Genomic DNA, 70,297 nt, shown 5'->3' on the forward strand with positions numbered 1-70,297 from the left:
ACTTCCTTCTTCTTCCCCCAGCTTTATATGCTGAGCATGATGTCACACAGTATGGAATATCCCTTTGGCCAGTTTGGGTCAGCTCTCCTGGCTGTGCCCCCTCCCAGCTTCTTGCTGGCAGGGCATGAGAAGCTGAAAAGTCCTTGACTAGTGTAAGCACTGCTTAGCAACAACTAAAACATCGGTGTGTTATCAACATTATTCTCATACTAAATCCAAAACGCAGCACTGTACCAGCTACTAGGAAGAAAATTAACTCTATCCCAGCCGAAACCAGGACAGCCGAATAATAGGATAGAATTTTAAGGGAAATGAAGACTTGAAGCAGTTGGAATAAACTATTCAATCTGCTCTGCTTCATGCATTTCTGCAAGCAATGGATGTGGCTAACACTGATCAGAGGTAGGGGAAACATATTTTAAATATGTAAAATGTATATTAAAATAAATGCACTTATGTGTCATAAGGTATATAATCAAGAAGAATTGTTTGCGGAAATGTATGGTTAGCACAGTTTAGATGCAATTGTTATGGTCAGTGTTATGCTGTACTTGCAATACCATTACAATCCATTCAGTTGCCCAAGGGAAACTTGGGAAGGAATTTAACGCTATCTGGATGAACACAGGAGAAGGATTTGCCCTCATGAGCTGGACATTTTTTATTACTCAGGACTAAACTGCAGTGTCACTGTTATTTCTTTAATTTTGAATTGCCACATACTAGGAAAGTGCAAGCATAGGAAAAGCTACCTGATAGATACTGTGTATGTCTGCAAAGGAAAGCTCTTTCTCCTTTTAATGAGCTAAAAAACCCCAAACCTCTTCATAATCCCAAAACGGGATTGCACGTTTAATCTAATTATGCACTAGACTCTGGAAAATCCTGAGAGCTTCCTGTTATGCTGTTTGACTTTATCCCTCATCTAAGCTGAAGCCTCTGAGCTCACTTCGAGGCTCTGCAACACCATGGATCTGATTCAGCAAAACACTGAAGTATAGACTCAGCCCAAGCACTTTGAGGACTTAATCCTTGTTTGGCAATACTTTTAAGTACTTACAGAATTTTAAGCATATACTTAAGTCCCTTCAACTTCATTGAAGCATAAGATCTACATAAGTATTTTGTTTAATGAAAGTGTAAATTATTAGAATATCATAAATGCAAACTGATTTTTCTCTGATTTGCATTGCTAGCTTCTTTTCTAAGTATCCCAGCTTGTCAGATCTATTTGTTTATACTCATTTTAAATGCAGAGTTATGTGTGGGAACTCTACAATTAAATTCTCCACTCTGTTTGATTTTCCCTGCAGATGTGGGGGTTCCCAGCTCTTTTGGGAAGTGCTGTGCTGCAAAGGATTTAGCACAATGCTGAAGCCAGAGCAGGGCTACAAGTGAGGTTCACTGCATGTGACAGAAGCAGATGAGTAAGCTAAGCTCCATTTCTAGCCCTCTTAGACAAGATTTGTGTGCCTAGTTATTTATCTTTGGCTCTAATCTTGCAAGCCCACGTGTAAGCAAATAATCTTCATCCACTCAAATATATCCTTGACGGCGGTGGTATCAGCCGATGCACAGAAAGTTTGCAGAGACTGATCGTTATATAAGCAAAGAGAAGAGAAAACAGGGCAAACGCAATCCAAAAGAGATCATGTCCATCTGCCACTGAAGTCAGCAGCAATTTACCAACACCTTCAGCAGAAGCAGACTCAGCACTGGAGGAGGGTCTGGACCCTCTGCTGACTATGCCATCCATATAAGCAAGCAGAAGGATTGCTTTTCCCAGACTATTATGGCATGAAATAAATGGGCTCAGGCAAGACCATCTACAAATCCTGTTCTTTGCAGTCTCTTTTATAAGGCTGGGTAATTATATAGGAATTACTACTCAGCCTGATTTTTCTCATATAAGACAAAGACGACAGGCAAGATACAGTACAATAAAGCTGTCTTTGAATGAACAGTTATTAAGAGTTTCGGCACTCTTGGTAGTGTGCAATGTCCTTACAAGCTGGCTCCATGGGGAAAAGGTTACATGGAGACAGCAGAGGATGGTGGAGCTGTGGTGGCTTGCTCTGAATCTCAGCGTATATCATGTTCTCGCAGTGCTGGCCGGTGGCTATACGGACTGACTCAGGGCTTTGTTCTCAGTGCCAACCCTATCCCAGCGCTTTCTTCTGGAAAAAAAGAAGTCATAAAATTTCAATTGGCCTGAGTAAAACAGATAATAAAAGAAATGGAAACAGAGAAAGGCTGTTATTGCCAAGTTTTGAAGGAATTAATACAATGGCACCTGAAAAATACAAGGAAGAAGTTTGGCTCCATCAGAAAACAAGTTTTGTACTGCAGCGCTGTTGTGTTACGTCCATGAGAAGAGCCCAGGCTGCACAGCCTATGTGTGAAAGTATCTCCCACTAGTCCTTCCCTTTAGCAGAGGAGTCCATCCTAATTTTTCCCCGACAAAAAGACACAGCTTGATTCCTAAAGCTGCAGGATGACATGCCAGCTGCTGGGAAATCTGGCAGCTGCGATGAAGCGGGAGTGATTTTGGCACTGGATCATGACCCACAGGAGAGCAATTCCACCCTGCAGCTTGGCCAGAGAGAGTTTTAAAGATGGATCCTTTCTCAGGGCATACTTAAGAGAAAAGCCATCCTAGAGGAGGTAAAGGCAAGTGGTAAAACTGTACCAGGTTCAATAAACTATGTTGACAGAGACATTGATCTCAGCGCTAAAATGAAAAGAAGATTAATCTAGCTTTGGTGATGCTAATGCACTGGGGAATCAATTAGTACAAAGGGACTGCAGAAAGCCCCAAAAACTCTCACTATACAGAATTCTTGTCAGAAGGTTCTTTCGGAAAAGACCAGAACACCCAGAAAACCAGCTGCTTTTAAACAGAGAGAGGTACACAGACAGAGGTCAACCGGAGGAAGAGAAATACTACTTTCTCTCTTAGCTTTGAAGGGTTTTACCCTTGAACAGAGCTGGCAGCAATACCAAACAAAATCTGTAAGAGGAAGGGTAGCTAAGCACAGGACAGGCATCAAGAACACCCCAATTGTTCACCTGTCATCTTACCTAGAGTATCTTAAACCTGATTTAATCTCAGGCATCTTGAGTAATTTACCTGAAACATCCATATAAGTGTTTCGTTGCCCTATTCTTCTTCCATAGTCAAAGGAGAGAGGATGATTCAGCTCATCTCTTCCTCATGTGCAGCCTCAGGTGATGGCTGAGGGAGTCCCATCAAGGAAGGGACTTAAGCCCTGCAAGTTGGGTAAGGGCTGTTTCTGTGTCTTACGTTCTTCACAAACAGTGATAATACCTCTTGGTCCCACGCTCCCTTTGATTTTTCTACTTCATTATGGAGTCTCTGAGACAGGTAGAGATCTCCAGCTATTACACTAATATACAGAGTAAGTCCTACAGGAGAATTGCTCTTGCCTTGGATGGAAGCAGTCGAGGACCCCAGAAACGGGGACTTGTTGTTTTTATTTTGAACAAAACTTTGCAATGGGCCCCTTGGAAAGTAATGATGTTCAATAGCCAAGTTATTATGCTCACTAGCAAATGTCCCTGCAATATTGTGGCCACAGTTCCAGGGGTCTCAGATAAGTCATCTTGACAATATGGAACTGAAATATGTTTTGCTTCACTCCTTTGTTCATATTCCTTATTAGGCATGTGTATGGGGTTTTTTAAGTTTTATTTACAGTAGAGTCTGACTTCACTTGTGTGAATATTGTCTGTATATTTGTTACATAGCGGTAAAAAGAGGGACTAAAACTTCAAATGATAAGAGGAAATAGAGTTTTCTTCATGCAGAAGGCATGGAAAACACCAGCTACTGTTTTCATGAAAATAGTGGTAGGAGGTGAGGAGAATTTCTAGAAAACCATATTTTGCATAGATTTGGTTTATATTTCCTTTTTTTTTTCCTCCTTAGAAAATGCTACTTTTTAGCAGTCAGCCTTTTTTTTTTTTTAAAACAACCTCAAAAAGCTACCCTTAGGCTCAAAGCAGAGCATCCACGCCTGGTGTTCAAACTCACAGAATCTAACTTTTCCCCTTAGCGACTTCCATCGGTAGCCTCACCTGCCACAGGTGGTTTTAATTCCTCCTGGTAACCTGAGTAGCAGCTCCAGCCCCACGCGCTTTGGCCTATAAAGACAGAGCAAAAATGCAGCCTAAAATCAACCTCTTGAGTATGACAGCAGCCTGGGCTGTCATTTCTGTATTTCTGGGCAGTAAATTCAGATCTGTTAGATGTTTTTTTCCTCTCTGAGACTAGAGAATCAGCATTTTTTAATACGCATGTTTTGGCTGGCGGTGGGACAGGAGGCAGAAGTCCTCAGGCAGCGTTTCCACAGAGGAGATAAGCTGTCCGTTCCCTGCACCCTTCAGGGACAGCGGGAGAGCCGCAGGGACTGAAGCCCAGCTTCCCCTCCATTGTGTCCGTCCCAGCTCTGCCGCTGACCCCCTGGGTCCATGAGTCACTTAAAGGACCTAATTTTCAGAAATGCCGGACACCTGCAAGTCTCCGGTGGGAGCTGCCGGCACTCTTCATGCTGGCAGATCGAACGTGTGAGGTCTGCAGCAGAGGTCTACTCCAGCCATATGTGGCCAAGGCCTTGTTGTGGGGTCTGACTGATCAGCATCCATGGCGTGCTAAGTGAAGCCCTTTCTGCTATCAGTAAAGGGAGGTTTTCCATGAGACAAGGGTCCCAAGGCAAACCCTGAAAATGCCTGCAGAGCAGCAACTCAGCCCTCCGTGACAGCGGGACACCCTGACGATGGCTCACGCCGACCCCGCAGTGCCTGTGTGGAGGCCTCAGCGCATGCCCATCAGAGGCGCCGCCAAACTCCCCAACCTCGCCTCGTCCTTCCCCGGCCCGCTGCCAGGAAAGGCCTGTGGGGCTGCGCTTGTGCACTGCGGGCACTTCCACTGCAGGCAGCCATGGGCTCCCTGGGGCTCCCCAGGATGCCTGGGCTGTCCACCACCCTCCCCGCAGCTGCGGGTGCCCGTCGGTGCGCCGGCAATGGGGTTTCGCGCACAGCACAGCTCTGAGCAGTCAGTGGCCATCAGCGCTGTGGCAGAGTACCTTATTTAACCTTGGTGAGGGAAACACCAGTGCTTTCCCTTCTCAGCATTTGTTTTCAGTTGCTAATCCAGGAAACACACGTCTTTTCTATTTACTTAGAAAAGAATGAATAATAACCACGTTTCTCCTCGGCTCCTTCCCCCTCCCCGGTCCTCTTCTCACCCCCCCCCCCCACCTCGCTATTAAAATGGAAACCCCTGTGTTACAGACATCGCCGGGCTGCTAGAGCACTTATGCAGCGCCCTGTGAGCTGCAGCCATTTACTATGTGCGATTGTTTCTGCGAGACCTAATAATTCTACCATTGTTATTATAACACTGTGCACTAATACAAATGAGCTTGTAAATAGGGGTCCAACTAAAATAAAACCATTATAATCACAGCCCAGGCTGTAAATCACAGACTAGTGTGTTCTGCTGTGGTGTGACCGAGAGCCAGGCAATAGTCAAATAATCAAACTGCAGATGTTGGGATAGCAAATCTGCTTAAATTTAAACAGTGGCAAAGGTCCAAACAACGGGGGGCGGGGGGGGGGGAGGGGGAGAAAAGAGTCCTTTGCACAATGTAGGAATTCCCCCCCTTTCTTGTTAACTGGGTCTATAAAGTAACCAGACATGTTACCCGATAATAGTACTGTTCCTCGGCAGCTTGCACACACCAGCGCCGGCTCGCAGGCACAGGAGCTGTGCAAAGCGTCTGCAGAGTGACTGATAATTAGCACTAGCTGCCAGGCTTGCGGGGGCGTCCCCCCTGCCAGCCCCATGGCCACTGCCGATGGCGAGATCAAGCCCACCAAGCCTTCCTGGAGGAGAAGCCCAGGGGTACCCAGTAATGTCCTGTACGATGAACTTGATCAGAGTTACCCCAAAAGTCAATGATACAGGGTCACAACTTGACCATCTCTAATTTCGTGAACTTCTTGCTATGACTAATCTCACTCCCTCCTCTGTCTCACTCTCAGACGACCCTGTTTCCCCATGGTGCAGCCCAGGATGCAGCTGCAATTTGGATTCTTGCTCAGGGGACTTTGTGGCAGGCACTTACCACCCCATGCTGGGCCAAGGGCTCATGTCCCTGCCCCGAAGCATCCTTGGTCGGGGCACACAGAGAGACCTGCCTACAAGTGGCACGCTGAGGGTCATTTCACTGAGCAAAGCAGCATGCAAAGGGCAGCGGGGAGTCCGTGTTGCAAATGTGGGGCAGCTGAGAAGAGGTGCCACACAAGGCTGTCACGCTCTGCCAGCTGTTTCCACAGCTGTGGGAGATGCAGTGTGGTTGCTTCTCCTCCTAGCCAGAAACCAGGATCTGTGTTGGTAGTGCTCAAACACGGGTGGTGTGTTTTCATTTGGAGAATACATGAGCCTTGGCTGTTGCCCCATGACATTTGAAATTATGTTATAAGCTTCTTTAGGAGAAGTATATGGTCATTTGTTTCTCTGACAGCCCAAGGCAAACAAGTCGGATGAGTCCTGTTGCTCACCATGTTGTCACATGTGGTCGCAGGAGGACTGTTAAGTGTGAGAACCTCCTTGATGTAACTTTAACTTACCATGAAGGAATTTTTAATGCTATTTTTTTTACTGTAATATTTAAGCGGCTGCTGGGCAACAAGTCATAAGAACAATCAATCACACAAACAGATGCCATGTAAATACTTCTTTTAAGCAAGTAGCTCAAGAAATCATTGAGGGGATAAAGCAGTGATCTCTCCGGGGGAAAATCAGCAAAATGAGCTCGCCAGCCTTGGATGAAGGCTGGACAGGATACAAACCAGTCATCCTCCTGAAGCTGCTTCTTCTCTGTGGCACTGACACAACAGCTGTGAATATTAATGTTATTTCCCTAAAACCTTGTGACTAAATTCCACTAGCAGGACAATTTGCCCTTCCTGCTCAGGAAATATTTGCTGTTAAAATGACTCAAAGGCAACGTGAACCAAGCATGTTCCAGTTCCAAACTGCAGGGACCCCAGAAGGGGATTTTGGTTATGAAAAGCTCATTCACTGATTCGAAATCTTTTCCTTAGAATTTGAGTAACCAACTTGGAAGAACATCCTCTTTCCTCCTTTTTTTCCATTCTTGGTTCTTTTTAAAGGACAGTATATCTCCTGAAGGCAGAGAACTTTTTTGGCCTGAGTCTCCCTTCTGGAGGGAATACAATGTTAGAAGCAGAAAAATGTGCCGCTCCGAGTACGTATTGCAAAATTAACACCTTGGCGTGCACTTCTTGCATATCCATTCTGCTGGATCCAAATTTCCACAGGTTTTCCTGCTCTTTCTGTCAAGGGCACCATTTTTAAAAAGTGCTATTCTTTTAGTCTCAGACTTACAGTAAGCCCATTGCTCAGAGGAAGCCTGCAGAGAAAGCCCGGTTTCCTTTGATGCATTCCTAAGTATCTTGGTGAGAGGAATAGTTCTGGTGTGTGAATCAACTCTGCTTCCTCTGCTTGTCAGAAAAACAGTGCAACCTTGTATTGCTGATATATACCACGCTGCACGGGATGTGGTTGATCTCTTCTGCTGCTGCTGCTGCTGCTGCTCCACAGAGATCTGTTTCACAATGAGTGCAGTAACCAGACTAAAATCAATGCTGGAGGTTGTTGTGAACATTAAGCATTAAATAAACTCCAACATTGTACCGTAATTCCTCATGAATGATTAGATCATCCTGCTGGGAGTGCTACCATTATACATAAGGCAAATGTCACTGGGTGCCTCATAAATTCAGCATACAAGTACTAAACATATTAGGTCTGATTCACTGCTGCCTAGCTTCAGTTTATCCTAGTATGAGGCAGAGGAGTTACATCGGCATAAACGTGCAGTGAAACACTGGTTCCCTTCTCATTTTAAGGGATCAGCTGTTTCCACTGACTTTCGTAAGACTGACGCTAAGTAGATTCACAGTTGCTTTATTCCAGCTACGTTGTCAGTTGTGGTAGATCATGCAGGGGAGCCAGTCCCAGGAAAAAATATAGGCATGTATTTCTGGCATAGAAATTGCAACCCCTAATAGTGAAGGTAGGTCTAGACTGCAAAAAAATAATGTGCTCTGGAGCTGGGTTGACAAAATCAAATTAGCTGATTTAGGTTAAAAAACCCACAGATGCAAGGCAGGTTGGCTTTTGACACAGGATAGCTGCTTGAGTGCAAGTCTACCACGGAGCTCACGTTGAACAGGAGCTACATACATGATCCAAAACCCAGATTGTCTCCAATTCCCTAGCACTTCAGCCAGAGCATTCCTATCACCCACACTGAAACTTTCCTGGGGAAAGGGAAGATCGGCGTGACACCATTTTGGTGTGTTGCACAGCTCCAGTTCCAAATACGGTGACTTTCCCTTGATGTTTCAGATTTTCCATGAAAAGAGCAATTTCCCTCAAAAAGAGCTTCCCTCCACCTACTGTTTGTCAGGGTGGAAATAAACATCTCCTGCCTCAAAAACTTTGTTGGGAAAACCTTTAAAATCATATCCTATTGACAACAGCACTGATACTAGAGCAGAATGTGGCCTCTGAAGCTCCCTGGTCCTTGACTTTCTCACTGAAGGATTATTCCCCACAATCCCCTTCAGTGCATGTTGTCCAAGGTATTTTTAATGAGGTGTCGACTAATTCCCTCGGGAAACTTTTCTGCAGTCTGACAGGTCTCATTGTTAACATTCTACCCAGCCTAAATTTTGCTTTACCAGACTTCGTCTCAAACTATTTCCCTCTTTCCTTGGTGTATTTTGCATCTTTCAAATATTTGTAGGCAGTTATCATATCCCCTTTTTAGCTGTCTGTCAGCCAAGTTAAACATAATTAGCTTTTTTAATCTTCCTCCATAAATCCAGCTTGCTTTCTTGAAATCCAGTCCCCTTCTCCTACTTACGTGTCTTTTTGGTATGATGAAGCTACATACTTTGTGGTTGTTTTTCACACGCCATCACTGATACAAGTAGGAAGAGGCATCAGAAGATCAGACAGTAGATCAGGGATGGTTTCTATTCTAGGTTAATTTTTTGCTCTTTGTAATACAAACTTAGCTTCACTGTCAATTAATTTAGGATTTCCTTTGAATACTTATATCAATTAATATTTACAGAATTCAAACCCTGTGCAGTATTTTCAAAGCTAATTGCTGTAAGAGATTAATTAGGAATTTTGTGCACGTTTTATGGGTAGATTGTGCAACAGGAGAACACTACTGAAAGATTAATTTACCTGTCATGAAAATTTGTTAACTGATGGGGAAAAATTACTTTTTTTCAAAACAATTCAGAAAATATTATCCAGGACTGTTTTTTTGTTTGGCATGAGTGAAGCAAGCGCTCCGGTGTCCCAGCACTCACTCTCTGAGCATTGGCTACAGGATGCCAAAACTCCATTTTTCAGATCTATGTAAACGAGAGGGAAGCATTTCCCAGCATACGCATCCCGCAGGAGTAGATGGAAGCTTAACCAGAGAAATGTTTTGCACACCTATTGATTCTGGCCACAGGCAATATCTATTTACTCATTCAGTCATTATTTAGTATATAGCCAGATCTTTGGGGAGAAAGGGGCAGGGGGTTAAGTGCACACGGTGGACATGCATTGAGTATTCATATTCTCCAACCATCTTTAAATTTCTTCTTGAGATCAAAAGACTTCAGGGACTTAATAACACTTTCCATTTCAGACATGTTCCAGAGGGACACTATCGAAATGCTAAAGAAATTCGTCCATATGGAGATTTTAAAGATGAACTGCCTTCAGGACTTGGGCTGCTCAGTTCTCAAGGTGACTCTAGAAATCTCAGTTTCATGTATTAGTAATAAATGACTGAAACAATTTCCTAAGGAATGCAATTGATTCTTCATCCACTGGAATGTTTGTACCAAGGCTGGTTATTTTCTAAATGATAAGCTGTAATTTAAACATGCAAGTCATGTCTGGTAAATCTCTATAACTTCTGTGTAGCAAAAGGGGCAGATTAGAAGCTAATCCTTTGTTTGCCCGTAAGCATATACTAACAGCTCCTTCCTTCATTGTATGCGTACAGATTCGTAGATTTTCACTTTGTCTCCCTCAAATACCATAGCTATGACAAAAAGTGTAAAGAGGAATCTGACTAGTCAAAATGCCTTCAGGGAAAGTAGCAAATGAAGCAGGAAAATCCCCGCTGCAAGAAAATCCCCTGAAGCAGGGGTAGAAGCATGCTCAGGTATAGGCCTCCTTCAACATTAATATCCTTCCTGAGGGCAGAAGTCTTTGTTCTTCAGGCCTCTTATTTACAAATTCCCAAGTCTCCTCTAAATACAGCTGCAGAATGAGTGATCAGTGTGGCTGCTTGAAGTTTCTGAAATTTTGGAATTTAGACAAAATGCTTTAATTACAATTTGAAGGGAAGCTGAAAAAAAAGTCTCATTTTTTCCAGTGCTTATATTGTTTTCACAACTTTTCCTATGAGAATGTGTCTGTACCCAAAATCACTTAGACAGTAATCATGCAGGTCTCCAGTTTCTTTGGTTTAGCTCACAATAAGTTCATAAGGAATACAAGTGTGGAAAAGTTGAGAAAGATCCAAGTCCAAGCAAATGAAAATTAAAAGAGACTCAGCTGCTTTAGTTATTACAATAGCTCCAAAAGTCCTGAACAGCAGATTTCACTCACTGACAGAAGAAAAATCCTAGCTGATTTTCATTTCTTTTCCTGACGATGGTACTTCTTCTGCAAGATTTGCCCAATACCACTCCCCATAGTCATCATGAAAGTGGAACAAAAGCCTGAACGCCACCATGAGACATCTGGCATGAGTAATCATGATATCAGCCAGAGTTGTGCTCAGCTAAGGACTGTGGTATAAATGTGCATAAAAATTGCATAGCTGTGTACATGTTATTGTACCCCCACAAGGAGTTCACAACCTGCAATGTGCTCCACGCAGACAGCAACGATCAAAAAATATGGGAGGAGTGCACAGAAGATGCAGCCTACAGTTTTATTTCTTAGTTAATCTTTTTTTAATAAAAATAGTATTATAACATTACTCATTTTTACGAATAGGAAGAAAGCTGGATGAGCAGCCAGGAGCAGATGCTCGACTGAAAGAAACGCATCTGGATGCAGGCAAGCTGGCCTCCCCATCTGCTTTAGCCGGTGGAGCAGAGGCTGCTAGCTCGGCAGGTTATTGCAGGTCTGAGGCATCCTGGTGTGACTCTCTGTTCTTGCTCTGCAGCTCAGCAAACAAGATAGCCTTCGTACGGCCTAATCATAGAATCATAGAATCATTAAGGTTGGAAAAGACCTCTAAGATCATCGAGTCCAACTGTCAGCCCAACACCACCATGCCCACTAAACCATGTCCCTAAGCGCCTCATCTACACGTCTTTTAAATACCTCCAGGGATGGGGACTCAACCACTTCCCTGGGCAGCCTGTTCCAATGCTTAACCACTCTTTCAGGAAAGACATTTTTCCTCACGTCCAATCTAAACCTCCCCTGGCGCAACTTGAGGCCATTTCCTCTCATCCTATCGCTAGTTACTTGGAAGAATGGGGATTCCCAGCACAGAAACCAACTGCTTCGTCCCCCCAGCCCCTCCTTCCCTCCTGTACTTGGCTATCTACTTTTAAAGTAAATTGCCTGCCCCAGCAGAAGGTGTAAATTAGCCCTCTCTTAGAAAAGCCAGTGAGAATGAACCATGGGATGTGATGTCCAGCTAAGAATCGGTCTCTGCTGTTGCCTGTGCAAACCCACAAATCAAATTAGCTTGGAAAAAAATGGAGGAAAACACGTGGTCCTGGCGCCCTGGCAATCAATTAGCAATGAGCAGCAGCAGGCCAAGCTCCAAGAAAAAAAAAACAAAACAATGGTGGAAATGGGGTACAAAAAACCCCCAAGGGTATCCCTGAAGTCATTCAGCTCAAGGTGTGTGTGGAGCATAGGATATTCAGGAGGGTCGACGCAGCAGGGATCCAGGAGGTTTCCTGGGTGTGATGGCACTTTTGGAGCAAGAAAGTCTGGGGCTTGCGGTGGAGGCTGCTGCTGACATGCCCAGTGTGTGCCTGTGCTGGGACGTGCTACATGGCCCATGGGGTGACAAGGAAAGTCAGGATGGAAAGAGCTGAGGAGAGACTCCCTGCAATATCCATTTGCTTTGAGCTCTGGCTTTGCCTCTTTTCTTTCCTTCAAAGACTGTTTACTTTACTTTGGCACTTAAAAAGAAATCAAGCAGGTTAAAGGTCAGCTTTATTATTTTTGTTGGGTTTTTTAAGAAGTTTAAACCATAGCCTAAGGAGATTACCTATGCCATTTGGGAAAGAAAAATCTGCATATAAAACCAGTCATTTTAGACGTAGGTGAGGATGGCCTGTCCACTACAGCAGGGAAGATTTTATGGGCTACAAAATTAAAAAATGACAGGGACCCTGGGTGTACTGGAACAACCTCTTCAGTTTTTCTCTCCATCACTAGGCTTGCTGATTGAATTCCTTCTGTATTCATAATTATGTAAAAGAAGATCAGGGCTGCCATTATAATCTTGCCAAAGTGTTCATTCCTTATGCAGTAACACCTATAATGATCCTACCAGAAATGGGAAAATTTTCTTTTGGGGCAAAGGCATAAGATAGGCTTTTGAGGGGCTATTTGTGGAAAAAGAAAAAAAAAAAAAATCACTGGGGGTTTTGCCAGTAACTTGAACAAGAGCAGAGCTAGGCTTATGCTGAATGTTTTTAAAAATCTCAGCTTTGATTTGTTAATGACCATTTGTATGATGGACTACTGCAAGCCATTTATCTGCAGAAATAAATACTCAAAATAGAAGAAAACAGGACATAGCCAGGCAAGCTGTGGTTTGTACCAAAGCTTCAGATTTGCTGAAAGACAGATATATAATATTCCTTAGTTTTTTTCTAGAAAACCACTACTGAAGAGTTTTTGCCAGCCTCTTTGAGTTCATGTCAGAAAATAATACTGAAAACTGACCTTTGGGGATTTTCCTGGATAGCATTTCACTGTCAGATAGAAAGCCATACCCCTGAGTCAGCAAGGAACGGGCAGGCCTACCTTTAAACATGTGAAAGTTATTTATAGGAGTAATTTACTGAATCAGGCCTCATGTGAGAGAGATAAGGGGGAAGATTTCATAAAAAGACTAAACTACAGGAAATCCTGGCAGAGTTATATTTGAAATGTCACATGTGCCCCCTCCCCGCCCTCCCTTTAAAATGAATTTATTAGTTGTAACAGAACTCTTCTTTATAAAAGTGGTGGTGGTTTGCTGGAAGATGGACTTAACGTGGTTGCTGCCAACCTGGTGGTAGACTTATGTTAAGGTGGAGCATGAAATCCAAGCAAAGCCTCCAAATATCAATACAGAACAGATTACTGGAAGTCTTTCCTATTCTAATAGCAAGTTGGACTCATAATTTCCTGGATGCTGACAAGCACCAGTCAAAGAAGCAACCACCAAGATCTGCAAGGCAGACTGAGTGCCTACATTTGCTGTTTCCTCATAGGAGCCACTCATTCTCTCAAAAGCAAACCTTGCTAGAGTGTCTCAAGTGGGACACTCAGGAACTGCGGTACCTAAAACCACTAGACATTTTATAAAACCCTAGCCTGAACCTACAATGAATTAGTCCAACACAAGAATAGATCTCTCTAACAAAAACTTGCCTGTTCTGCTGAAAGACAATACCTGTAATCGCTGGTAAGAAGACCACATTTGGTTATTTTTTGTAATTCTTCCCCACCCCTCGAAGCAAGCTGAAATGACCTTCCAACAATAGTTTATTTCTTCTTGGCTTGATCTGAACAAAGGCTTTCTATTCACATGCATGTGAAAGAGAGTGTGGATATTTTTGTGGTGAAAGATCAAATCTCTCTTTTGAACTTTGCAGTGGATAGGCTAATTGTGGCATCTCTGAGGCTTTCACTGTCCTTTCAGAAAGCAGCCAATTAAATGTTTGTTTGGAGTGTTTACCAGGAGCAAGGAGTACATATACCAGGGCAGAGGACTAAATTAGTCTGAGTCTTCTGATGCTTCCAAAACATTTCCTACCAGTGAGCAGTTAGTCGGTATGGCCTCACGGTATTTCTGGGAATTTGCCACTAGATACTCAACGTTCAATGCAGGCTGTGTGGACAAGCTGTGACTGGTCATAAGTCATGTAATTTTTGATTCATTTCTCTTGAGCATCGTTTCTATAACTGGAGGACCTTGCTTCAGTTTTTGACCAGGGCTTCTTCAGAAGAAATGGTTTAAGGGGGGAAGACATATAAACTAGATGCGGGAATGCCTGCCTCAGCAGTACCAGCTTTGCCAAAAGAAAAGCCAGATGGCTTTATGGTACAACGGGTACAGTTTTAATTAAGGTTTAGTAAGTGTGTTGCAAAAATGGCTTTTCTGCTGTTTGAAGCAATCAGGTTCTCTCACAACACATGCATTTTTTGAAGTATTTTTAGAGGTGGCGTCTGTGGCAAGGGTGATTTTGCAGGTGTTGGGGGCATGCTTATGTCAGAGGGGAAAATATGCAAATCTTCCTTTCTTTGCATGGCAGAACTTTAACAAAAGCTGTCCCTGACAGCCCCATTCAAGCACATTATGGGCTCTGATCCCTCTCTCACGCTACAGTTGTCATTGTACCAGGGATCCCTGGAGGGGCTCTAAGAGCTCTCCCTCTGCCTGTTACCACGCAGGATCCTATCCTCCATGCAATATTGCAGTTCTGCTGCAAACGGTGACAAGGTGCAAACTTGCAACTCTTGTGAGCAAACCTAACCACTTGTACTTGCCATCGGAAAAGTAATGAGGGAGGCTCCAATAAATCTGCTCCAATTTTAGAATGGAACACCAGGAGGAAATTGATTTATTCACTTATCTCCAGTGCAAGAAAAGACTGTTCCTCTGCTCTTTCACCAAGATGAAATGTAGCCCGTACGCTGCCTCATTTTTTGTAATCGTGAATAGTTTTGTTTCTTCCAGAGTTACCTGCCTAAGTCATTGCCAAATCAGGGCCTTAATTTGGAACTTTTCAGAAAATAGTATTTTGGCTCTGGTAAAAAGGAACAGTGATGGCCACTGCAGTTATTTATTCATAGACCAGGTGACTTTGTTCATGTACTACCTATCTGGGCTGTTTGTGCCTTCTCTATTAATGCCACAGGCATTTCATGCCCATCCAGACATGGATTGATCTGCATGCTATTGCCACTGATCTGGTGGGATACACTGGGTTAAGACCACATTAGAAACTTGACCAACAGCACCACTTCACTTCCCTTAGGAAATGGCAGATTTATTGAACTGTAACGCAAGCTCTGGGCTGTCGGGAGCTTTGCAAGTGTCTTGTTTGCAAGGGGCTGAGGCTCCCTGTCCTCTAAGTGGTACTCCAAGTCATCCAACCCCAAGAAATTAAAAACATTTTGATTTTCTAAAAAAACAACACTAACGATAAATCCCATTTCAGCTGAAGAATTTTGCAATTTCCCCAAAATCTTGGAAGCAGGGACTTGCTTATACAACGCCCCAGTGTGTCAATGATTTGAAGGACCCCTGCCAGCTAAGGCAAAGGTAAATATTTCAAAGTTACTCACTTGGAGTATCTCCATTTTGAAATATCCAGCCTGAGGTCCAGTAAGCCTTATCCTTGTAAGCCCCAAGTGACCACAGCTCAGGCTGAGGTCATGGGGAGCAGAAGGTGGCCATCAGTTTCAAAAATTCAGGCGTAGGCAGCTCAAACTGGCTTCTCAGAAACGACTTCTGAAAATCCAGAACTTTTCATATGGGGCAATCAAATGGTGAGCATGTGGGACCTGAAGCCATCCCCACTGAATCCAACCAGAATTTCACAATGATACGAATTTATTTTTTAAGGCTTGTCCGGGTTGGGTCAACATCAATTTGCGCTATCTGGGGATCTAGTACTCGACCACTACCCATTGCCTCTTTCCACCCTGACACAAATTTTTCCTGGGAGTGCAAGGGGATTAACTACCTTGGGGTTTCTAAGGGCCGGAGCTGACTGAACATTCCTTGTGGCACTGAGTTGTATGGGAATTTAGCAAACCTCTCTTCTCAGGCAGCAGATCCCTCGTCTCAAGAAATCTTCCGATTAAACTGTCACGCTCTGGGACGTGCAGCTAAAGAGAACAACAGAGTTTGAAGGAACATTTAAAGAAATATTTTTGATAATTCCCAGTGCAGCCAGGATGATGACACACGCTCTGGTCCTAGCAAACTCGCCTGGCAAGCAGCTAGGGCTTTATATGTAAATATAAACATATATTTACATATTTCCTAACATCTGTTACGAATTTGTTTTCCCTTTGGTTCTATTTAAAATATGTCTTGTCCTATTATGTCCGAGGCTGAAATTTGGAGGGGTCTGTTAATAAACTCTATATACTGCAGCGCCACAAGACAAACTCTCCCTCCTCCCCGGCTTTTCAGCCAGTTCTACAGCTGTTCCTTGCTTGTATTTCTAAGTGCAATAGTATCTCCCCAGCCTATGAAAGGAGCACAGTTTTCTAAGTGGATTCCTGCTGGGTAGGGTATAATCTCACCACCAACTTCCAGGGGTTTATATTCGGTTGGTCTAACCTATTTGTCCTGGCAGCCCAGCTTTTTAATTGTTCCTCGGTATGGTGTCTCTTTCAGAGAGCGCCCTGCTATTAGCTCAAGGTCCCGTCCACAGTTTCTGCATCCAGGAAGAAAAGTTATCTGATGTGCAGAACAAGACTGTGCCTTCAGCCGGCGATCCAAACAGCCTCCAAAGCAGAGGCGATGCCACGGCCAGGGTTAGCGCTGCAGAAGCACCTCGTGAGCAAAGTTCAACCCACAGTCCTGACAGGGTATTACGCAGTCTACGGAGCAAAACTAAACAGGACAGCAAACAAGCTTTGGACTACGTGAGAGAGTGAGGGACATTATTTGTGTTAAATAAATAGGATAAAGTGAAAGGGAAAAGGGCAAAAATAAAATGTCAAGGTGGATTGACGCCAACATTTCCACATGGTCTCTGACAGCAAAGGCTTCAGCGCTGGGTGTGCATTGTGAGAAAGCTCAGGCCTGAGTTTTCAGAGGTGCACAGTGTCAAAAAACCCTGAGTTCACACCGGTAGTAGAGCTGCTTTGCTGAATGAAGAAGTAGGGTGATGTCCTGACCTGCAAGTGCACCTATAGCCAACACCCACAGCTGCTTTCCTTGTTTTGATGGCAGTCACCTATCTAATCCTGTCGTGGCCCTGGGCCTGGTGCATTTCTTCTCAGGGTGAGCTCTAAGGCCAGCACATGAGTTGGAACAAGGAGCCTTCTGGTGACGCATAAAATTGTCTTGTAAAATGCTTTTCCAAGGAACAATTAAGCATCAGTGCAAATATATATAATGTCCTTAAAAGTGCAGGGTTCTGTATGGCCAGATGATATGCAAATCAAAGGGTTTTCTGCACTGATGAAATTCCAGGAAATATGGGGTGGGGGGTAAGGGCTAGAGAGAGACAGCCAGAAACAAAATGCTCAGATCATCTATCCAAAAAAGTTGCTTCTCCAGCCAAATTACTCAGTCTTTTATGAGAAAGATGTCTTGGTTTGGCAAGGAGGAAAAGACAGCTCCACCAGACAATAATAAAAAAAAAAGCCCTAGTTGAATACTAAATACCATTAATCCAGGGGAAACATGACTTGTTCTCTTCTGTGGTAAAACTTTCAGTTGAAACCCTGAAACCAGTAACCCTGGGACAGGTACCGGAGAGCCTGGGCTGATGCTAGCAAACACCGGAGTTTCTATTGGCTCAACAAAAGCATTCCTGCAGATTTGCCTGCAGAAGCATCTCATTAAAATGAGATGTGAATCACCGAGATAAATGTTTAACAAAACTGATAAGCTTCTCGTATACACTGAATTTACATGAGTATTGGACTTCTCCCTTCACTGGACTGGTTATGACTTACCCTGTAGCTATAACTGAGGCTCTGGTGTTGCAAAGTTTATTATTACACATACTTATGGAGTCACTAGCAAATTTATCTGTAAATACGTTTGTCTGCAATAACTAAAACCGCCACCTCTTCACCTCAATTTAGCACCTTACTTTCACAGTCTCTGAAGTCTCTAAATGGAAACCAGTCTCTTCTGTGAGAAGAGATACAACTACAAATCAAATGCAAACTTCTATGGCTAGAAATTGTGCTGTATCACTTCACTCTGAATTTTGCTTCTCTTGCCAGCACTACGGGCTGGCTGTGGGCACCACCTCAGAGGCTGTGACAGCACTGGAAAAGAGCTGCCTCCCGCTGTGTCGGCACAAGTCCTCTCCCTCTGCACCAGTGACTTGGGGCTGGTGAGCTTTGAGGAGCAGTGTCAGGCTCTCCCACAAGTTTTTGTGCTGGCCTCCAAGTGCTCTACTGATACATGGAAGCGTCGCTCAGCATCAGGCAGCGTTGCCCATGTGAGTTGGCCCCTGGACTTCAGCAAGCCTACCGCAGCAGTGAGAGGGATCCCTGACACTATCACGTTACGCACATGCACAGGCTTTGCAGGATCAGAAATTGAGATTATCGACTTTTAGAGGTAAAGAAAGGGTTATAATGGACAAGACTATTTGTGGCTGTATAAAAACAACACTACTGCTTTTGACACTCAACTGCATAGCTCCCAAGGCTCCTGTCTTGCTTCCTTGCTCCTGTCTTGCCCAATCCTTAAAAATTCAACGATTCCTGAGAGACACTGGAATCCCCATGGAGCAAGCATAAAAGAAGACCCGGTCTGGCTACAAACTTACTGTGTAACTTCAGCTAAGGCATATCACTGTACACTTATCTCCTTTAATAAATAGGAAAATTAGACGCCCACCTCCCCATTCCACCCCAGAAGTGTGCACTCTCAGAGCTGTACAAACATGTACATAATTACTTCTCAGTGCTTGCCACATACACGCACCATACCCAGCCATCCAGAACTTTCTTTCTAAGTCATTATTTTTAAAACAAAACAAATGGTTTGCCCTCGACTTCACTTTTAAGTGTGTTAAAAAAAAAAAGGTTTCATAATTGCTATTACAGAAGAGACTTGCATTACATTTTCCACCACCCAGCAACCACACAGTTAGACCTTATTCACCTCAGGTACAAGAACACGTGTGCTGACTTTGAATATACCGTACAATTTCTGACTCAATTACCATACAGCAGCTAATCATTCCCTTTGTAATGTATTAACGGCTGCTTGCCTTTCTGCATCGTCGGCTTTTTCCCTTTATTCCCACTGGTTGTTAAGTGGTGATGATGAATAAATCTAGCACCTACAGCCATGGCTTCTTGCTTTAACAAGCTCAAGAGACAGAAAATGAATTAGAAAAATGAAAGCCTTTTTTGCATGATATCCAAACCTTGGATCCTAATCCAAACCACCTGTAATTTAAAAAGCAGAATATACACCACAGGTATCTTGGCTGGCTGCATCAAGGGTGAAGTTTAATGGCGTCTTGCTCAGAGCCAACATCAGGACATTGCCAACCATTTCCTTTATTTTAACAGGTCCCCAGCACACACAGCATACCTAACATCCAGTTTCCCTTATGATGCCCACCTGCTTTCCAAGAAAAACAATCTAAAGCCGCCTGGTTATCAAAGGGACTCCAAAAAATGAAAACTGACTCCCTTTTTCCCTCTCACCAGCTGATTACACCGACTGCTCAAAGCCATCTGACTCCAACCATCCCACATTTGACAGCAGCGGATGGCCACCAGTCTTTTTTGCCCAAACAACCCCTAAATTATACCAACAGGAACATTAAAGTTGTTAATAAACTGTCCTTCTCCCCGTCAGAGAGAGGAAAGGGCCGTGACCATCTGTCTCTGGGCTACAAATGAGTTGCGCCGTGTCTGGTCAGCCAGCCTGCTCCGTCCCACCTGCAGCACACCTGGCCCACAAACCTCATTCATCTCCAGCAGAGAAACCCCAGTCAGCTATTCTTCTCCACCAAACATTTCTATAGCTGAAAGCTCCGGGTGTTTTGCAGTGCCAAATGCTTCGTAGCACGGGAGTCTCTGTGGCCACCCACATTATATTCAAATGCACAAATGAGCCAAGAAGCTTTGCATAAACAACTTGGTACAATGTGCTGAGATGCTGCTGTATTTCTACATGACAAGTTCATTACCGTTTGGCTTCGGCTTATGCTGATGTACAGTGAAAAAGAAAAGGGAGAGAGAGACACTCTTCACAGTTACATTAATTTCGTTTTATTTAATAAAAAACAGTATCGGATTAAAAATACAAACACTTCGGGTGATTATCCAGCGTTTTCCCCTGTGTGCCTCGTAGAGCTCAAACCAACCAAGGATTGGGAGAAAAAAACAAAAAAAACCAAAAAATAACACCAAACAATTTTGGCCGGAGCTGTAAAATAATGTTGCACCAATTAAATTACACCAAATATATTATTATACCTTTGAAATGGCTTTCAGACCAATAAATTAAAAAAAAAAAGACAAATTCAAATAAAAAAGTCAACTTTGTATTACAAAAAAATTAAATAAAAATCACAACACTAATAATAACAATGTGCAGTCAAGTTTTTTTTTCTTCTCTTCTAGGAATGATAACATGCCAGTAAACATGTAACATGCCAGTAACATGCCAGTAAATCCCTACATAACATTTCCAGTTTGGCAGCAAGCAGTCACTCACTCATTCACATTTGCACACAAGGAAGCAGGCCTGGGCAAAAGCCTCGGGAGACAGGAGCCTTCAGGGTGCTCTTCACTTCCCTGCCACAGCCCGCTGAGTTCCCTTCCCTTCGTCCTGAAACCTCTACAAATCCATTCAAGGTTTAGCGCCAGATCTGCAGGGAAGTTGTCAATCAACGTAACCCCACCGACATGATGCTCCGTCATGTCAACGGGACAGCGCTGATTTACACCAGCTGAGGATCTGGCTCTTATGCTCCGGGGCACGAGTTAGAAGCTGTGGTTGCAAAGCACATCCTTGTTTCAGAAAGGCCATGGAGTTTATGTCGAGTTGTTTTAAAATGCACCACAGCAAACTTTTTAACTAAATACACTGCAAAATGGGGTGTTGATTTCGGATGGGCTAAAAGAGCACATGCAGGGCCTGTGAGAAGATGGGACATCTGAATATCATAAAGAGGTACGCATCTGTAGAGAAATGACCTGCAATTGCCCTTCCTGAGCAAATGGACAGTAAGCCAAATTTCACTTGACCACCTGAGAGCACGTCTCTCATAGATTTCATGGTATTGATGCCGTTTACTCCAGGGCCAAATTTGGTCCAGTGTTTCACAATAAGTAAAGGTTCTCCATAGAGGCAGATTAACTGATTGAGGAAATTCAAGCTCATTCATCTTTATGCTAGGCAGCCCAGTTGATTTTTAGGAGGAACTGGCAGACTTAAGTACCATGATACACCGAATAAAGAATCTGCAAGTGAAATAGCTCCCTGCCCCAGACACCCATGATTTATGGGGTTATCCCTGATTCCCAGGGAATCCCCAGAGGAACTCTATTCTGTTTCTGCACGATCTCTACGATTTTGGACACAGTGGGCCAAATTCTGCTTTCAGTTCCAGTTACAGGGTGGGAAAAGAGAGCTTGCCCCATGCTCCTCTGCTCTGGGTATGCGTGTAGACCTAAGTTCTGCGGCTGTGGATCATTTGACATCATAGGCTGAAACCTGCCACTTATTCGCACCAGTGCACCTTCAAGAAAGCCAGGGGCTATGTGCTCACGGAAATGAGACTGAAATGGGCCTTAAGATTCCAGTTTGCCCAGGCCTGTCAAACACACAGTGCCTTTCTGACATAGGCTTACATTCAGGTAATCCAGTAGACCCATGTGGTACCTTTATGGGAGTTGAAGCCTTCAGTCTGGATATTTAGATATGTCTGAGAACACAAACACATATCCTTCTCGTTTTTTTCAAACTGGTATCATTGCACACGCAGTACCAGCTACACTATATAGAGAGAGGCCTGCATTTTTACGCTAACCCTGTTATCAAATCTACCATTATCATTTCACCGCTCAATTCTTTCTGCTCTACCTACCTAGAAACATTTTCATTTGGAGAAAGGCATCTTCCCACTAACTTTCTGACCTCTATCCATTTCCTACATGCTACAACCTTTTCCTTACCTAACATTCTGGTCGCAAACTACCTGTCACCCTCAAATACTACAAGCTAACAGCAAGGTGGCACCATTTGCTGACAGCGACTGAACTCTAGATTGGAGGGTCAGTTAACCCTTGAGACCCTTTGTTACATCCATCTTTGTCTGGGCATTCATCTGGCTGGCCATTTTGAAAGGGTCACAAATTGAACACATGGGTTGAAATGCCTTAAAAGGTCATTTAGCTGCTGATAACATCTATTCCTTCCAGTTCCCATTATCGTTTCTGTGACTGCTTTTGCTGGTAGGAGTGGTAGTTGGAAACAATTTTAGGGCCTCCTGCTCACTGAAGAGCAATGGCTGTGGGAGGGGCCAGATCTGAATGCCCGCTCCACTGCTTGTCCACATATACCTCGCGAGGTTATTCTGAGATGAGTCTCTCAAATTATCTGTCCCAGAACGCGTTCAGAACCTCTCAGGTCACCCTGGTGGAAGGGACCATGGTGACCACCTAGCCTAGCCTCCTGCATAATGCAAGCCAAAGATTTCCAATGTGCAATGACTGTATCCAGATGAATAACTTCAGGGGGAAATAAGGGCTTTCCTTCTAAAAGGCATCCAAATTTGACTTGAAAAATTCAGCTTAGATAAAGCTAATCTAATATTAATTACAAACCTCTCAAAATGTGTGTCCCTCACTTCCAGTTTTAATTCTGTCTAGCTTTGACTTCAAGCCATCAAATCTTGATGCTTTTGTCTGCTAGATCCTGATGTGCTTTCATCACGTATACAAAGACCAAAGTTTTTTCTCTGGTCAGGTAGGTAATATTTGGAGGACACAAAATTAGAGAAGTGTGAGATGGCTTTGGGGCTACTTCACTAGGAGTTCAGCTATGTAGGTACAGTCAGGTCCTTTGAAGCAAAACCTACCATTGTCAGCAAATCAGTGACCTGGCTTACTCCATCATAAAGGTACACAGAAAAACTCCCTTCCCTCCCTTTCCATCTTCCCTCTGCTAGTTGAGCTTGTTGCAGATCTCTAGGGCTTTCTTGTAGACCTGAGTCACATCATCCATGTCTGTGAGAAGGGAAAAACTGCTGTCCCCCAGACGGTTGCGATAACGTTTTAGATACTGTGGCCGTGGGCGGTTCTGAAGTCCTTCGAAGTCTTGGATCTGGAGGAAATTTTCAGCAGAGACACAGCTCCGTATTCTCTGTCTGTTTGGCCTGTTCTCTTGCAAATCCAGCAAATCAAAGGAGTCACTGGACAAAATACTGTCATCACTAATCACGCTGGAAGGGCGACTATAACTTCGAGGTAATGCATCCCCAGGCAGGACCACTTCCTCCATGGCCTCCAGCGTTGGTGTGTCAGGGCTAATCAAAGCAGATTCAGTGCTGCTGGTAGAATACTTGCTGTTATGTTTCAAGATGCCCTTACGCCTGCAGGAGTGGCTGTAAGACCCATTTCTGGATGGCTCTGTGACCCCCGGAGAAGTGTCACTGTTTACTGTCTCATCATTATTGTCCAAGAGTTCAGAAGATTCACTTCGTTCTGGAGAGGAGTAATAGCCGGACTCCCTCTGCTGAGTCTTCTTTAAGATTCCTTTTTTTGGCATTAGTGAAGACTGCTTAGTGCCATATTTTCCTGCTACCTCTCCCTCCACAACACTTTTAATGGCTACACCAGTCCTACACAACTCTTGCTCCAGCTTGAAAGCAGAGGGCAAGACTGGGCTGACCACTCCTTCAATGAAACCTGCACTGTGAGATCGATGTTCGCTGTTGCTCCTTTTCTTCAGGATGCCTTTGGGTCTCTTGGAGGTGGGTTTGGATGCATTTTCAGCTCCTCCTTCCTGGATGGACTGTGCAATGTCATTTTCCTTTTTTGATTTTTTCAGAGACCTTTGTCTCTCTAGTGTGACTTCAGGACCTTTGGGCTTAGAAAGGCACTTCATTTTGGTATCAGTCTCTGGTTGGAGGCCAGTAGAACGGTGATGCCAATCAATGAACCTTGCCAGCAACGGGGACTCGGAGTCCCTCATGGCATCACAGTCACAAACACTACTCTTGTAGCCCCAGTTAACCCACCAGTGGTTGGCAATGTCTTCAATGGTTGCTCGGCGTTCAGGGTTCACCATCAGCATCCATCTGATAAGACCACGAGCATCTATGGACAAAGAATGCAATATAAAATATTTAGAATCTGAGCACTCTTAGTTTTGTCAGTTTAAAATGGAAGTATGAAGCCAATCAAATGGGCAAAAATAATGCTTCTTATAACAGGAGAAGTGAAAGGGGGCAAGGCTTTGGCCATCAGTCAATGTTGGAAAATGTATTTGAGTACTACTTCTTATCAGAAGAATATGATTCACCCTGGGAAATGTACACTGGGTTATCAAAGAAATTAATATTTGTACTGTATTAGTCAGTGAATAGTTCCGTATTACTGAAGGAAGTCACCAACCTATCAACTCTAATAATTACAAAACTTAAGAGGAAAACAAAGGGGACTTGGGATATTTTAAATTATCTACACATTATTGCTTTTGTATTTACTTTTTCCATAAACAGTGTAGTCTTCTGTATATTTTAAAGGTGTATTTTCATAAAGAGAGCAAGAAAGCAGAAAATTGAAAGGGATGGCAAACAAATGATACAAGATAAATATTCATTTAAATATAATTTATACATAGATGTTTAAGGCTGGAAGGAGTCATTATAATCAATGACCATGTTTAAGTCTGGAAGGGGTCATTATATAATCAATGAATGTTTAAGTCTGGAAGGGGTCATTATAATCAATGACCATGTTTAAGTCTGGAAGGGGTCTCAATAATCAATGACCCAGACTTAGTTGATGCTTTTCTGTCAGGTGACTGCTTAATCTGTTATCCTCTAAGTAGAAGTAAATGCAAACATAGTGGCATGAACTCAGATTTTAGCCTGCTTTCTTGGATAAGCGACTGCATCGCTCTGACCATTTATCTTCTCTCTGCTTGTGATATACCACAGTGTAGTTAGAGGACTGATCTGTACCAGTATGTTGTATTGGTTTACAGCTTGTCTGAACAATTCCACTTGCAATAGCTAACAGACCTTCCACTGTCATAGATCTAGTTAAAAAAGCCCGTTGCTTCCCCAAGCCACTAAAATCTATCTGCTATAAAACGTTAATTTCAAAAGGGCTTTTGGTAAATGCTGTACCCAGATGGGAAATGATAGCAGATGAAGTCAGTAAGGTTATGAGAGATTTTTTTCTTTCATCATTCTAATATGACACCAAAACCTGTTGGAAGGGGCTGGGCAAACCCTCCATTCTGAACTCCTGTCAGCTCAATACATTGTCCTCACTCCTTTTTTATACCTGAGGTCTGTGTTGGCTCACGATACTCTCCACTGCTGATCTGCCTGATGAGATTTTTATGATCGAAGCCATCAAAGGGCATCGTTCCATAAACCAGAGTGTAAAGCAATACACCAAGGGCCCAGCTGTCAACCTGAAATACAGAGACAATGTGTGTGAAGCCCAGGAAAGCTGACCCCACCCTTCCCCCTGCCATTAGCACCACAAGAGCAGCATCACATCCAGCTGAGCCTACTGATGGGCAAACCGGTATCTAACATCTGACTAACCACAGGCAAAGCAAACGAAAGCAAATGAAGCAGCTTGAGAACTTTCAATACGGGAGAGACCCAAGCAAACCCACGTGTGCGGTAACACTAGCATTAAGACTAACCCTCAAGAACATTATCATCAAAGACATCCCCATACCACCATGGAAAAGCTGACCCTTCTTACCTCTGGGCCTCTGTAAGGACGTCCATTAACTATTTCAGGGGAAGCATACAGTGGGCTTCCGCAAAAGGTCTGCAAAAACTTGTCTTTGTGATAAAGGTTGGAGAGTCCAAAATCAGCAATCTGCAAATAGAATTGCACAAGCCATCTGTAGTATTAACAATATCTTAATGCAACAGAAAATCCTTTATCAGGAAAAACTTAGCTATATTTGACCCTGCTGTAGGGCAGGGATCTTGACGTGGATAATCTCTCAAGTTCCCTGGCCAACCCATTATTCTATGATTTTTTGACTTTTCTCTCTGAAGATCCTCCAGAGAAGGAGGATCCCAGGTTAAATCCTCCAGATTAGGAACAAGGATGCTTTGGTTGCATTCAGACAGGTCACTGACTGACTGCACAACCATCAGTCAGTAATTTTATCCTGGATGAACTGCATATGCTTGCAAAGACAATCTCATACGGGGAGACACTGGGCCTGCTGTCCACTGATTGCTCTTCATCTTGTACAATCATTAATACCAAAGGAAAGGAAGCAGAAAGTACTACCGTTCTTATTGCGCACATGCAAGCCGAAAGCCAAGACCTTTAAATCCAACAGGAGGAGTGAGGCAGGAGCGTCACAGGAAACTAAGCATTAGAGAATAAAGTGATTTTTGAAATCATCTGGAACTTAGCTATGCTTGAAGGAGGGGGAAAGTGAGGCACTCGCTAACTCTTCCAGATTCAGGGACTCCGGCTGAGGAATCTGAGCTGCTAAGCACACGAGATGTCTATCATGAGATAATAAACACAAGTCTGGTTCCTAACTGGAAACAATGGGCCCAAATCTGGCTTTCCCAACACAAACAAAACTTCCCTTGAGACTGTTGGGAATTTTGCCCATGTAGGAATTGCAGGATCAGGTCCAAATATTTTGTTTACTTCAATTCTCTGTTCTTGTTCTTACAAAACAAAGGCTGAGGATAGCAACACTAAATACTCCCACAACCTTTGCATTTCCTTTGTTTCTCCAGCACAAGGCAACACATCTCATTTTTTATCTTGTTTAAAACCCAAACGCTTCTGTTTCCCAGAGATACTTTTATTACTGCCCACTATCGACATAAGGCATACATAAAAGACATAAAGCACAGGCATAAAAAAGGTATTCTAGCTATAAGAGACAGGAGTTTTCTCTGAGTTCTCTTCATCTTATTTGGGTCTTTTCTACCAGAAAGAAACTGAATCCCAGGAATTTTCACAAGAGAAAATTCAAGAAAACACAAAGTGAACAGAAAAGAAAAGGATTTACCAGCAGCATCATTCACTCCTGGCTTTCTAATACATGTATCACCAGTGCCTCTAACACCTGTTTAATTGCAACGTCTAGTGAACTCTTGGGAGACATAAAGTCTTTGTCTCCAGTATCTAAACTCCTACAGCTACACCTAAAAATGTCACAGTTGAGACCAAAATGAACAAAGTTGGTGAAGTATGGACAGAAGTTCCCAATTTTCTTTCTTTACCCCAAAACAGAAATATGTATATACACACTTTATCTATAAATACATACAGATATAGATATCGATATATAGATATAGATCTTTTTTGTTAGGAATATAAACTTTTTTAAAAAATATCATTTTCACAGAATTTTTAAAGTCACAGAGCAAATACGAGATTTCGTACTTCACCCTCACCCATTTTGATGTTCTGCTTGTGCAGGTGTTCCACCGACAATTGGGACTCATAATATCCCGCTCAAAGAGCAGCTGATTCCTGTTCATTAACGTTAATTCATCTCACCATGTCCATTCATAGTTTGAATTCACTCAGTCCCCCAAACAGCGTATTATCAACCCACAGCAGAAAATTCAGTCCTTAAATAAATGTGGTTTGTAAAATCTTCATTGTATGGCTGGAATGTCATTGAAAACAGCTGGTGTACAATTGCAGTCTGCAAACATATTCTCATGGCTCAGATTGCACTTAATTGCCCTAAATTCCACTTTCTTATCAAGTCACCCTGCCTGGCTTGCAGGAAGTTGGTTTTAAGCCTTATGAAGTGTACCCTGTCAATCAGGGGAAGAATGGGATCATTTCAGTGTTAAAACTTCATGCTGGTCATTGAGTTTTATTTTAGTTCAGGATGCAGCTAAGACAAGGGCAAACTCCGCACAGTGTGATTCCTTAAGAAAATACATTCCCTTAACGCCATGGAATGTATAAAATGCATGTGGATGTGCATGAATATATATATAGGGATACACATACCATTGTTCACACTAAAAAACTCTCAGACTTGGGCATTCATGTTTTCATTTCGACCATTCAGGAAAAGAGTATTTATGTTACAGTCCACTCCCATACTCACAGACTGATGTTTATCAGCTTTTCCCATTAAAACTGTCATGCCCCCCAAAACAAGATTAATAGAAGCCAACATTACTTCATGTTCTTGGCACTTAAATGGAACTAAGGCATCAAGTCAAAAAAACTTCCTAAATTGGGAGGAGCAGGGAAGTGGATTTTTATTCCCCTTGCTTCAGGAGGTGTATGTTTCATATTTACTGTTAGCTATGATAAACCAGATGTAATTTATTGTTTAAGTGTGGACTATAAATTCCATGAAGTTCGCACTCATGGAAATTGTCAGTTTTATCCCACTTAAAAATCTATCTCTCTATACTGTAGACAGAGAAATAATTAGGTCTCTTAAAGCAAATGAAACGTATGTGCAGCGGGTGAGACTTCCAGCAAGGTAAATCCCAATTACATACACTTACTCTGTATATATGAAACCCTCATGGGTTTTTAGTGGTTAGTCTGATTGGTGTCCCCTTACTGGCCCAAGAGAAAGTGCAGTTAGTAGGATTATGTTACTATTATACTTGCATTTTTCTCTCCTTCTATCACTTTGGGGTTGATCATACAGTTTACGTCAACCTCTGCTAGACATCTCTTTTAGGTGCAATTCCCAGCCCAGGAGCCGCCACAGCCCTACTGTGAACAAGGAGGCCCCCTCCATCGTGCCAGGCTGCATGACAGAGGTGTCCCTGGGGGTAGGTTGTGGCACAGAGCAGGGACACAGTATTTGGATAGACCAGCAAAAGGCACTAATTCCCTGGCTGCCACACTGGGCAGCAGTTCCTCTCCACCTCCCTGCATACAGTTTTGGGGATTTAGGCACTGGGGAGAGCTGCAGTGCTTGGAGACATGTGGTCCTCATCAGGCCAAACTGCAGGAGCTATGGGAGAACGGAGGCAGCTACACCCTCACCCCACTGCTAGTTCTTCTAGTAAATTCATACCTACAATGAACCAAAAACTAGCATCCTCAGTCCTTTTAAAACTAATGAAGAGAAGAAGGCATCACCAGAAGGCTTTTTTGAAGACCACCAAAGGCAGATGCCTAAAGCCGTCACGAATGTCTTCCCACAAAGAGCTTTCTAACTCACCAACTCAGGGCAGCTCTTTCAGTGCTTTGGGGTTGCCTTAGCCCTGCTGCCTGTCTGACCCTGCCCACCTCCAGCTGTGTTAGGATTATGAACAATGATATCCTCTCAATGGGATGAAAATGCCAGTGAGAGGCTGCTCTGCCGCCACGCGGCGGGGGCAGCAGCTGTACCCACCTCCTGGGAACCCGAGGCAAGCAGAGGGGGCAGCTCCGAGTTACCCAGAGCTGGAGGGTGGAAGGCAGCAAGTGCGGGCAGCTGAAAGGAGAATGGAGTAAATTTTAAGGTGAACTGTGCTGTTAGCAGCTGGCACATGCATGTGAGTAAGGAGAGGCTTGTACATGCTGCAGAAACCCTAATTTCATCACTGCATTATTTCTTTAAAGAATATGGCACCCTGAACAAGGTAAGAAAGCAAATAACATTCTTCTACCCTGGGAGGCTGCAGTGCCTTGGTGAGGTTTAGCTCTAGGATTGTGCCCCACTGTTGACCTCTGCAGACAGGCTAGCTCCCAGGAGAAACATTCACACTCGGGGTTTCTGCTAGATAGTTGGGTGCATATCTGGGGAGCAAGGCAAGGTACTGTTTGATTAATTGGCTGGATGAACTCCTTGTACCCAATAGATCTGCGTGCTTTTTCAGTCTCACAAGTGTTTAAAACTCACTTTATTCACTTATGTTTGCTGCATTTAGGTATTTTAAGTAATAGTTTGCAGGAAATATTTCTGCATACACCAAGTCCCTGAAAAACATATACCACAGATCAGATCACTTTCTTCCCCTCATCACCTTCCACCTCTGGGCTGTGGATCTGAAGAACTCTTCAAAACATGTAATTTTTTGTCAGCTTTCAGACACTCGTGTTTCCTAGTTGCTGTACTCCAACACATGACTCCGTTTCCAGAGACTTTTACTTACTATCGTAACTCTTAAAAAAAAGCTGATTATGTCTCCATACACTGCTTCACAACCTTCATTTAATTAGCTAAAATTTAAGAATGGTTTCCAAGTTAGTGTAGTATCATGTAGAATGGCTTGGGGCCCTTTTAGGTCGGATAATAATTTCTAATGGAATACTTGTCCTCTTTATTTCCTGTTCTAAAATATTGCTTAAGTTGCTATACATGGATCTATTTTTACAGTATCTTATTTTTCCTTCACATTACTATGACGCTTGTGTATATCACAATGTATAGATCACTGGCTTCTTCAGAAACATGTATTTAATTGCACATTGCACCCAAGAACAAAGGGATTCCTTTCATTTTCTCATTCTTAAAATCAAACTGCCAATTTTGTAAGTGCTCTGTAATCCACTGAATGAAATATAAATACGGGGAAAGTACAGATAAGACTGAAACTCCATTTCTAGAAAATGCCTTCCACTGAGTATTTGAAGCCATCAGTCAATACTAAACCCCAAACTGCATATTTCTCTTTTTCCGCTTGAATAAACCATATATAAATAGTCGCAGAATGAGGACCTGATAAATTTACTCCTAATAAATAATTTACAGCTCCATATGTGTTTCCTTGCCAACGGTTACTGTTTAGTGAAACAAAGAAAAAGTGGGAAGTAAAATTCTGTGCAAGTAACATAGAAACCACAGTAACATATTCAAAGCTTCAGCATCAGGGAAATAGTGGCAGTGTGCTTAACATCAAGTATTCAAAGCTGATCTTAGTCACGAGGCATAAAAAAAAGAGAGCGGGGAGAAAAAGGAAAACAATACAAAAAGTCATCTCTTGAAATAACTCAAATTCAAACGCTATTGATACTAAGATGTATGAAATTCCAACTGCTTCCCAAGCTCGGTCTATTTTTTAGCTGCATTTTCACCCTTTGCAGAAATAGTTACCAGGGGACAACAAGGGAGCTTGCAGCCACCTACCCACACTGAGGCAGCCTTGCCCGCTCAGAGGCGTGCCTCACGGTTTGCAGAGAAGTAACTGAGGAAAGGCTGGCAATATGCAAAATACCTACACGGCAGCTTAAACACAGCTCAGTTCAGGAAAGGAAAGCCTTCAAGAAAAAGACGTCAAAATGATTGGAAGGGATGTGGGGAGTTGCAGCTACCCAAATTTCTTCCACAGCAGTGCCACTCGCTATGGCAGCTGAAATGCATCTGTGGTTCTGAAGCCCCTGGGTCACCTCCACGGTCTGGAGGCGAACACGACACTGCCCGTCCCTGCCCCATCCTCCCGCTCTCCCCACAGGACGATTAGACTCCCATAAAGAAGAGAGGGGAGGGAGCGGAGCCTTCTGACAAAGCACAGCTCCCTGGAGGCTTGGGGAAGTGATTGGTTTTGCATATGAGGACCACAGTGCGGAGATCCAGGCCACCGCAGCTAGCAAATTCCCCAAATTCCTCTTTTCTCTTAAGAATTCTCTGATTAGCTGGGAAGATAGTTTGGCGTGTAATGCGGAAAGAAAGGTCATCCTGCCTGCGGAAGCCTGTTTCGTATACAATGTCCTAGAAAGGCTACTTTTTGTTTTCAGTGCTGCTGAGAACAGCTTGGGCTGCTGCAGCCGGTGTCCCTGTTGGAACAGGAGTGGGAAGGTTCGCTCTGACACTGGACGTTAAAAGCAAAACATCCAAGTATTGCATTGGATGGGCCTTCTGTAAAAGCCTATTTTTAGAAACCACATATTTATGTGCCTTTAATCCACTAGTTGATCCAAGTTAGCTTCTGTCATCAGCGCTACACAGATGGCAGCTACCATATGTTACTTTCCGTTTCCATTGCACATCAGCTTAAAATGAAGACAATCTCTCCAGCGTGAAGCGCCGAAGGCAGTGTGCGCAGCCCCGTGGCTTTCAGTGGAGACAAAATGAAGATCAAGGCTATTTAGATACTTGGCTACACAGGGAGCTCCTCGATTGCTTTGTTAATTAAGCAAGGATGCCCAAGCACGCACCAGCAGAAACTCTTCGGCGTCCCTCCCTCTGTTTGCCCATAGGCGAGCGCACCCAGCCACTCACACATACAGCTACCCAGGGAGGAACAAAGTTGAAAGTGAAACAGGTTCAGCCACCTGGAAACTACACTCATCTCTGCATTATTTATCTTCGTGCTACAGCCATTAGGAAAAAAAAAAAGAAGGGAAAAAAGGTCATTCCCATGCTTTCACTGGGGAGAAATGACATGGAAATGACATCACTGACATCACTATCCAAAGTATACGTTTGCGTCTGGAGTTCCAAGGCCATTTCCTAATGAAGCACATGTGCTTTACTAGGTTTATTTTGAAACTCTATTTGCTTATTTTCCAGCCATGATCAAAAGGACATTCAGAGTGTTCTGTAGGAGGCACTTGAACCCTGTAGACCAGGAGAGTTTTTTCCTAGCCTCAGCAGCAGCCAGCAATAATATCATTTGTACAATAAACCCGACTGCACAAAATGCTCTGCTGTTTCCTACCAGTAAATAGATGCTGCTTTGGGAATCATGGCCCATGGGTAGCAGGACAGGACCTTCTCCCCCAAATTATGCAAAGCTTCATTTAGCGTGTATGACTCGTCACCAGTCCCCAACCTCCAAACCCCTGAGCCTCTTGCCATATGCTGTTGCTTAGGAGCTGTTGCCATAACACTGGCTATTCTAACACCTTGGATAAAAATGTTACAAAACATGCAAATCCATTCTGAGAAGCTGAGAAAAAGAATCCTACCTTAATATTAAAATTGTCATCAAGAAGGATGTTTTCCAATTTTAGGTCCCTGTGGACAACACCGTTCTGAAACAAGGAAGAAAAAAACGGGGGAGAACATGAGAAAATATTGGGAAAATTAAAGGTGAGCTGGCAGGGTGGTCTTTGCATCTACATTTCAGGGCTGATTTCACTGTCATAACACTCACGGCCCAGTGACTAGTGACAGGCGATGTATTAGTCACTTGGTGTGTGGTTAAGGGAAGAATGACTGGAATCTGTCCTCCCACAAAGCCTCTAAAACAGCAGGGGGGTGGGGGGCTGGGGGGTGTCTTTTCGGAACTTAATTCCAGCCCGGATCCTGCCCCCACTGCGTGAAAGCAATATATTCTTCCCAGGCACCAGAAAACAATATCTGTCAATGACGTTAGTCCTTACAAAAGCCCTCGTTCCTCCAATGTGCAGCCACGTGGATCGGGGGAGTTATAATCCGAAAGGACTGTAAATGTTAGGGATGGAAGCGAACAAGCTGGGTTTAGGTCAGAGCCTTCTTTAAAGAAATTTGGGAAAACTTAACTGCAGAGGGAAGAGCGCTGCAGCTTTTCAGTGCTGCGCAGTGAGGACTTTGAAAACTGCCCTTGTTTATCAGAATTCAAGTGGAGATTAAAGTGTTTAAGAATTCAAATAAAAAATTGTGTTAGCTGCTCATTGCCTTTAGCCTCATGCAAGTTTTGGCTCTATGCAGTTGGTTCATAAGCAGGGATAAAAGGTCCATGATGACAGCCAGTCATCTACCTTGGGTTTAATTGCTTAAATTGTCATTCTAGTGGGTACCACGATGGATAAAGTCATTAGCAAAGGGCATCTTTCTAGTGCTCCTGCTACATCTGGAAAAGTTACTTTTGTCTATCCAGAATGAGTACATACTAAAGCTCATACATGAGCTTTCTCTTGGCTTTTTTCTTTCATATATTTTATCTCCTGTTCTAAAGTTGTTCACTTGCATATTCAAATTGCAAACTGTAATTTGTTTGAATGTATTAATATTAATGTTGTAGAAGTTCTATGGGATGCCTTTTCTAGTTCATGTTGTAAATTTTTTTTTTTTTTAATGTCAGGAGAATTATTTCCAAGGCAAAAATGCAATGTAGGGCTAATGTAGGGGAGTGGCTGGTATCTGCCATAACACAGGAAGACATCCTTAGTCTTTAAAAACAGGCAGTGAACTACCGCAGCACTTTTAATGGAGATCTCCTGTTGTACTGATATAATCACATGCTGCATACTTAATAATGAATGCTGTTGCCTCAGACATGCTTTGAAATATGTAAGTCACTACTCAGCCTTCAAATAGCATTTTTTAATATCAAATCCTTTGCTCACCTTGTGGCAGTAATGTACAGCAGAGACTATTTGTCGAAAGAAGTGTCTTGTCTCTCTTTCACTCAGTCGCCGCCTCTCACTGATGTAATCATACAACTCTCCTTTGCTTGCATACTCCATGATGATCACAATCTTATCTTTATTTTCAAACACTGCACAAGACAAAAGAAAAAAAAAAGCCACAGTTGATTCAATACATTTGAAAATTGACGCTTTAAAGGGTGAAGAAGACTTAGGATGACTGAACACATCCTTATGTCATCACTGCAGCCTGGAGAGATGTACTACTAACCCCACCGCAAAAAGCAAGCTCTAAAGCTAAATTTTTCCAGAGGAAGACTACAACATTTCAGACCAAGAGAAGGAAGTTGAGGCTATCTTCACTTTCATATGGCTACATGAAAGAAGGTCTTTGTCTCTATAATATGGGGTCACAGGGTGGCAGTCAACTTGATCTTAATGAGGTGAGGTGAGATGGACACTTGTGCTAGTGACACCTGAATACTAACCCTAGCTCCAACAGGGACTGCCTCTTACCAGTAGGACTGTTCTCTTGAGGCCAGACGACAGAAAGAAACAGGAGCTATCCATCATTTGGAAAGGGTTAACAGAAGGCATAATAAACCCTGCCTTCAATGACTGGCTGATACAGAATTGCCATTTGGCTTATAATTGACTGTTGGTTGGCTTTCACCTACCATCAAAATCCAACAAGTCAATTGATGCATGTGTCCTCTTCCAGCCCAACTATGCAACAGCATGGTGGGCACAGACAGCTGAGCTAGCAGTGCCTGCAATGTCTCCGGAGCTGTACAGCTCTCGTCAGTATGGCTCTGCACCCCATCTCATGCACCCAATCCATCCTCGAGCTTACTTATCTCCTGCCTCCACCGCGCATCCCATTCCATGCTGTAGATACATCCTTTGCCACTTGCGCAGAGCCAGCAGCAATGCGCAACTCCCGCATAAGCAGTGCAAGGAACATTCATCTAATACACGTCACAACTTTACTGTTCTTTGGGGCTGAGGGTACTCTGTGCCACATGCTGTCAAGGACTTCACTGCCAGTTGCAGATAACTAAACACTTAATCTAGTAAAGCAGGCTGTGAGTAGCCTCGAATTGCCATAATGCCCTGGCTGCTAAATAGGTTTTCCCTTCTGACACCGAAAATCCACTGCAACCCACTGGAAACTGACTGCACCTGCCATAAATAACCACTGCTCATATTAAAACATGGCGATTTTCCTTCTCTTTTTATCTGTGGCAGCAGCCTGCTGAGGCCAGGTCACGTTGGCAGCAAAGCATTTGCAAATTAACGAGGTTATAGGGGTTATTACAAACGGATGCTAGTTTTGACCAGCCCTACTGGAATGATGCCTTCCTATATCTCTTTAGCAAAGCTCAGCCACTAGTCCTTAGTGTTTTTTTTTAAAAAAAAAAAAAAGCTTCAGTGAAATGCGAAGCTGCCTCTTTCAACATGCAGATATTTGCTGCTCTTAGGCTTTGTCTCATGTCCTCTCACACCTTGTCACTCAACTCTACAAGCCTCTGCAGTTCCCTCTAACACCCCTGAACTCCAGCCAAACAGCCCTGATAAAAGGGAGAGCGAACAGCCAGATAAAATTGGCCGCTTCCTTGTCTGCTGGCCTCACTGTACCCCGAAGCAGAGGCTCCTGCCAGAGATTACATCCTATGTGCATCCTCATTAGCAATAAACTTCGGAAACTGGAAGAGCCGTCTCTGGATGGATTATACTTACAGTATCCTCTCCAAGAATGACAGACTGATATTGTCTGGGAAAAACTGAACATGCCCTGTGTCATATAGGGAAGTGCTGTGATGTGTTACCAATAAAGCAGTAATGTACACACGCATTTCTCTAAGCTTGGAAAGGGTTGTTAGATACAGGGTTGTTTAGGAAGGCAAAAAGAAATAGTTTGAGTAAGCTGAGACAAATCACTAAAAATGCTCTTATTTAAGAGATTTGATTTAAAAAAACAACAAAACCAACAAAAAACCCCAATCCCTCCCCCCAGAAAAACCCCAGTTGATTCAACGAGTTAGGGGTTATTACATCATGCGCATATCAGTGAAGTTGCCACATGGCACCACTGATCTCAGTGGACTCTCACAGGAGTACACACTCCAAGCAGTACCAGCCGAGGACCACCCTGAGCTCAGGGGGATGTTTGCCTCACCAGAGGGGCACAGAGGGGGGTGAAGGGGCCCTCGGCTCTTCCCACCAGGCTCCCCCAACCGCTGATGCCCTACCAGGTGCTCAGTGCTGATGATGACAATAACAGCAATAACAGCCCTGCTACGATGGAGCATTCTTCCAGACGGTGTTTTTATTAAAGTTTTGCCTTCATCACTCAGTCATGAGAGCTTTCTCAAATCATCCTTGATGTTCTGAAGTTTTAAATTCCAAAATCTAATTTTTCTGGACTAAAATTTTCCATATTAATACAAGTCCTGATCCAGACATATTTTCCTGCATTTCTACAGAAATGAAGCGGAAAGCACTTGGTTTGGAGGAACGTGCATTTAAAGGTACTTTCCATTTCAAGTTTTCTCTTATGCCCTCTAGGAAACTGAGACAATACCTTAAAATTGAATTTAGGAAAGCATAAATCACTGTTCCAAATTTTGAATTTTTGTCACAAAACCACACTAGAATCAATGAGAACAGAAGCACCCCAGTAACTTGTATTCGGGTTCCAGTTTACCAGCACACTCAGGTCAAATTGGCACATCTTTTTCTTCACGAGAGAGCATTATGAGGACACTACCCTTGGACTTAGATGACATTACAGAGGCCTCCTCAGCATCATCATAGCTGAACTATTACAGAATTGAACAGCAATTTAACTCTTCACCAAGGAGCAGAGGTGAGTGGAGAATCTTTTTTTTTCCAGGGAGGTGGGAGGTATTTTTTTACAACTGCATCATTTCAGTTTAGAGCACATCCACTGTATCAGCTGAATCTCATGAGAGGGCATGCAGCTACTTTCCTGCAGAGAGGGAACTGAACAGCAGACAAAAACGTCTTCAATGGGAGCTGCCACTGAAGGAGTAGGGAGTGGAAAGGCAGTAGGATTTATGTCTATACACACACACACAATCTTAAAGAGGAATTTAGTAGTCAAAACAATCAGGCACGTGACAAGGTGGTATTCTGGCAAGTCTCAGACTATCAGCCATGTACACCACAAATTTTCACAGCAGCAGTTAGGATGCCAGGCAGGCTTCATACAGACACTTCTGAACTTCCCTTCTGAGCACAGTATGTAGTTTTATAAACATATGCTCCAAGAAAGCATTATGGCCAATGGCTGGGGGAGGAGAGAGGGCATTAATTAAAGGCTGGATTGACTTACTGCAAATAATAATGAGGTAATAAATATACTGCCCTGTTAACACCTGGGCCGTAACCTGCAGGCTGATGACGGACGGATTGCCTCCATATAGCTTCTGGGACTGCTTGGTTCACTCTTTGTTTTTGTTGCGGATTATTTATTACCTGCCATCCTACTGCATATTCATTCCGAAACTCACCCCCGCCTAGAAGTGTGCCTGAACCCTGGCTGCAGCTATTGCCGATGGAGAAGCACAGCTTCGGCAGGATACTGTGCCCCAGGAATGCCCCGCAGCTTGCTACTGACGGGACAGCCATGTCATACAAGCCTGCTCCTCAACCCCGACCAAGGTCAAGGGAAGGAGGGAGGTTATGTGTAAGAAAGTTGGGGCTGCTCCTGCTTCTTTCAAACCATCAATACTCTGCAAACAGCTGGCCAAATAAGATAAGTGGAGAACTGTCAGTATCAACACCCAGACACAGTAGCAGGAGAGATGGTCTGTCAATCACAAATCAAGAGATGGGGGTTGCTTAGATACGAGGCATGAGCTCCATGTATTGGAGAAGACAGCAGCAGGAGAAATGCTTGCTACAAGCTGCGTGACATTTATTTCTGAGCCACTGTGCTTATTTCCACCACTCTGCAAGATGAGTTACACTGAGAGAGCTACAGCAAGACCTCAGTGTGGTGGGAGGGCTGCTGCACTATCTCAGCCATAATGGTCAAGTGGTGCAGGGTAGTGGTTGCAAAACGATAGTACTCCTTTGCAGACAGAGCCTGCAGGATGAAGGATTGACTTCTGAGACGGCTACACTTCCACCTGGCCACAGGGAAGGAGGGAGGGACAGCACTGTGAGAGCCATCAGGAACCAGGGAGCAGGAACGGGATATACCACAAGGTGCGAGGAACAACGTGATTGCGTCCCCAGCAGATGAGCAAGAGTACTGTGTTAATGTACTAAGACATGGGTCACGGCAACAGGGAGAAACAGCATTTTCCAGTGGGCTACAAGCTTGTTTGGGCTTGGTCTGTTCACCCCAAGAGCCTTAGCAGAGGCTAAGAGCAGCGCTCTACCCAAGCAGCAAAGGGTGCTTAAGATGCAGTGGTCAAAGAAAGATTTCTTACAGCTTTTCTTTAAACTCCCCCCTTTACTCTAACATGTTTGTTTGTTTGTTTGTTTGTTTGTTTTAAAAAATGACAGAAAGAAAGTTCTATATTTCTAGGCTGATAATTGAAACCAAATCTGCTGGCTTCAGAGCTCATTGAAAAATATAAATGTGAAACTGGGAAAGAACTTCACTTCTCACTACCAAAGACATATCTGAGACAAAGTACATTTTGTAACATCAACAATCTGCCTCTTTCACAGGCTGTTCTACTATAGCAATAATTCTTGGATATAATCTCTCCACTTATTTATATTTAGAGGCCGTGAAATGATGAACTCAGCTTCTATCTACAGCTCTCCATTTTCCAAATAGCACTGGTTGCGTAGGGACCTCTTGCTGATCAGCACTCTTCTGTTCTTTTCAATCCCACTGCTAAATTCTTCCCTTTAGCTACACCGAAGTCACCTCCACTGAAACTCCACGGGACAAGTTTGACACTGGATGAACATACTCACTATCCCTCTTAAATGCTAAGATGGACTTCGCCCTAAAAGCGTTGAAAGCCCACACGGGCACGGTTTTGCAAACATCAGTCAGAAAGATTTAATAGTACATTGTACACCTCTTTATTAGCACAGTTCGCTTTGCACTGACTTACTACCAAATTCAAAAAGCAAAACAAAGCAGGCGGCTTTTGCCCTTCCTCCAAGCTTACAGGATGCTAAAGTCAGAGTGAGTGCCGAGGGGGGTGGATTTTTTTTTTTTCCCCCTTAATGGACTACCTCCTTGTGGGCTGATTCCATTTGGTTTACATGTAACCCTGGGGTAAGGATTTTAGTTTGTTAGTTTAAGAGGGGCAGCCAATCTCTTCGCACTGGAACCATTTGAATTCTCCTCATGCCTTTGCTCTCTATCAGAGCAATCTCCTAAATTAGTTCCAGTATGTTGACATTCCTTCCATCTGGTGTCTTTCCATTCAGCGGTATTTTTATTACTCTCCTAACAGCCGCAGACAGAAGTACCTTTCCACTGCTACAAAATGCTCTTTTATTAAAGGTCAGCCAAATCAAAAGAACAAGCAAGTTTGTTTTTAATTTTGGAGATGCAGACTAGAATAACCTTTTCATTCAGAAAAGTCATGTATGACCCAATTACCTCACTTGTGTAATAAGGCTCGAATTATTCTTCAAAAAGACATGTGAGTACTGAAAAGTGTTTTCTACCTTAGAAATTCAGCCTGATGCGTCTTCTGTGTTCTTGACTGCTTTGAAAGCTTTACAGCCCCTTGGCGTATTTTTTATTTTGTTTTTTTATTATTATTATTTTATAACTGTTTTTTTAATAGAGCATACAGCAGACATGAAAATATCCAAGGTCCAATGTAGAAAACCTTTTGTATGCATATGCATAAATTTATGCATATGCTTAATTATAATTGAAGATAGCAAGATATAAAGTATGTTTTAAAGCTAAGCTTGTGTTAAATTGTTTTCCTGAATTATGGCCTTATTCAGCCGAATTGTATCTCTTCTTAAATTAAGGATCCTGCAATAATAACTTTAAATCAGACAGCATGCCAGAATTTACTCCCCAGAACGGAGATTAAATCAGAACGAGAACCATTATCCTTGCCAAGGCTGTTTCTCAGAGACTGAGACTGAGGATATGCAGATTTTGATGGTCTACTCTTTAAAAAGGAAGGAAAAATGAGAGTTGCTAATTCGGCCACAATAACATGTTACACTAATTGTCTTTTGTTTCAGCAAAGAATACAAGAGCTAATTCCCCTTTTTTTTAATTATGATTACAAATTGCTGAGGAACTTCAGACAAGCAAACATTTACATTGCAGTGGGAGGACTGTGTAAATGGAAAGACAGAAATAAATTTCATCATTGCTTGCAATCATTTTGACATCTGAATTGGACCTCCCAGTGATCTCATACATCTGAGTTCATGTCATGACCGACAAAGCGTTGTTTAGGCGATCACCCTGAATGACAGGAAATTCATAAAGGTGGGGTATGGTAACTAAAGAGTTAAGTTTGTTTATACTTGTTTCATTACTATCGCCAGACTTTCGAAATATTACTTTATGTTCTTGGACATTATCAACTGAAAACAATGGGAATAAAGCACTCAAAGGTCAAAAGCCTACATAATTAGAGGAAATCAATTAGAAATGTGGTTAAATAGTGTCACTGCTGAAGTACTTTCTCCTGGCTAAATAAAAAAAAAAAAAAATCATTCCAGCTTTCCAACTTTCATCATTCTTGTTTAAAGCCCAGTCGTTCACGTGATGTTTTAAGGGACTTTTGACTTTTTCAGGTGTTTTGCACACAGAAGGGATGAAGTCATTAGACACCAAAGTTTGTTTTGATTACGTCTGAAAACCAGGAGATAGCAGAGGCTGGGACAGAGGCTGGGACCGCCTCCCCAGCACTGTCAGCCTGAGACACATAACTCTGTTCTGCCCACACACAAACCCACCGATGGTGCGAGCTGCCACCTTGGTCCCCGGCTGCCTGCCCCATCCAGGGGTGCGCATCGCAGCCGATGGCGGGGGACACTTGCCTGAGCTGGTGCTGCTGGGGGGGACTCAGTCTGTCAGCAATGGCTCGTGTCCGCGCACCTTGACAGCTGCCACCCAGGCAGACTTTTGGCAGCGCAGCTGCTTTCGCTGATGACATGGTGACTTGACTGACACAACTCCAGGAGCCCTGCATTGGAGACAGGCCTCTGTGTGTCTGAAACACCAAGCCTGCATTTGCTGTTTGTTGCATGAAGTCTGCCACAAAGTGTGAGATTGAACGTGTATTTGGCAAGTAAGATGAGTATCGTGAAATACTATGCCACCACCGTTACACACTGTCCAATCTTCTTCCGTTGCCTTTGGGATTTGAAAGTACAGAAGAGCTGAACCAGTTTCCTGATTAACCAAAGCATGCAACCTAGCTCAAGTCATTGTGCACTGGTAGATACCTGACAGAGAATCTCTGGGCTTTTTCTTAAGAGTACCAAAAATGCAACCTAAAAAAAAAGTAAGAAGTCCCTCTTACATGGGAAATGCATTTTTTGTGCCTTGTTGCTGTGAAGGGTCCAGCACTGTTCTAAGCATCCTGGCCCCAATCCAGCAAAGCACTTCAGCACATGCTTTCCTTCAGTTACTCGTTCATGTTAATGCCATCGTGTTCCACAGGCACCGAATTGTGATCCTAATATTTATTCATTCTTCAGGGAATATCTTCATTAAACTCTTTCTACAAACATGTTACCTAATAATCTGTTCATTTTTAAGTGCATTTTGCAAATGGGCGGACTTTTCTGTACGGTTATGCTGACCAAGGACAACTCTTCCAGCACAGAAACGCTCACGTAGGCACTGTACTTCACACTACAAAGACTTAAGAGCTCACTCCTGAATGTACCAAGTGTAACTTCACCCTCATGATCGGTCCAACACATGTTTAAATGTTTGCAGAATCAGGCCTGATGCTCTTTCCCTGGTTTAGCTTCTATAAAGTATTGCCAGATGAGATAGATTTTGCACTCAGGCTACCCCTGGAAAAATATGTTAGCTCTCAAAGGCTTTATTATCAAATCCCGGAGTTTTCAAGGCAAAAAAGAAATAGGGCAGGGGAAGGGCGAGGGGGAGACAGACAGATGAATGGACAGAGGCATTATTCTATAAATTAAAATTTATGTGCTGAAATCAGAACACTGCTAGCAAAGCCAGCTTCATTTATCCAGTCCCTTTCAAGGAGTTTAAAGTCACTTGAAAGAGCACTTCCCTCGCAGCCGCGCTCAACAGATCGCCAATTACAGCCCTGCTGAGAGGATGGAATTTCTTTGGAGTGACAACTGTACGTCTGCCCTCGCGGTAACGGGCAAGCTACGTGCCTTTTGTTAGGTTACAAAAAATATCTCTAAACTGGAAAGCTTTGTTTCCACGCATCTGAATTTGTTCGGTATTAAAAAAAAAAAGATAAGCTTGTGTTTACATAAAGTTGACAAATTCAAAGGTTAATTGCTTTTAAGCAGGCAGGTCAAAAGGATACCTAAACAAGGATCCTACTTAAGGAAAACACATGTTTGTAAATGCAATGCAAAGAGCTTTCAAGGATATTACGGGGACATACAGCATTGTCCATGCCAGGTAGATCTGTGCAACCTGGCACCTACAGAAAGCGCTGTCAGTTGTGCAGTGGCAGTCTGAAAACCTACAGTAAAAATTAGTGAGAGAGGAGAAAAATACCTGTGGGGTGGCTTCAGCTTAAAAGTTAAGCATCTGATCTAAGTTAGTCAGCTGGACTCCATCTATAGCCAACAGGAGCCTCCAGTATGTCGTTTATCCCACCTATCTGAAAAAATATCTCCCAGGAAGGAGCAAACCACCCTGTGTAGATGCTGATCTCTCTTGACTAGAGAGGGAAACTAGACTTCTAGTGCACACCAACTGCCTAAATGTTGGATGGCTTAAATTTGGTGAGATTAAGCCCATCCCTGAGGATTGAATAACTTCAACATTTTGTGTCAGAGGATAGCAATATTATCACTCTTTATGCATCACTCAAGAGGAATAGCCATGTGTTTAAAATCCGACTTCAAGAGGATACAAATACTTCAGTCTTAGATGTAGTCCCTTAACTTCACTACAAGTACTCTTCAGCTTAAAATGAAGCACACACTTAAGGATCCCTGAGCTCACATCCTTATCTCTGGGCAGTACGTTCCTCTGGATTCAGCTGTGCAACCACACGTCTTCCCAGTGCTACAATATCTAAGTTACAGCATTGGCTGCTAAAGGCCAAATACCAGCTCTGACTGCTTGGAAAGGCTGGATGAGCTGTATAGCTGCTATAGCTCTGCTCTGTGTAACTCCTTCCAATGGACTACAGTCCAACCAAGAAGCTGACTTCCACTGCCCATCCCTTCAGGCCAGGAATTAAACATAAGAAGCCATGAAAGGCTGCTCTGCTTTCTAGAAAACGAAAAGGAAACAAACCAGTAACAGAATGGAAAACTTCCCAGAAACGAGAGAAAAAACTGCCTCCAGGTTTGCCACCGCAAAGTGCTGCTGCTGGCTGACGGACCACAGGAGGACCACAACATCACCTGCTGCAGGCGCTCGCCCTCCTGCAGACGGGATGAACCCTCCGTCACGGAGCCTGACTGACTCTGCTGCAGAAGTGTTGCTCCTCCCTCCGCCGGGCCAGAGGGGAAAGTTTTGCTTCCACGGGACTTTATTGTCTGCTGCTTAAAAATGCTGTAATCTTTTTAACTTTTACAAATGTTTTAACTCAGTAAAAACTATTTAAAGTAAGGACGAGAAGGGCAATTGGTCAAAGGACCACAGCATGCTTAATCTTTTTTCTTTCTGAGTTCCCGTGCACATTTGAAATAACTTTTGTTCCATTTGCAACCCACATGCTGACACAGCATCCCTCCCCTTTTCTGTTCCCAGATCCTGTTATGAGTTTATTCAATAAAAAGACAGATATTCATCTCTTTTCAAGTACAAGAACATGCTTTTGAATAACTCAATATGTGATACTGTAACAGTACTCCAAGCCAGCTCGTTTTAATCAGTCGTATCAACTCTCAGAGTGGAGCTGCCATATACATATCATCACCTTGCGCATTTACCTCACGGGTATGTAAATACGAAGGGCTAAATTCGGGCTGCCTGTTCTGCACAGAGGGAAAGAGATGATCCCCGGGGACGAGGCTGCCCAACCCAGGTCCCTCCAAACCTCTGGAACCCACAGCCCAGGTCTGTTATGTGGCCGCCCTCCTCATGGCAGCAGACCTCTCGGCCGGTGTCTTTTAGCACGTACCCGGCCCAAACATCCCAGCTAGAGCTGGGATGTTTCTTGAGGAAGGAAGGAAGGAAGGAAGGAGGAGGAGATTTAACTACAGAGTGACACTCTATAAATATATAAACAAACAAACAGGCAAATCAGGGAGGAATGCCCCTGGCTTCCTGCTCCTTGCTGTAGGACCAGGGAGCAGCTCCCGGAGGCAGGAATTAGCAGGCTTCCCAGCTGTGTCCCAGGAAGAAAGGAGTTAGAGGGGGAAGACAGGATGAGGAAACAGGAACAATAAGCCAGCGACCAGACTGACAGGAATTTGTGCAGAGGTGGATAGGAAGCGGATGCTGGGATTCAGGGGAAAAAAGCAGCGATGACAGAACCAACAAGACTAACCGGCAGGTAAGGGAGGACCAAAGGCCTAGAGCAGACAAGGCTGGTCTTGTGCAGTCCAGGGAAAATAAAGCACACAAGGACTGGTTTAGAGGCTGGGTATACATAAGCGGACATCAGGCTGGTGCGTGAGTGAGGGTGAAATTAAACTGAACTGTCCAACAGGAGCAAAGAGATAAGGTGATACACGCAATGATTTCCCACCTGCCATGGACCCAGCGCTCAAGTCACAAATGAAGAAGCTCCTCCAGGCAAAGGGTTATGCATCTGTGGAACATTGGTGGTTCAGAGGGAAAGTAGTGCTCAAAACAGTCTTTTTGGTAAGGGATGGGTTACGCTAGGAGTAGGGGTTTGTTTGGTGCATAATCTCAAGAAACATGAGTATCAGGTCTGCAAGAACGTAACAGAGCAGTCAGGGCGGAGAATCGTATTCACTAACCTTCATATATGGTGATGATATGAGAGTGGCTGAGGGATGACATGATCTCAATCTCCCGTCTGATGTGAACCATATCTTGTTCATCCTTAATTTTGTCCTTACGAATGGATTTTATTGCAACCTATAAATTCAGGAAATCAAGCATTATTCTTGGAACTGAACAGATGCATATAATCCATTAAGGAGAGTTCAAAAAATAAATACAGATGTTAGATGTTGGCAGAACGTGGAATGACCAAAACAAAGCTTTAAAATACAAACCTCCATGCCCCAGCTCCTTCATTTTATAGCAATAAATACACTCATTACAGTAATGGGTGACATGAAGTTTTAGGGTCTTCAGGTCTTAGGACTTCACTGAGGGGGAACACAGCATCTTTTGGAAGGATCTCTGTGGTAGCCTAAGTACTCTCCATCTGAGGCAAATGGCAAAACTCCCAAAAGATTTTGATGAGAAGTACATTTGCTTAGACATGATTGCATCTGACATTTTCAAACAGAAGCTTTGGAGACAATTTCTCTGAAATAGGTTTCTCTGAAGGCTGATATCTCTGATGGAACGGAGGCAGGGAATCCAGGGTGCCAATTACAAATTTGTATTTGTCCGTGTTAATACACAGAGGATCACATTAACACAGGTTGCTCCACGGTTCTCTAAAGCAGGCAAACTGCTCAAGATTTATGACTTATTTAAAAATCAGAAGAAATAAATCTTTGAAATTTGCATCTAAACTCGTCCTCATATAAACCCAAGGCTTTCAGGTCCTACACAGCACTTATGCAATCACTGCAAAACCATATCCTTCCTGCATCCTTCCTCAATCAGCAATCTTTTTTCAAGCACATCGTGTGACTGGGTATCTTTCCAAAAGGCAGGGTGGGAACAGAGGAAGTGATAGCTGAACTTGCAAATTGTAACAGCCCTTGTGAGTGCGTATATGTGTGTTGCCTGTGAAAAAAGGGCTTATCTGAACAACGCCATAAAAAATTGCGGAGGTCAGCTCATGCCCTACGAGAAATGCAGAAGCCAACAGTGGAGAGAAGCTGGTGGGAGAGGGAAGGTGAGGGCATTGTGCATACTGAATGGCAGCATGGCCTTTATTATACCCAATATTTACCCTGCTTTATTTTTGTAAGCCAGAGTTCAAGGAATAAATTACCAGCTACTTTAAAATCAACAATAAGTCTTTGAAAAACGTCACTGACCTGCTGAGATGACCACCCTTTTATGGGTAAACAACACTTTTGTCATTTTATGCAGCCAACTACTGCAGATCTCTCCTGGGAAAACATTTGTAAATCTGTGATTTATGTGATTTCCCTAGTTCCTTCAGAAAAAAGTAATTTCACTGCCTACTTCAGTAATTGCAAGTGGCATGACCGGTATTGTTTTCATTATATGATGTAGCATCAAGGATATTGAAGAAAGAAGGGAAAAACTTACAATATTATAAAATTGAAATGTACATAAACAGGAGCTAGTTTAAAGGATCAGGTTTCTTACAAAGCCTTCAACTCTGAAAAGCAACATTGTTCAAAAAAGCATTAAGCACATGCCCCATCCCCTCGAATTCTGGAAAATTTCAGCACATGCTTAAAATCAAGCTCATGCTCAAGTGCTACCCCACTTTGCGACAGCAGAAGAAAAACCAGAACTCAAGGGACAAACCAATTTGCATGTCAAAAACTCAAACAATTATTTTCTTGCTCTTGACCCAAACATTTGGTATAGAGATTTTAAAAGTAACAACATAACTATGGTCTTATCTACATGGCACATGTTTCTAGAAAAGGTAATAAAACAGATTTTAATTGAATGAGTGATCAAGGTAATCTCCAAGTAATTCTAGAGATGGAGAAGGCAACTAACACTAAAGATGAGGTTGGATTTTTCCCCCTTCCCATGTTTGCACTGGGACAGGCTGCAAATGCAAATACACCCTGTATACAAGAAGGATGTGGGTGGCTCTTGGAGCAGCATGTGCATTCCTGCAAGAAATAAATATAGACATGGGTAAAAACACATTTTTTATTAAAAGACAGCCTTGTACTTGGCTCTGAGGAAGAATTTAAGAAGGATTTCATTGTCAAATATACAACAGGGAGCAAATTCTTCACCATTCATGGCTGGTAAAGTAATAACGGCACCCCAGAGGGCATGCCAATCTCCTACTAACTTGACTCTGTGCTTCACAGACAGGACTTTTGTAAGCCTACACATAATTACTGCAAATGGCCTCCGTGGAATAATTGCATGTGTGAAAATATATTTTTAGATACAAAAATGCAAATGTGATTGAAAAGCGTGGTGGCACTCTGTAAATGTATGTTTGGATTAATCTTCAAATGCAAACAGATGTGTTGCCTGGGAACATATTTTTCAACAGGACCAGAGAGTTTATAGTTTCATAACCCGCACTGAAAAGTGGTTAAGGCACCTAGGAGCCTTAATTTAAAAAGGCTATTCCTAAAAGTTTAACCGAATTTTGAAGATGGTACTTAAGCTCTCCTGAAAACATCACTTCCCAGTTGCAGGGGTAGAATTCAACAGCCCAGCCGACGTACTTGGGATTTTGTCAGTGACATCCAGGCTGCAAGATCTCATCCCAACATAAGGAGAGAATGCATACCAAACACATCTCTCAGCTTTTAATAGTCAAGACTTTCTCTTCCCTCCCTCAGCTACTTCAGATCACAGTGACCGGCATTTAGAAACAGGGAAAGACACTTGGCAGGTGTGAACTGTCTTAACTCCAGTGGTGTCAATGGATCCCGCTAAGCATCCACCTGCCCACGCTCAGACCATACCCTGCAATCCTGACAAACAGCAAGAGCGCTGCGGAGGAGGCAATGCCCCTCAGCCAAGGCACAGTACGTTACCAGTACGAGCACTCCGTATTGGAGCAAGGCTTCAGACACTCACACCTACTGACGAAATAATATCACTGTCTATTTGCATAGCAAACGAGCATGCTCAAAGCACAGTGCAGCCATTTATTAATTAAACCTTGGGAAGCAAGTAGTGAAACAGCACTATTCATCTGCTTTTACAAGATGAGGAAAGCAAAACAGAAAGCTGACATGACTCCTAAAGGAAACAAGGACAGTAGCATCTTAGAAATTGCTGCCGGCCTCTCCCTCCCAAACTGTGCAACACATCACAGGAGTGCCTTGCTCAACAAACCATCCCATTACTAAAGGCTGACTTCTGATACCTTTCCCCATGTTCAACTGCTATTTTTCCCCTCAAAAAGAGCCTCAGGGAAGTGAAAGGTTCGAACGCATCTCAATAAATACTTTTTACCCCGCGCCATCTGCCTGGTGGCCTGCACGATCCCCAAGTGGACAGGCTCCACATCTCAGAGGCTATCAAGAGTGCACAGCCTTGCCCGTGACCTGGTCCAAAAGGCCAAACAGCGAGCGATCGCTGTCAGCGGAGTCACTTCAGAGGCGGCATCCCAAAGCAGGATTAGCAGAGCAGCAGGACAGTGTTCGCTCCAGCTCTTCCCCTCTAAGTAAGGGATTTCTGCCAGCCAAGCATCTTTCACCTGCATCAGTCTGCTCAGACCGTGTCAGCAAGGGTACTTGGGCTTAAGTCTACTGATGTGAAAAAACCAACACAAACAAGAAAGCAGCCCAGTTTGGGTTTTTTTTTAGTATTTCATGGGAGCTTTATCAGTCATGATCACATTTTAGGTATTTATTATATATGTCATTGTTTTCATCTCTCTGAGCAAAATAAGATCCCTAGCTGTATGTTATGGTATCAGGTTGTAAAACAGGTCTCTCTTCCAGGTATTCTAAAATATCAGTAATGGAATTTCTTTCATGAAATGTATTTTACTCAGAAATATATTCCAGAAAATACATTTTCAAAGTGTGCTTATGCTTTTAACACCAGACAGAGCTGGCTCCATTTTTCAAAACCCCACTTACAGGACTGCTGCCAGATAAGGTACATGATGAACCTGAACAACTTAAGCCTAGTAAGAAATAATCTCAATTGAGAAATACCTTATGAAAGAACTTGTTTGTTCATTCTTCAGGTCCTTTTCTTTCTTGCTTGCCTGCTTACTTTCCTTGCTTTCTCTGAAAGCAACAGCTCCACTGTGTGCAACGTCAAAATTTATTAAGGGTCACAGCCTATGAATCAAGAGTAGGGCAAATGCAACATGCTTTTTTACATCAGCTATATTAACTACTCCAAATACTCCAGCTCAAGATCTGCAAAGAAAATGCTGTTAGTCCCTTCGGTACTCTCAGAACAGTGTACTTATATCTCTACCATACCTTCTCAATATATTTTACTGGTTTTAAGACTTAGATAATTTAATTATAGTATTTTTAGTAACTTTACTAGTGGAGGAATTTGTATTTTTCCTAGCTTCTTGTCTTAATGAGAATTTCAGATAACTCCAAGACGTTGCATCCAGACAGAGTAACATATCAGATTCTTAATAATGAAATCTAAAGCCTCTCACCCCAACAAAACAGGTTCAAGTTCATCTAAAGCCCCTATAGACACAGTATCCAATCTGGCAAAACACTTTAGCACATGCCTAACTTCACACATGTGAGCAGTCCATTGGCTTTCGTGGGATAGCTCACACATGTGAAGTTAAATATATGCATGAGCACCAAGGTCACAGCTCAAAACTAGGCCATGTGATGGTCCCTCTGGGGATCGATACTGGCTGTACGCACCAGTAACATCCTCGGTATCTCTTCTGCAGCTCTGATGGCAACATGGTCCCACACACAGGGTTAGAGAGGGGGAAAGGAGCACCAGAGATGGACTGAAACGACCTCCACCTGCGCTGCCAGTTCTGGCAGCAGCCTCTGCTCAGAAGCAGGTAGAGAGAATACCATCTCCAAAACGTATGGCACAGGGGAGAGAAAGCAGGGGGTTGTGAACCTCTAATATTGCCAGGCATTTCCAAACGGCTCCGCACGAGCACAGGCCCCGCTTCACTGCTGCTCTGCCTTCCAGAAGCGGTTAGGAAAGAGGGAGCACAGCTTTTGGCTTCCATTCCTCCATGAGTCAGCTTGCAGGGTTTGCTGGGCAGGAAGCGTGGAGAAGTAAGCTGCTCTCTTCAAGGCTGCAATAAATTACCTGTCTCCATTTGCTGGAAAGAGGATTTATACTCACTCTCTGAACTGGTGTAGAGAGATTATAAAGTATTTTCCAACACACTTCGTGCTTCTTTGCTTTTGTTTGGTACAAATAACTTGAACTATAAATACTTCAAAAAGATGACAGTTGCAAAGGTTTCTGTACATTCAGTCCTATCTGTAAGAGAAATGTCTCTCCTCCTTCACGAGCTTCTCGGCTGCTGGGCAGAGCAAGATGGGTGGAATTTTCTTTTCACAGAGGCAGATCAAGACCATAGCGTACAGAAAAATGTCTCAAAGTCTAAACATCTGGCAAAGGGCATGGCAGGCAGTAGGTGCCCATTTCCATATCAAATCTCTGTGTCTGCTGAGTCACTGCTGGAATCATCACTTACGGGATAAGCAACAAAGCTATATTTTCATCAAAGTGTAAAGCTGTTTCTCTTGATTTCAGGAAGTTGGTTCGTGTGTTTGTTTTAATGTAATGAACCTACGTTTGCCTCATTTCCAGCCGAGATGTGTGAATATAAACAAAGGTAGAATTAGCCACAGTGCAGAAAGTCACAGATTTTTAAGTCGGCTAGCACTGTAACTGAGGCTGACCACCTGAATGACACAAACCACTGAACCTTCCCCAGTAATCTCTGCATGCAGTACATTCAGTCCCATTGAAAACAGTCTTCCACTCTTTATTATCTATCAAGGCTATTTTTAGGACCGTGGCGAGATATGAACAAACTGCTTTTTTTCCGTGGGGGCTGTGACTTTTAAGCTGGTTCCAGCGCTTGTGCATACCACCCATGCTCGAGCAAATTCCAATGGGCTCTTGCAATACTATTGTGGACAGTCGGGAAAATGACATCAGGACGGAGAGTGCAGGCCCCCGAGGAAGGGAAACCAGCTCGCTGCCACCAGGAGATATGTCAGAAATGCAGCTTAAAGAAAATTATTAAAAATTATTTTCTTTGGGTGAAGAGGGAGGGGAGGGTTAAATACACATAAACCTCTCCTTTCCGAAAGCTGTGAACTGAGGCCATCCCCACCCAGCAATGGGAAGTGGGTGAGCCCAGCCGGTTTCACAGCTCTGCTTCCTTTCTTTGAGACTCCGAGGTGGGAAGTCCAATGCGCCAAGTGCCAACAGGGGCGGGGAGGTAAAGAATAGGTGGATCGACCAGGGGGGGAAGAGAAAGGGAGAGCCGAGGATGTTTGGGGGTGGGGAGAGAAAAGGCATATTGTTCTTTCTCCAACTCCACGGAGCTGAGCAAGAAAGAATAAAGCCTGGCACCGTATTATGTTTTTTCCAGGGGAGTCTCTGCCTATGGCTCTTGGCCCAGACATCACCAACACAAGAGGAAGAGAAACAAAGCTATGAAATTGGGTGGTCCCTGAGGTTGCTGCAATCAAATGATAAGAAGGGGGATGCTGATAATGCAGTTGCATTGAAATGGCACTTCCAGAGGTTGCACAAAGGAGAGAAAGGAAAGGGAGAGGATGGGCTGAATAACTGTCTATCTGGCTTCTGGACCTTCCAGGTGGGAAGCAGGAGCCATGGACGGATATCCCTACAGGGAAGCCAAGCATCCAGAGGGTTCTGCAAAGGTATCCTCATGGAGACTTCTTCTTGTAAGCCTCTTCCCACATGATTATTTCTTTGCTGTGTCCATTTGCTGGAAAAAAGCTATCTTGAGACTGCAATTCCAGGCCAAATGCAGTAATAAACAGCATCATGCAGGATGTGCAATTCTAAGAACAAGCTTCTGCACGGTCATAGAAAACACTTCATGCACTCTCTGAAAAGTTGGACAAAAGGCCACTGTGAGTTGAAGCAAAATTAGTGCCTGGCACGGTGCATTTTGCTAACACATCTCTGAGAGCTCTCTCTTTCGGAGAAAGGGTAAGGTCGACACAATGCCATTGTTTTGGAGACTGTTAACTTTTCAGATCCTAAAAGCCAGATCATCTCCATGGTGATACTGCTTGGGAGACAAGCATGCAACAAAATCCTTATTAATTATTTATCAACGGCCCAACTCTATTGTTTGATATGTTGGCAAACTCTGCAGTAATCAGGGGAGTTGCTCGAAGCCGTAACGGGTGCCATCTGCACCCAGTGAGACTCTGCTGATTTAAATCTCAGGGCTTCTGCCCATTACTCTGTTCCATTGCATGTTTGTTCGTGTCATGGATGTTACCAAAGACAAAATGCTGTTATTGTTGTTGCGAGCCAGCAGCTGCACACATAAAGGGCGAGGACGCATGTGCCGCAATGCACCTTTCAAGATGATTTGCTTTTAAGAGGCAAGGGTATTTTTTACAGCTGCCTCACTCTGTATGGTAACAGCATATAGCAAACATCTGCATGCCTCTGCTTCATTCCCCTCTTCCCAATGTATCACATAAAGATTATATTTCTAAAAACCAACGCTGATTTACTGCCACTCTATCATTCATTACCTGTAGAGAAACTCACTCTTGCACCAAGGCACTAGAAGTCCCAAGTCAGTGTGATAAATGTTAAATCAAAATTTTATTTGCATAAGCTGAGGCATAAGGTGTCGGTGCCTCTTGGAGAACCAGGGTACAATTACCTCAGGTTTAATTTTCCTTTTCTGGTTCTGCTGGACATAGTTGCTGTTATCGTATCATAAATGATGATTCATCAAATGAAGGGGAATTAACTAGTTACAAATACCAGGCAACGAGGTTATATCTTCTTTCTGGTTTCCTCTTTATTCACAGAGAAAAACGCCTGTGGAACCAAGTTTTAATGAGCAGTAGAAGGCACCAGATGAACACATTTATGCTGTACATACACAAAGTGGGTGCCAGGAGGAACACATACAACACCCTTCCTCCACTTCTTTCCTCACCCCCGCATACGGTGCCTGTTAACAGGATTTGTGAACGCATTTCCTGAGTAACTACTGCCTTACTGGAAAATTTACGTCCCTTCATTGTTTGGTACCCGCTATCCTCAGCTACGTATATGAAGCCCGGCATATTTACACCATGCAACCTCTGACAAATTTACCTGGCAGACCTTTCTTCATTTAACACTGAGAATCCTGGCCTCGAGTCATCCTTACTACCAGACGGATCTTACAGTTCTATATTAAATCATTTCAGGACTGATTTACCACTAGGAATAAAAAAAAGCATTCATCTGGTTTAGCACAGATCTGATTTCCAATAACACTTAAAAACCCAAGTTAGCAACCTGGTTATTGATTCTTCATTGTGAGGCAGTGAATCTTGGAAACAGGGAGAAGAGAGGACTGCAGAATTCAGAAATGAACAGTCCACTGATATATGTCAGAAACCTACCAAAAAACTTCTCCCTTCCCAAAACAAAAGTTTTTCATAGAGCATTACTGAAGTCCCAAGTCGTAGGACTGCTCACTTTTAGAAGAAAGATCCTACAAGTAATCACCATCCCTAGCAATAACGAAGTGTTTCCCACAGTGCTGCCTCAAGTTGCCCCTTCTCACCCCTCCCCACTGTCCGAATAGCACGCTACCGCAAATCTGCACCCACTTCAATCCTCCCTGATCCACACTGAAATTAATTTGCCCTGGTAGCAGCAGAGATTGCAAAGGATTTGCTGAAAAGCAGAGATCTGACAAGATGAGGTTATTAAAGATGTTTGCAGCTGTGGCCTGCCAGGACTGAAGCCCAAGGATGGCATCCTGAGAGAGTCCCTGTCATGTGCAGACTTCACCTTCCTGGAGAAAAGAGTGGGACTGCTTACATTTTTCCTAATTCACTTCCAAATGTAACTCCATATCCTTCTGAATATCCAAAGATGCAGTATCTAATACTTTAAAATGTTCATAACTCAGCCTGCAAAAAAAGAGGCTTATGATCTAATTCTGAAGGACTAAAGAAAAGAGAAAAAAAAAGGCCAAGTTGAAGTTTTGGGGCTGTCATGCACAGATCGATGGAAGACCATCTCTTTTCCAAAGTCTAATAACTCACAAATATCCCATCCAACTACCTTCAAGCTTTCAAGGGAAGTTCACGTTTCGGTGCATAAAACATTATATCTGGAAAGAAACCGGGTAGGGGATTTCCCCGAGGCAATGGAGGTTCATAACTGCAATTAACAAAAAAAAAAAAAAGCTTTACAACCTCAACTATGGATCGTTCCTCCTTAATAGATGTTAACCAGCACTGAATGCCACATTCACTGAAAAAATGAAAACTGCATTTACAGTTAACTTCTGGTGAAGTTGCCAAGCAGATGTTTATTTTTGGCTTCCACATTTACTAAAGCCAAATGCTACACTGAATTGGGATTTCACAAAGTCTAACTGCTTTTCTTCCAGGTTACAATTTTGTTGGAACCAAAAAGGAAAAAAAAAGGGGGGGGGGGGGGGAGAAAAAAAAAAAAAGGAGGGGGGGGGGGCCAGAAAAAAAAAGCTGACTTCACTTTTAAGTAGGAAAAAACCTGGTAGCATCTGTTTCTATCATGTCTGTTTATATCATAGTTTAAATAAGGTTACAGTTGTGCAATCATTATTGATCAACTTCCAAACACAGCACAGCTCCATCCAGCACATGTGCAAAAGAGGAAAAGTGACTGGAAGCGAATCCTGTGTCAGTCTTTTAACTTCTACAAGCCTGTGTGCAGACTGTTTAGCACTAATTAAATTACTGGCAAGTCAGGTTAAAGAGGAGTGAAAGAATTCACAAGCCCCAAGTTTACTGTTCTCAGTGTTACATGGGTATTACAGATTCCTCCTCCAAAAACTGGAAGATAGATTTCACATTAATTTTGAGGCTTGATCTCACAGCTACCACAGCTGCTGATGTAATGCAAAATGCTAACCTGGGGCAGCAGAGACGGACTTTAATTCGATGTTGTTTTTCATTGTGAATAAGCAGCGAACCACACTGAAGTAATCCTCCAAAGTAGGAGTGCACACTGTTCAAGGCATTGATTCGGGGATGAAATGCAAAACCAAGATCCTGGCTACTTCGTTAGAAAAAGCCCTTTATGACTTTCTTAAGAAGAGAGGTATAAAGCCTTGGTGCCTGGATCTAGTTCCAGTTTGAAAATTACACAGTCTCCTGTAATTCCTCCCAATAATTTAAATTGGAAATGGGGTTATTCACACCCTCTAAGCAACTGCTGCAAACTACTCCAATGTGCTGCTAAATAACTGCTAAATAACAGTAACCTCGGCAGATACCAGAGTCTCTAAAGTGATTTTGCACATGTTTAGGTGAAAGGTGCTATTATCAGTGTAAGGCTGTAATTCACATTAAACAGGGAAGGGTGCTGGACATTGTTTAAACTCTTTCTTAGAACTATTTTTTTCCAAGAAGCCACCTGACAGCGCATTTTCATTCATTGGTACGTTCTGCTTGAGGAAGTTCTGGGTAAGTAAGTGTAACTGGGCTTATTCTCTCTCTTTCACTGAAGTTTCTGTGAGTTCAGAGAAGCCTCAGAACCGCCGAGAGCTTTGCACACCTTTACAATGCCTCTTCTGCCACAAAAGCAAATTCACCTGGTATTGTGTGGATCTTTTAATTTTGCTCTCCTGGTTCTGCAGTCCTTCAAACAACAAAGTAAGTGCTATTTCACCATGAGAATTACAATAGTACAAGGAAAACTTGGGAAGAGTCTTTCTTCTTTTGAAGAAATGTCCATACCTTCAGGCACCACAACGCTGATTAAAACCCAACACCATACTGCTTGACCACCTCAAATTCCTAATTAACTCAGTGGAATTTTGAAGTGTGAAGAGATTTTCAAGTTGAGTTTATAGAGTTTAGGCTCTTGGATTAACATTGATGAGCAGGGATTCATTGCGCAAGGATGGTGGGCCACAGAGATTATATCATGGAAGGTACACAGATGTGTGTAAATAGCACAGAGGGAAGGGTTAATGACACAGAACTATCAGAAGCACCTATATCAAGTATATTTTTCTAAATTGATCTAAGGTGGATCAAAATATAAACACCACTTCCTGGTGGGAATCTAGTGAACCATAAACCCACATCCTATCTGGAAAAACACTCTTGGAAAACAAAAAGATTGGCAATCGTGTATCAAAGCCTCACCCAGGTTATTTTGCTCCAGGGCTTGCAGATCACTTTGCAATATTAAATTTGTTTTTGTAAAAGCACTGTTTCAGTATTACATTGTTCTGCCTGGACGTTACCTATTTAATGGTCCCTTTTTGGAAGGGACCGTCCTAGAATTTATGACAGAACGTGGTGGAATTGCTACAGAGGGAGGAAAGGAGTTTGCTAACATTTCTTCCCCATCCGTCTCTGATTTCTGAGAAATATTTATACCCCTGAAGGTAAAGGAACCTCCTGTTGTTCCCTTCTATTTATTGAAAGTAAATTACCAGGGCCACCCTAATGGCTCAGTGGAGAGAGTAACACAGGAACAGGAACACTCTTGCTCCCCACGGCCAGATGGGCTTGGAATAGATGTGACAGGGTGAGGAATGAATTACACTTTCCTACAATTAAGTGGCTGGCGATCAAGCAATTTTGCAGCCTTAAACGCATAATTCTAGCTTTCCCTGCTAGAAGAGGAGTTCACAACTGCAGGCAGTTGTTATAAGCAGTTATGGGGAGGGTTAACTTTGGAGGGGAGAAACAGCAAAGCAATTTTTTCTAGATGGAAAGCTTTTGGCAAAGAACTCCCCCAGACCCTGTGATGTCCAGGACTGTTGCCCCCTTCTTCAACACGCACAAACACCTTTTTTGGCACGTGTTTTGGCTGGGGTCAGTTGAACAAGGGAGGGTTAGCACTCAGATTTCTGGGATCCCCTTGCCAAAAGCTAAGCTGTTAGGTAGTGCAACAGCAGCAGCACAGGCTTCCCATTTCACCCTGCCAGTGACCTTCGCACAGACTTGGACATACCACCTTCCTCAGAGTGAGGAGCAATTCCCTCTCACGCTGCTCGGTCCAGAAATTCATCTCAGCAAATACCACAAATCATGTCAGACCGAGCAGGACTATTAAAGCAGCGCTGCGCAATGTGAATTGCTGTCCACAAGGGACTGGAGCAAGAGACTGCCTAACCCACTTTGTTTAACGTTTTACTTAAACAATCCTGAAAGGGGAAGCTGCATTGCTACTCTGGAAATTACAACTTTAATCTCATTTGAACCACGCATTCCTCAGTTAAACTGCAGAAATAATTTAAGAACCGACTCCCAAATAAGACATTTTTCAACATTTCCTACTTTTCCTGGAAATATATTACCTCTGATGCTGTGAAGTAAAAGCAGGCTTATTAATTTAACCAGGTTAAAGTTTTTCCAGTAGCCCAAATAAACTCTAATGTCAGGCTAATTACATGCATTTCACCAGTTTTGCATTTTCACATTCCTCAAAGCAACAACACGCAACACCACTGGAACATCAACCATTTCCAACTCAACCCCACAAACCATTTGCACATATTGCATTCATCGCTTACTCGCACTGCATTGCCCGTGGCAGGAATCAATAGTGCTTCGCTGAAAATAGAGCAAGCTTCATCTCCCCTTAACGGCAACGCAACGGCTTCTTCAAGTTTGCTTTAATGCGCATACCGCAGCTCAGAGGTGCCAACATTTACTGGGTTGTTTAAACATCGTTTAGAGTTTTGCTGGGCAGATAAGAAGAATAACTTGGGTGTACAGTAAAACAAAGATATAGCTGTTTGTGCCAAACATTCAGTTTATGGCAATACTTCATAGGAATTATTCCCCATAACAACTGAACTGTCATATCCTACAACTACATCCCAGGCAACCTCCCAGCTGAGCTCACTACGGCTGCTGTCTGATGTGCTCCACATACAAACACCCAGAACTACCCAGATGTTCTCTATGTAAAACATTTGGTTTGAAGCACGCAGCGCTTCTTTCCAAAAAGCCATTACATTTGTTTAATGGACTCACACAGTTCAACTAAAATATCCTGGAGCAGACATTTGACTGCAACTCTACTCTACAAGCCCCATCTGCAAAAAGAAAAAAAGAAAGAAAAAGTAAATGAGAATGCTTTACATGATTTATGCTGTCTTTATGATCAACCAGTTCATAAAATAAAAGCTCTGCTCTACAGACAATAACACAAATCGCTTTCAAGTGTATTGTTTAGTCCTTGCCTGTGTTAAATATTTCAATTGAAACAAAGGGCCGAACTCTACTCTTCAGTTTACAACAGTGTTAATGTAACCAAGAGCAGCATTTTACCCACGGACATCACAGAGGATGCGATTTTTTTGTTTTAGGCTCGGAGTGAGTGAGAATGACATCCAATAGTGATAACCAGTTACATTCACGGCTGCGGGGTTTTCCTTTCATCCAAGAAAGGCTGGAAGGAGGTTAAAGTACAGCATGAAATCCTTCTTGATGAATTCCTCACAGGCAATGTGCAACCCACGATGAGGGATTTCACAGGTCCCATTAGACCACATTTTCATCATGAAATGCCGGACAGGATGGGAGATAGATTTGTTTTACCAAAACAGAGAGGCAGGTAGAAAACTCTCAAACTGTACACAGGAAAAAAACCTGTTGTTGAAAAAGATGGCTAGTCCCTGGCCTGGATGTAAATGCACTGCACGTTCTAGCTGAAGGCCCTCATTCCTCCCAGGTTGTGAGGACACAATGGTGACCAAGTGGTACCAATTGGTGATCAGCAGTGGTACGCAGTAGTGACCAGGCTCCAAGACACAACAGCTGGCAGGCTTTTGAAAAATTGGCACCAACCCTTCAAAGTGTGACTACAGGCATGAAAGAGGATATCCACTTTATGAGCAACCTTCCTGAGATGCGTTACAGCCATGCAAGGAACAGCTCGGCTCAGCACAGCGCTGGAGCTGTGGTCGACCTCGGCTCTCCCTGTGGCTCCACCACAGACTTTCTGGATGAACCTCAGGGAAACCACTCACCCCCCTGGGCGCCCAAAGGACAGCTGTGACAACCAGCTCCTACAGGAGATGGAGCTTAAACCCACAGATCACTGTTTCATTGCATCACCTCATTTCGGCACCCTGAAGAGAATAAATGTGGCAAGGAAAAGAGCGTGAAGGACACTATGCCTCATGTATAGGCCTGGTTAAAAATGTGTCTTCCCAAGAGGGCAATGTGGACGCCTGTGCTGGTTTTGGCTGGGATTGAGTTAATTTTCTTCACAGTAGCTAGTATGGGGCTATGTTTTAGATTTGTGCTGGAAACAGCGTTGATAATACAGGGATGTTTTCATTATTGCTGAGCAGTGCTGACACAGAGTCAAGGCCTTTTCTGCTCCTCACACCACCCCACCAGCGAGGAGGCCGGGGGTGCACAAGAAGTTGGGAGGGGACACAGCCGGGACAGCTGACCCCAACTGACCAAAGGGATATTCCACACCATATGACGTCATGCTCAGCATATAAAGCTGGGGGAAGAAGGAGGAAAGGGGGGACGTTCAGAGTGATGGCATTTTGTCTTCCCAAGTAACCATTACATGTGATGGAGCCCTGCTTTCCTGGAGATGGCTGAACACCTGCCTGCCGATGGGAAATAGTGAATGAATTCCTTGTTCTGTTTTGCTTGCGTGCGTGGCTTTTGCTTTACTTATTAAACTGTTCTTATCTCAACCCACAAGTTTTCTCACTTTTACCCTTCCAATTCTCTCCCCCATCCCACCGGGGGGGAGTGAGCAAGCGGCTGCATGGTGCTTAGTTGCAGGCTGGGGTTAAACCACGACAATGCCTCTCAGTTGTATCCCTACACAGGTCAGCTAAGCCTGTATTGCCTCCAGCAGGTATTTTACAGGGATTTTCATCCTGTGCTGGAGTGCAGCTATCTCATGCTCCAGGCCACATGGCGTTAGAGCATGCACCAGCTGGGAAGGTTGCGTTCTCCCCTCTTCTCCTCCCAAAGGCTTTTTTTTTTCCCCCATGCCGAAACAACGGCCCACAGCACAGCCCTGCTGAAACCACTGCCGAGTGCTGCTCCGGGCATCCCCTGAGGGGATGAGGGAGGGACTGGCTGGCCTTCGCTCCTCTTTCCTGAGCTGAACTCCACTGGGGAAGCTATGAGATTTGATTTGTGCAGAGCATGATGGCAAAAAGATGCAAATAAATGACAGCTCCAAACATGTGCCTCAGGAGCTGTTTTTTTAACAAATGCTTCACCGTCTTCCCCTGTCAAACTTGTGTGCAAAAGATTTAATCTTTTTGCATCAACGACAAAAACCACAACAAAACACCGTTTAACAAAAAGGAACCTTTAATTACCACACAGCTCAAACAGGTATTTTTATGCAACCCTCATCGCTACCTTTTGTGATCAAAAAAATCTTCACACTCATTTTTAAAATAACTCTTGTACCTCAAATAAAGGGAGATATCATTCACTATCAGGCGTTTCATGGAGATTAGAAATTGTAGCAGAGCTTAAATGCCTTTTTGTGTACAGGAAACATGATATGGAGGCTTTGAGATCTCCATCGACAGCAGGACCTGAACCTTTCTGATCTACCCATGAATGGCTAAATTTAGTCTCCAAACTTGGCATAGTATCTTCTCACAGGAACAATGAATTTCTTTTTTTTTTTTTTTTTTTTTAAGCCTAATATCCCTTAACTAGTGTCTTTATTCCAAGGGAGTAGCGCTCAAGCCCAAATACGCTGCCTCAGCTCCTCGGCACAGCGAGACATTAGGATAATTGCAAGTCCCTCAAGCCGCCAGACCTCAGAACAAAGACACTCGGCTCCTTCAGCCTCTCTGCTTAAGTTGTCCCACATGCCAGCTGCCAGGCCAGGGTAGCTGAGGGGCTCTGGCATTACCACAGGCCAAGGTCCCCTAGGAAGGCTAGGCAACAGGGACGGAGCGGCCCGCCATGCACCGATGCTTCGTCATGGAGGCAGCCAGCCCCACGCAAGGCGCAGGAGACCCTCCCCTTCACCGGGCTGGCATCCCAGGAGACCCAACGGCAAAGGGTCTTGGGCGCCATGCCGGAGGCGTGGCTGAGGTGAGGTGGGAAACGCAGGCAGGGAGAGGGGAAGGCCGAGGAGGCACCCAGAAATTAACAGTTACGTTGGTCATATATTAACCTAAGTGACCTCAGCTGTCTTCTTGATACTCATAAACCACAAGACCTGCATTTATTTTGTGATTTTGCATTCACCTCCAATTGGCGGGATGGTTTTGAACATGCCAGCCATGCAAACCCCTTTCCCCATAGCTGCTGTGTGGCTGGGTTTTTTTTAAAGGAAAGGAACGACCCATTAAAGTATTTTATTATTTTCCTCCATTGGTAAGAACAGAGCCTGAAAAAGTTCACACTTGAGCAAGACCCAGGACTTGCATCCCGTCACGGGCCGGTGGCAGCTTTAAGGACTGGTGTCTCGTAAACCACCAGAGCTAGAAGCAAATCCCATTTATCTTTTGAGAGTTAGGGAACACTAAGCGTTTATAGCATGCAATAGTTTAACAGACTGAATTGAGGGTTGGTCCATGGTCTTTAGTTCAAAATATAAAAAATACTGAGCTCAAACGAGAGTACTAAAACAGCACAAGAGCAAGGGACGGCTACAACCTCGCCCCCTCCAGCAACATGCAGCAAAGGTTACGGGGGGGCCTCCACATCTATTGAACATCTGGCATTTTTGGTGTGGGTCCAGGATGTTTGATGGGTATGGCCAGACACGGTACACTCACAGAGTATCTCACCCAGCCCCCTAGTGTTCAAAGGTCTAGGATCCCCTAATTTATACAACGTACTATGTTGCCTGTGAAGACACGGTGATAAATATATTCTGTTTAAAAGCAGATACTTCTCAAATCATAACTTGCAGATGCTCAAAGTCTTTCATGTGGGTAAGACAAATGAGAGCCATAGAAACTGATTTTGTAGCCAGGGAGTACAGGAAGCAACAGCAGGAGAACACTATTGAAAGCCTGGATACACTTATGGCTTTAATGAATTGGTCATCAAATATAACAACACACATATGCAGTTTTTACCTTGCTTTGTAGTTCGCTCCCCACCCCCCCAGCTATTCCCCATATATCTGGCAAAGTGGAAATTATTTTGAGTTTAGTTTATTAAATGGACACACATGGTTCTCACATCTGCTGGAAGATATTTGAGAGAAATGCTGACAAATATCATTTGCATATTTAGTCAGAGACCTTTTCATCTGAGACGTTTCCTCTAACTATCCCAAGTACATCGACCCGTCAGGCCTAATGACAAGAGGTTTTTTTTCTATAGTGTCCGGTGCACACCTGGGCGATTTAGGGACAAATCCTGACTTACGTAGGTGGCAAGAAGAGACAACATCAATACTCTCTGTAGGTCAGAGATTCCCACACCAACACGCCCATCACTGGTGGCATACAAACCATCAAAACTGTATGCCAGATCTGGGCACTGGAGCAGCCTCCACCCCTGCCCAGGTCAGGAGCTGCTGAGGCTCTGGCCACTGCGCAGAGGAGAAGTTGGCAGCTGCCACTGCTGCTTCTTGCCAGCCATGCTGTGACCTCCTATCCCACCCCAAGCCCAGAGGCAAACCCGCATTTCTGGCTTCGGAGCATCGTCCAGGGCTGCAGCAGAAAACATGTGGTTTGGTCCCACTTTACACAGGAAGAGCTTACTAGATGACAATGAGGAGGAACAACAGTGTCCTGCTGCAAGGAGCATGGTTGTACAGTAAGAGGAGATGCTTTGGCATCAGCATCCTGGTTCGTGCAGATAGAGGGTACATAGGCGTGGTACAGGAGGCGGAGACCCGAGCCAGGGAGATGCCCACATCAAAGCAAAGGTCAACAGCCAATTTCTAAATCCCTGGTATGTGGGCTTTGGAAACATGTCCCATATGCTCTGCATTTGGATTACCACGGCTGTACACACGTTGACCTGCCGGTGCTCAAGGCTGATATACCTGGAACTGGTTTTCAACCCACATTCGGCATTCTTCCTTGGCACTGTCGTGACCACCACGTGCCTCCTCCCAATTCCTCACTCCAGCAAAGACTCTCTAGTTATTTATTTACCAGACAAAACACAGACTAACTAGGATCACAGTTCTGTAAAGAATAAACAATTGCTCACAAGAACTGCACATTCCACACAGTTTTATTCAACATGTATGACCCCAAACTACAATATATACAATAATTGTCTCCACATGGCAAATCCATATTGCGGTTCTTAAAAAATAATAATAATTTTTAGAACACATGCCACCAAAAAACGCAGTATATTTTAGCCATATCTAATGAAAGACTTTGTACAAGCGATTTCCATTCTGTTGTGTTCTCTAGCATATGGTGCTGTGAAACCATTTGTAATAACGCTTAGGCATTTTATAGTGTTGTTAGCTGAAGGCTGCATTATAAACATTGGCTCAAATTCTGTTGTGAATTTCACATTTAGAGGGATCACAATAGGTATGTATCAGGCCAAAATGTGCCCTGTTAATTAGTCTAACTTCCCTATGTTAAGTAGTATCCCTTCGGAAAGGGATACACTGAGACACAGGCAAGTTAATTGACCTGCCCAAAATTGTTCAATCCAATGGGGGGGCGGGGAAGAAGCAACAGTCCTCAGAAACTTTTAATTTCTTCACCTGTAAGAGAGTCCAACATCACTGAAGGAATATCACTTGATGTCCACTCAAAGCTCAGAAAGAACATGCTGTTCTTTAATTTGGTAAAAGATTTGACAAGCTAATGTATTCAGGGAAGAAGCAAGTCTCTCAGAAACTTTTAATTTCTTCACCTGTAAGAGAGTCCAACATCACTGAAGGAATATCACTTGATGTCCACTCAAAGCTCAGAAAGAACATGCTGTTCTTTAATTTGGTAAAAGATTTGACAAGCTAATGTATTCAGATGATCCCTTACTGGCTAGTCATTAATTCAGACTTTCATACCACTGAACCATACTCCCCTGAACAAACAAATCTGCTTCTCCAACAAGAATTCTCAGTGCAGAAAACAAGTATTTTGTACTAGTGCCTTTCCCCTAATGACCTGCATGCTGTAATCAGTTATTTCTGTCTGCAGCTCTTGATGTTCGGGTCTTCTTTGGCATTTCAGTCATACAAGTGTTTATGGGAAGACTGCAGTAATTTTATACAACCAGGTAGTAACTCCTATTGTAATAAGCCCACAATATTCACTGTGAATTACATTAGATTAAACCCAGTGTTTTTTTCTTTTTCCTTTTTAAACCAGAGTCTCAGAACACATCTAATAATTAAGGGTGGAACAAATAACAAATTAACAGCAAAACTATTTTCAAGCCCATATACTCTTTCCAACTTCTATTCATACCAGATCTAGAATTTCCACGCATGCTTTGGTACAATTTTTACAGAGGATGACCTGAGTTTCACTAACATGCCTTCAGCACCATGAAAACATTGTCTGGATTTAGTCACATTATGAGTCCCTAAAAGAACTCAGTTTGCACATCTTAAATAAATAAATAAGGTTTTGGCAATACATTTTGCAAGAATCCCTCTTCCACTGAGGAACCTCTGGCCCCACATTAAGTGTTGCATGGCAGGAGAGGTGTATGCAGCACCCACCACAGGCTGCACAGACTCTGCTGGCAGCTACCAGCTCAGCAGCAGGGAGCAAGGCAGCGCTCTCTGCGCGGGTCACAGCGCTGGCACGCAGAACAAAGCAAGAGGCAGCAGCGCAAGTGGAGTACAAAAGGGTTGGGAATGGAGACGGAAGCTGAACGTCACACAGGGACAAAAGCCCAGGGTAAAGAGAGAGCCCAGGAGGCAAGAGAGACCGAGCTCTGCAGGAGGAGGCTGTCATCTGTAGGACCCTGGTGTTACGTACTCTACATGTCCAGAAAAATCAGGTATTAGGTTGTGCACTCAAAACTAGATGATACTTCTTATGATTTTGGTTTTAATCAGCAACTTTTGCTTTCTCATGTATAAAACAGGGTAGCGATACACTTGAATAATAGTAACAATGGCTTGTATTATCATAGCTGTGGAAGCCACGTTCACGAATCAGGATCCTGCTGTGCAAAGTACTGTACAAGCACTTCACATCACAGCAGTGTTGTGTAGATACTTCCACTGGTGTCTGCAATAAAAGGAAGATATTTTAATAAGAACAACAAAGAACCTCAAAAAAAAAATAAACAGTTCTGTGTCAGATTTGGACATTATCCTGCAGAAGATGCACACTGAGCGATCAAGATAAAAATCAATATGAAGTAGTGACCCAGGTGCTAATTGAAGCAGAAGTCCTCAGGAAAAAAATGGAAATATATATGGAAATGTCATTAAAGATGATAAGAGAATTCACATGCATAAGAAGGGAGAGAGGAATACTGACATTTTCTCTGATATCAGCAATGCAGAAGAGAGAATTGGGACAAACATCCCACCTGGCTTTCACTGTCCTCAGTGACCCATGAGCATGCTTTTATCTTGTTATTTGGAACCCTTAAAAACCAAACCGCAAACAAACAAATGGTTGTGTGGCCAACAAGGCCTTAATTACTGACATGACAGAGCTGTCATTGTTGGTATTCACATTTTAGTTTTGTCATGATACGGAGAAATACAATCAACAAAGCAAAGGTCCTCCTTTCATGTAATCTGTTGCTGTTTCAGGGTTGCAAAAACCCTGTGTGACTCTCCAAAAGCATCATGAAGCAGAGCTGTTTCAAAGCGAAGACTTTCACTGGAGTTGCAACTAAAAATATTTCTGTTGCTTTAAAGTTTGGGTTTGTTTGTTTGTTTGTTTGTTTTTACAAGATTTTAGTTCTGAAACCAATTTCATTTGGCAACATCCTTCTACCTGTACTTCTATGCAAAAGAGAGAAATAATGTGCACCACCACACATAACACGTCTGCACAAATATGCACCGCACGCCTGGTTTTCACGTTGGGCTGCAGCTTGTCATCAATTCCCAAAATAATTAACTTTCTGGAAGAACTGCTGGAGGAGAATAGTGCTTCCTCCACCTGCTGGTGAGGAGGAAGAAAAGATGTCCTGGCTCTCAGGCAGAGAGAGGGAGGTGAAGGCAGAGGGGAGGCCCCTGCAGCTACTTCCCATCGCCTCCGAAGTGCAGCCTAAGGAGAGAAAGAGAGAAAAGCTCCTGGCTTTTGCAGAGGGCAAAATCTGTCCCAAGGGCAGATGGTAACCGAAAGGAAGCGCAGATAATACAGGATGCTTCATGAGAGGTTATAACAACCAACCAGCAATGTTAGCAAGCTCCAGGTCCAGCGGTGGCAGGGAGAGCAAGTGACTCCCAGCAGAGCACCTCACAGAAGGGCACCCACAGGGAGCTGTAAACCAGCCGGGGTATCAAACCCCTGGATTAAACTCTGCTGGGAGTGCTCCAGGCAGCCTAACAGGGTTTACCTGGTGTCTTCCATGTTTTAGAGAGCTACATGCTCCTTTACTAACATTAATTTCATTAATATTAATGCATTTTTGTATCCAGGCATTGCTTTCTGTATAATGTCAGGAAAAGACAGATAACGAGACTGAAAACGCCCATCTGTAATTTAAAGTTGCATTATAGGGAGTATTTACTCCAGTGGAATTATTTACTCAAAGAAGAACCCAGCAGCATCTACCGTCTTCAAGCACCATGCATGGGATCGGCCACAAGTGGTCAATACACAGCTTATCTAAGGCTGACATAAGTGTAACTGTGGATTTCTTGGCTAACAAACATTGAATACATAACATGAACAAAAGCTCAGTTCTTTGCTTTAACATGTGCAAGATGACAAGCGGAGAAAACACCCACAGAAACGTCAACATGAGTGTTACTTCACAGGCTTGCGATATCATCTCTTCATCCTTACACTTACTAACAGGTGCCTTAATTTAAAATATCATAAGTTACACAGTGTATACCGAGCCAGTACTAATGAAGGAAATCTTGCTGGCAAAATTAGGCACCTCATACATCATGTAGTGGGCAATATTTTAACTGCTTCGTGCAGCACGCAATACTGTCTGTAGTCACTGTGGTAACAAATACACAAATTCACATAAGTTGCTTCCAATAACAAACTAAATGTATCATACGATCTACCCCGGAGCTTTATGGCAGGAAGCTTTACAATCACGTCCCACTGAGTTAAGAGGAAAGACAAAGAAACTACAACGTGAATAAACCTGCAACCTGTTAATAAGTGCCAAAGACTACTTTCATTCAAGTCAACAGAAATCCTGCTATTGATTTCCAATGGCACAGGACTAAAGCACATCTGTACCTTGGATCGAACTGTCCTCTCACCTTGGTTTTACTTCATTCACTCAAATCTTCCAATTTCTATTTCACTCCTGAGCTCTCCATTTATGCAGATGATGACAAATCCAAAGTTCATGCTTCACATTAAAAGCCTGGCTAATCACGCAAGTGTCTTTATGAAGTGCCGTACAGCTAGTGAGATTGTTAACGGACAAGAGCAGCGGAAAGGCCAAATAGGAGAATCGCTTGGACAAGGCTGACGACTGGGAACACAATGCCACCGCCAAGGTCCAGCTTCGCAATCTGTTACCATACAGCTTCAAATACCTGCTTACCGCTGAGTAAAGAAAAAGATGATTAGCTAAACCAGCAGCAGAATAGGAAGCAAACAGGAGCGACCTTGGGACTCTCGCTACCTAGCTGCCGGTTGTGAGATGATTTGCATTGGAAGTGGTGCAAGAGACGGTGCCAGCCACATCGCTCGCTCTGTGCATCCCCTGCTGGACACACGGCAGCATCCAGTCCGACCTGCTCATGAACACTGCAAACGCTGCCCACTAATAAGAACTGAGGAGAGGAAAGGGAAGAGAAAGAGGCAGGGGGGAACTGAAGGAAAACTCTGCCCCTCTCTGATCAGTCATCCTGTCTGTGCTCTCCTCTCACCCATGGAAAGCAATCGGTGTTCACTGCAACAGCCAGACAAGGGAACTGTCAGAAAACAAGAAGCGTTTCCCATTCACTTAGGTGTGGCTGGATTCCTGACGACTAGCTTTTATTCTGCAAGCAGACAAAACGTGGCTATTTTACATACGCTCACAGATGTTAAAGTTCAGACAGACGCGTTACACCAGAACTCGCCTGCAGACTAGTTAATAATTATGAAGTGCCACACGCCAAGGCTTGTATTACTACAGTATAAAACTCGCACCCCGGTAAGGATTTGTTTAGCTTCTGCATACCAGCTGATAGAGCGAGTGTAACATTTTTATTGCATTTAAGATTGCATGGGTATTCTGATTTTCACCCTCTCCATTTCAAGATGGCATTAGCCGTATAAATTCCGTTCAGACCGTATCATCTAAGTATCCTTAGCCATGTAGCTGAAATGCTTGACAGTTAGCAAAATACGGAAAGACCAGGTGTGTTGTTAACTTAGAGGAGATACACATCTACGCTACATCCTTTCCTCTGAGAGGGTCCTTCCCAGAACCAAATCTCATTTACAATACAGCCACCTTTTTTTTAATTTATCAGGTCTTTTTGAAAAGGTGTTTCCAATGTATTTGCTTATTTACTACATTTTGTAATGCAACTCAAAAATAATCTACTTACAAAATAATAGTTACTATATAACATAGCCCTGGAGCTTTTGTTAGCCTGAAACTGTAAAACAGCCAAGACAGCAAACTTTAAAAATCATGGACTGGGAGTGAGCATGTGCAGAGATGTCCATCTCTGGTTTCTCTTTAGCCTGCCTCCAAATGAGCTAATAAACTGAAAGCATACATGATATGACTCTACAGCTTGGCTGAAACTCTCATTTTCACTGTCGACACAAAGATATTTAGTTGCAAAGTAAGTGTCCCTTATTAAAGCCACGGCATCTGCAATTTCATTTTCTGTTTTACAGTTGCTTCTGCCTCTGGGTGCGCGTTGAGCTTCCAGGCGACCAAAAGGGAAAGATAAATGAGACAAAACCTGTAATGTCACTAGGGAAAGGTCTTGCTTTTAGATGAAGTCTAGTGAAAACTCAATTAGTCTACTTCACATGAAAAGCAGCATTAAGACCTCTTTAGAAAAGCATCTATTTCTCTGGGCAGTCTTTAATGCAACGCCTGCCTCTCATTCGCTTGCCCTCTGTGAATAGTTACATATTTCGGGGAAGGAAAAATGACAATAACTCTGACTAATGTGTACATTTCTTCAATTGCATTTCTGCGCCCTGCTGGAGCGCTGCACCAATGAGGAAATGCTGAAGCTGAGTTATTGCTGGACAACCTCCGGGCTGCTTGAAGTCTCGAGCCAGCCGGCTCCGCTGAGCGGTGAAACGGATCGTAAAAACCAGTGGGGCTGGGTTGCAGTCCCTGCAATTTTTTTAGGTGTCAGCAAAGTTCAGGTCACAAAAGTATGACTGAATCACGGCATTTTTGACCAGAGAACCAATGTTTGCCATTCTGACAGTACTTTGTGAGCGGCTTTGGTTAGCCAGGGGATATGACAGGTTTTGCTAAACTGTGAATTTCCAGTGGGGAAAGAATAACTGTTCGCAGTGGACCCGCAGGTAAAAACAAAACAAAAAGCCACCCTATTTTTCCAATAATAGCACATCCTCTCAAAACGTACCGATGTGTTACTACAATACCACCAGCGCCCCCCACCCCCCCCAAAAAAAAAAAAAA

General features: G+C 43.4%; 1 protein-coding gene across 1 annotated transcript; it reads right to left on the minus strand.

The window, feature by feature from the left end:
* Window positions 1-20,316: 20,316 nt before the first annotated feature.
* NUAK1 (NUAK family kinase 1) lies at window positions 20,317-45,853 on the minus strand. Its single transcript, XM_009276990.2, has 7 exons — window positions 45,848-45,853; window positions 45,587-45,707; window positions 34,478-34,629; window positions 33,116-33,181; window positions 26,009-26,128; window positions 25,574-25,706; window positions 20,317-24,376 (listed from the first exon to the last, which is right to left on the minus strand). Exons 1-7 carry the CDS (start codon window positions 45,851-45,853, stop codon window positions 23,223-23,225), a joined length of 1,752 nt encoding a protein of 583 aa, XP_009275265.2. The 3' UTR covers window positions 20,317-23,222.
* Between the last annotated feature and the right edge of the window lie 24,444 nt (window positions 45,854-70,297).

Source organism: Aptenodytes forsteri, unplaced genomic scaffold, assembly GCF_000699145.1.
Source record: "Aptenodytes forsteri isolate BGI_AS27 unplaced genomic scaffold, ASM69914v1 Scaffold482, whole genome shotgun sequence".
In the NCBI taxonomy this organism is placed as follows: Eukaryota; Metazoa; Chordata; class Aves; order Sphenisciformes; family Spheniscidae; genus Aptenodytes; species Aptenodytes forsteri.

What these genes read in the sequence shown, in the direction of transcription:
- NUAK1 (XM_009276990.2), bottom strand. An exon ending in ATGACAATTTTAATATTAAG is followed by an intron (nt 26,129 to 33,115) that starts GTAGGATTCTTT and finishes TTCTATTTGCAG; the next exon opens with ATTGCTGATTTTGGACTCTC. An exon ending in TGAGCCAACACAGACCTCAG is followed by an intron (nt 24,377 to 25,573) that starts GTATAAAAAAGG and finishes CTTTGTCCATAG; the next exon opens with ATGCTCGTGGTCTTATCAGA.